At 40.7% G+C, this 72,089-nt stretch overlaps 2 long non-coding RNA genes across 8 annotated transcripts in view; both read left to right on the top strand.

The window, feature by feature from the left end:
• The window catches only part of 2610307P16Rik (RIKEN cDNA 2610307P16 gene), a 425,389-nt gene extending 422,810 nt beyond the window's left edge, over positions 1-2,579 (top strand). For both annotated transcript variants that reach the window (NR_045054.1, NR_045053.1), the window contains one exon: positions 1,552-2,579. This is a non-coding gene — a long non-coding RNA (RIKEN cDNA 2610307P16 gene). The remainder of the gene's footprint in view (positions 1-1,551) is intronic.
• A 38,534-nt stretch (positions 2,580-41,113) lies between these two features.
• On the top strand, positions 41,114-66,551 carry Gm40841. Of its 6 annotated transcripts, none has more exons than XR_003950511.1 (3): positions 41,114-43,528; positions 53,729-64,315; positions 65,076-66,551. It is a non-coding gene; the product is annotated as a predicted gene, 40841 (long non-coding RNA). The 6 variants fall into 6 exon arrangements; XR_001780881.2 differs by having other exon boundaries at positions 41,123-43,528; positions 47,467-64,315; XR_003950510.1 differs by having other exon boundaries at positions 41,124-42,584; positions 42,905-64,315.
• The last annotated feature ends 5,538 nt before the right edge of the window (positions 66,552-72,089 follow it).

The raw sequence follows: 72,089 nt of genomic DNA, 5'->3' as shown, positions 1-72,089 counted from the left end.
ACCTGCTTGAGTTCCAGTCCTGACTTCCTTAAGTGATGAACAGCAATGTGAAAATGTAAGCTGAATAAACCCTTTCCTCCCCAACTTGCTTTTTGGTCATGATGTTTGTGCAGGAATACAAACCCTGGCTAAGACAAATATGAAGGCAAAACATCCATACACATAAAAATGTAAAACAAACAGATAAACTAGACAAAGCCTGTGGAGCCTGTAAATTGTGGACCTTTGGGGAGCACTCCAAATATAAGCTAGGGTAAAGGATGAGAAAGAAGACCCAAGCAGGGGAGACTGTCCCTTCCTTCCACTGTGGAACTTTACAGAAATACTTGTAAATGGTTCTCTAAAGCATCTTGTTACAGGCTACAGAGGCCAAAAGGGACTATTATGAAAAACCCTCTCTCTGCATATATGATATTGCTGTTAGGTTGGTGGTTTTGTGGGAGTGAGTGTGTCTCTGACTCTTTTGCCTGCTTTTGAGACTCCTTTCATCCTGTTGGATTGCCTCATGCAGCCTCTATACAATTGGTTGTTATCTCCTGGAAGCCTGCTCCTTTTTGAAGGGAAGTGGAGAGGTAGAGTGGGTGATGGGAGTAGTAGAAGCGATGGTTGGTATATGTTGTATGAGAGAAGAACCTATTTTCAATTTTAAAAAAGGAAAGGAAGAAAAAAAAAAAACCCACTCCATTCACTCCTCCTCCCAGTTGGTTCATGTCTCAGAGTCAGCCCAGATGTGGTGTTAGACTGAGAGAGGATCAAGTGAGTATATGTGGAAGATCTGCACAGACTCTATGGAGGGTCTCTGTAGCAAAAGCATCGGGAATCTGAGGCAGAGTCTACGGAGTGCCACTCTCAGACTGAGGCCTTCTTATTGTTCCTAAGAGTTCGGATGAGGAGTGTAGTCAGTTGAAGGGGATAAACAGAAGCAGTTTTCCTGTTCCTCTGTGGAGAGGGCGATTGCAGCCACTGTCTAAGAATGTGTAGTGAAGGCACAGGCCACTGTCAAAGGCAGGATGAACTGTGTCTTATTCCAATTGCAGCTGCCCACCCAGGATGGGCAGTGACGGGAACAGATGCTTCGCTCTTCCTCACAGTGCTGCTTACACTTCCTCTTGAGATGGTGCCAGGAGCACATCAAGAGGCAGCCGCAGGGAGAGAACGGCCGGCCTCTAAACCAAAAGCCCTCCCTGCCATTGACTTTAGGTTTGCTACTCTCTGTTGCACCTGAGTTAGAAGAAGCAAGCGCACAGTTCGTATTTCCTTTTATATGTTCACCACCACGTGAGAATGAAGAGCTTTGAGCAATGTGAAGTCAATTACGTGATGGGAAAAAAACAATAAAAAAAAATACTTCTTGCACATCTGTGTTATAATGAGGACATTTCAAATCAACCACACTAGTCTGGCTTCCTGTTTGTTTATAACTTACATATGTATAGTGTTCTCATTTATAATTTATGTATTTGTAACATTTTATGGTACACACTGTTCACTGTACCTTCTCCTCTCTCCTTACAGAAAAGTAACACCAAACCCTTTATGTTTCTATTTCAGGTGAAACTTGGAAGCCCTCTCCAGGATGCAGCAGGTAGCTGAGGAGAAAACGAAGACTGACCAGCCCAGAGCTCAGAGCTTCCTCCCATGCTCAGGATTTACCACCAATGCCATTACATCGGCCTCTTCTTGTATGCCTCTGGAAACCACATGTGTCCTCTGTTTGTAATGGTTTGGCTATGGTTGCTGGCCCCTCTTGGACATTGTTTTCAGAACTTAAAGAAACATTGCTTTAAAGATTTATTAGAACATATTTAAAATAAAACCATCTTCTCATTTAGTATGCAATTGATTCTTCCCATTTCCTCAGTCAAAACTCATTGATCAAATTTATTTGAGAAATCCAGACATGTATATAGCGTATTGGGGTTATTCCCATCCTCCCCCATATTCTCTTATCTCCCTTCCAGCCCTGACGCCCTCAGTCCTCCCTATGGGCCTATTCACACAATCATGTCTTTTTGTTTTATGAACCATTGATTTTAACCGGGGCCATCTGTGTTGCCATGGCTTTAGAATTATCTACTGGAACTGGTTGGCTCAAAATAGACAAAGACTTTCCCTTCCCCCAAGTCCATCATAGCTAGGAATTCAGTCCCTCCGGTCCCCTCCCCAATTCATAATTGACTGTTAGAAAGCCTAGTTTAATGCAGGCCCTGTGTAGGTACCCATAGCTACTGTGAGGTCACACCTGAAGATGTGAAGCCCTTTTCCCTGTCTTCCATTTCCACTTCTGTGTTCCCTGAGCCCTAGATGGGATAGTATGAATGTTCTGATAATCCGACCAAGTGGTAGTATATGTGTTCACTTAGATAAAACAAAGACAATACCAATAGGAAATGTATTATAAGCCCTGCACATGCTAAAAATATATGTAGCAAATAACATTATTATATAAATTCAGGGTCATTGCTCTATGTCAATGTCAGTGACGTATCAGTTTCAAAGGATTTATATCACTGTTAAGTTAGAAATAATCCACTCTTGCTTGTTGTACAGTGCATTTGTCCAGATAGCCTACAAAAATGTAAAAAAAAATCACAGTATAAAGAATATAAAGTGAATGTACTCTGCAAGACAATTGCAAACCTCTTATGGTATCTCATAGTACAATAGAGACTATCTCATCTCTGGCTACTTATTCAGCTTTAACACTGTAGGGATGGCTTGTCGTTTTGACTTAGACCCCTTGAAGAGCTGGGAAGCGTGCCTTTGCTACTTTATCAGATCCAGCTATGGAAAATTAGCAATCAATACATGCCTGTAATTGAGATCTTAGATAGATGGATGTTGTTATAATTACGAAATAGGCTATAATATTATGTTAAGAGATTTCCCTTTTTGTATGTTTGCATAACTACATGTTACCTTTCAATGTAAGCTTTTTTATTCACGTTATTAAGTCTAATTGAGTTAAGATACCAGGCAGGGTAGTGGAAAGAGATCTGCTAGATTGTCTTAAATAGCATTTTCTATTGCTGGTGTGTTCCGTAATTAGCCAGCATTGTAGATAACTCAATATGTGTTCTCTGAGTGGTGCATATCAGAGAAAGTTTCTCTATCTTTTTTAAAGAATATTTTCCCCTTTCGTGGTACACTGGATCATACAGAACCTTGACCTGTCATGCAACTTACTATCTAAGAGGTTTCCTTTAGGGTGTTGAGAATAGATTGGTCTTTTATATAATACTTTTAAAATCAGACTAAACCATGACTAGAATACTGTGGATTTGCATCTTAAATTATTCTGCAGTTATTTTTATGTCTGTATGATTGGGGGTTTAATACTCAAGAGTGTTTCTAGCCCAATGGTTCTCAAGCTTTGGGTTACAACCCTTTTGGGGGGTTACATAGCTGATATCCTGAATATCAGATATTTACATTGTGATTAATAACAGTAGCAAAATTATAGTTATGAAGTAGCAACGAAGTAATTTTATGGTTGAGGGGGTCACCATAACAAGAGGAACTATATTAAAAAGTTGTATTTTTAGGAAGGTTGAGAACCACAGTTCTAGCCCATATCCATTAATTGTCAAGAACGAAAGGTATACAGTAAGTAAGCCCATATTTTTGTGTTCTTGTAGTGGAAATCCTTTTTATTGTGCATTTTATATTTGCCATCATTGGACACAAACATCACTTTTAAAAAGTGTTCAAATGACATCCACTGACTCGTAATGTTAGAAAAATGGCTGCAGCATGTATACCATTTAAAATGATTTTTGGCATACTTGGAAGAGGGCTCTATTGCTGTGGTACTACCTCCCAATCACAAGTATCTGAGTTCATATAATAGATATCTACCTAAAAGTCAGGTTCCATAGTTGGAGCCTTTAATTCTAGTGTTGAATTGGGTAGACACATGCAGATCCGTGGAACACATTGGTTGGCCAGGCTTAAGGAGTCCATAAACTCAAGATTCAATAAGAAATCCTATCTCAAAAATAGGATGGAAGACACTCAAGGGAGACATCTGATGTTGGCCTTTAGCCTCATACACATGTACAGACATCTACACATACATGTATATACATCACACACAGAGACAGACAGAGAGACAGAGACAGAGAGAGACGGAAAGACAGAGAGAATATAAGTTTTCCTGGTATTTGTTACTACATTGGGAGACCACTTCTGATAAGAAGCCCAATTGATTGAACAGTTTTCCCCATTATTTGTTCAGTAACTCCATATCCTTAGGCTTCACATCACACTCTTTTTCTCCTGATAATGATTGCATGGTACAACCTATATTAAAAAAGGCCTTTACCAGTGTTTAATAATTAAGAAAGTCCCTGTATTTCACACAAGTTGTTTGTAATCAACTTAGGACCGAAACGGTGTATAACATTACTCATTTCTGGGATGATAAGAGACCTGTGAACACCTTGTGAAAGAGAGTACAGGGCAGACAGGAAGCATGCACTTGGTGTGAGAGCTTCCTAGTGGCTTTGTTAGGAGGGCCTTCGTATTCTTTTTATGTATTTATGTGTGATTATTTATTTGTGATTATGTATTATATGTGATTATTTTTCCTGATTCTTCCATTTCCACTTCCCTCCTGCATTACTGACATTTTTCCCTTTTATTTTTGACATTTTTATGCCAAGAAAATGGTGTTAACTAGGTATTAACTACACATAGCAGTATTCTCTGACTATATGAGTGGAGTAGCCTTTAAATAGTTCTTCATTTGGATCTAAAAATGAATATTTACTGAAAACTTTCTCTAGTTCATGTAATTTGTTAAAAGAATTGTAGGCACCTCAGATTTTGGCGAATGTGTGTTCTCTGATGAGGAAGTGACTGTCCCTCTCTGTGTCATTTCCTAGTTCTGAAACCTTGTTGACACCAAGCTCCTTTGTAAAGGAGTCAACAGAAAGGTCTTTGATAATGTCCCTGACTCATTATTAGTGGACATTGTATGTCTGGCTGGCACTTTTTCCCCTGTGTGGTAAAGTCAGCCTCATGTGGTGTTGCACAACCTTCCCTAACTCCTGTGCGTCAATGAGAATCAAAGGACTCCTTACAATGAAAAACAAAAGCTTGGCTTGGAGTCCCCAGATGAGCAATCCCTGAGCAAGACATGGGACTTAGATTCTACAGTCAATGCTCATCATCATTCTTTGTGCGAACTTGTCTTTTGTAAAAGTATTCTGAAATTTTTATTTTGTTTTTTTTTGGGGGGGGGTGCGGGGACAGATCTTGAAATTCTGTTATTCCTGATCTCACCACCCTTCTCTCCGCCCATTCCCACTCTTACAAGTCCCTCCACCCATTATCCCTGTAGCCTTCAGACAAGTGGAAGCTCCCCTTAGGGGGCCACACCACCCTGGAACCCCCAGTTGGCAGCATAGACACACATAGAAGCATAGAAGCACATCTTATACTTGAGGCTCAATGAGGTAGTCCAGTTAGGGGAAAGAAACCCAATAGCAGGCAGCTGAGCCAGAGACAGCATCTTCTCCAATTGTTAGTGGACCCACATGAGGACCAAGCTGCACATCTGCCACAAATATATAGGTGGCCTAGGTTTAGCCCTTGAATGATGCTCTTTGCTTGGCGGTTCAGTCTTGGTGAGCTTCACCCCCTAAGAAAATCTTTACTGTAGGGACTCTTTACCTATGGTTTCATTTCTCTCCGTGAGGGAACATTTGGAAACAGGTTGGATCAGGATAATTTTGTAGGGAAGGCACTGGGTAGTCAGGTAGAAATCCTATTCAGGCACTTAGCAGGAGGACCAATTGTTTCATCCATTATCTAATCTCTGAGGTGGAAATAACTATTTTCCTCACCGGAATGGTAATGTGTTAAAAAAAATTAAAAAGCCATGGTAGAGCATAGATTCCAATTCAGAAAAAAAGGTTCTACTGTTCCCTTGGTTTGTTTGAAAAGATTTATTTTTATTTGGTTTATATGTATGTGTTTGTATTTGACACTCTGTAGGTAGCTGTACAGATTAGAAGAGAGCGTGAAATTCCCTGGAGCTGGGATTATACAAAATAGTGCTGCACTCTGAGTGGTTGCTGGCAACCAAATTCAACTTCTCTTGAGCTTCTCTTACCCACCGAGCCATCTCTCCTCTCCCGTCAGCTTCTCTTGAGCTTCTCTTACCCACCGAGCCATCTCTCCTCTCCCATCAGCTTCTCTTGAGCTTCTCTTACCCACTGAGCCATCTCTCCTCTCCCGTGGGCTCCTATTCTTAGGGGCTGGAAGAGTTCATGTCTATTGCTTGTGAGAAGGTCAAAGTGATAGTGGGACCTTTCAAAGTTTATACTATTGCGATCTCAAGGGAACTCTTGTGACATTTGGCCAGCGTGATATTTTGCACCATTGCTTTGCCTCTGCATGGATGTCATGCTATATGGAAAAATCTTTGTTCCTTTTACTGTGGAAATAAAAATGTTCCTGAATTTGAGCATCCTGCCACTCCTTTGGTAGTGTGTGGCTATGATGGTCTGAGTAATTTGCTTTCTCCAGCTGTTCCTGTCGCTCAGCTTGCCCTGTTTTCATTCCTCTCCTTAATGAGTGGGAAGAACAATGGTGTTTTTGATGGACACACACAAACTTTTCTTTAAAAGGGGAAAGTGTCTATGTCAAAAAAGGGGGGGGTGGTTTATTTTAAGATGTGGAGATGTGTAGAGCAGTGTAGAAAACTATAAATAAAACCTAATGTTGGAAATGAAATGATTGTGGGGAGGACAATCCCCTTTATAACAAAATCTAATTTAGTGAAAGTGAACATGCATCCTTAGGGATGCCTTGCCCAGTCTCCATCCATCATTTCCAAACTGGTTTTGCTATCAAAACATGACTTACCAGCCTTCCTATATGGTCCAAGGTCTCCTTCACCTCAATAATTCAGCTAATGAACATTGAACAGCCAAGAACTATGTGGAGAAAAGATCCTTTTTGAAAGTTGCTATCATTAAGGTATAAGCCATATGGACTCAAGGGGTGGCAAAGCCCTGAGCAGTGTCTTGTTCATTAAGACAGACATATTTATATGGACAGTAATGATGACAAGTATATCAGAGTCTACATGGTTTGAAGCAGAGTGGAGATGCAATTTGATGACGTTGACAGCCCAGCTGTAATTATGTAAATAACACCTAGTTTTACTCTGCATCTCTCATCTCTGTGTGTATAAGGAAGAGAGAGGGTTATAGAAAATAAGTTAGTGCGAGACAAGAGCATTCGGCTATTTATTTGTAGCTAGGACAGTATCCTGAAGCTTACATTTCTCTTGAGTTATGCTTTTATCCACCATCCCGTGGGTCTCCCAGAGGGAATATGCAAATACGTGTTCGTTGTTCAACCTGCAGCCCGTGGCAGGAATCCCAGAGTAGCTATGAATGCAGCCCGATGCATTAGTAGGTGACAAGGACATATCTTAGTGTCTCCTGAGAGAACCTTGGTGAAGATGCTGCATGCACAGGAAGACTACAGCCTCCTTGCCGTTCCTGCTCGAGCTCTTCCCCTTCAGATCTTCCTGTTTGGGTTTTCCCTTATTAAAACGAATACTTTCTACTTTCCTTTTGAACACATCATCTTAAAATTGTCCTGCACTAGGACGATTCCTATGTCTAGCTACCTGTCAAGCTTTCCGTTGCAATGTGAAAGCATTTGATTGGTGTATTTGAAGTAAGACATGTCAACGGGAGTGTCACCTTGATTGATGCTAATTATGAGCCTATAATGGTTTCTCTGCTTTGGCTACTGCCTCTGCAGATTGTGATTTTTTTTTTTATGGGTAAAATAACTGCTGCTCAACAGCTTAATCATAAGTTCTGGCCTATCTTTCTTCAGTGCTTCTGTGTTCAGTCGTGTAATCCCAGAAACATACATTATCTTCGTTAAAAGCAAGGTGCAATGTTCATAGGAGTGATTAATGCATCTCTAAGGAGCCTGAAGTGTCTTTGTTGTGTTCTCAACTTTGGTTGTGATCACTGTGCTTTCTGGGGATTGAAGCTACCTGCAATGTTATGTATGTTATCTGGGGATCATTGAAGATTTCCATATCGTTTCTACTTAGCACATTAACATTGTAAAATGAGCCTAAAGCTACTATGTTAGAAACACAGGATTTGTGACCTGAAGATGCCATCCGTAAGTGGCAGTCACACCAGCAAAATGAAAAGCAAGTTAAATTACAGGAGGGCCTTCCTTCTTGGGAGAATCTTGTTAAATAGATTTGAGGTCACTAGCTTTGAAATATCTGCTGATTAAACTGCAGTTCTTCCTGGCTGCATTTTCACAAGGCTAATATATGCTGAGCCTTTAAGCTTTTTACTCAAGCCCGGAGATGAAAGTTTTAAATAACAGAAAATACATCTAGCAACATACATATTTATGTGACAGTCAAGGTATGGATAATTTGCTTATGTAAATACAGTCCCATATATATGACACACAATAACACTTCCTTGAAATGCCCCGTTTTACTTCAGAGTACCTAGCTACAAACTAAAAGGCTGTTCTGCTGTCTTATGAGTTTGCCTCTGCACCCTTTCAGTGCACAGACTCTCATACATATTTAACACAGTACTCTGATGCTTTATAAAAACAGTGCTGACCACTGAGAAACTTGTTGTTGAACTAACATGAATATGCACCTCTATAATCTCTCTTGTTTACTTTTACTTTATATGAAGTAAGCTCCATAGAACATCAGACTTCCAAAGGAAAGCACTGAAGTACCTTTATACTTTCTTGCTGGTTTGCTGTTCAGCAACGCTGATAAGCACACTATATTAGCTCTAACTCCTACACAAAACTGCTCTCTAATTTCATTTTTGAATCATGCTCATTTTCAAATAAGAAGCACCAGATTGCATTATAGAAAGGCAATTACTCTCCAATTGGTCCTGGCGTATAAGAGGGAACCACAGGCTTCCTCCAAGGCCAAGTTTGGGAATCTGGTTCTCTAGAAATAGCATCTACTACACATTTCTGGTAGTATAGTTATGCCATTTTTGATTAGAAAATGCCAACATAGTAATTTTCTTTTTGGACACTTGGAAAGAGATATTAAGCCCTGTAGTGTTATTAGAGGACTTTCCCGTCTATAACATTATATTAGAAAACCCTTAATGCATCTTTAGGGTACTTGCAATAATCATTTAGTGCATTGTCTTTTGTTATTGTCATAACAAAGATTTAAGGGAATTGTTGGAAATGTTAGTTTTCCCATGTCCTGGTATGCTAGCTAGTAGAGATCACAGGTGACAACCTGTACCACAGATGCCACTATCATCACATGATCAGAGTGGTATAGTGGAAACTGTATATAGGGCTTAACCTGTTTACAAGGAATGTCATGATAACTTTAATTTTTCCAAAACCTATTTCTAACGATGGTTCTTAAAGACTTTAATCTCCCTTTTAGCCCACCACCCACCAGAGTTAGTGGAAAAGAGGATACTGGGGAAGTGGACCTGTTTAGGAATGCTTCTTTGGAGAAAATCCCACCTATGTCTGGAAATCAGCAGATCAGCTCACAGGTTAGCAGCTCAATCCACTAGTTAAACACTTCAAGGATATGTCAGCAATCTAGTTAGTTAGAGATGGGATAGCAAAGACGAATCAGCAGCAGTGGTAGAGGAAGAAAGCCAGGCCTCAGCCTTGGCTCAAGTCAGCAGGAGGGACCAGGGTGAAGGGAAGCGAAGATCAGCGAAGACATGAGACCCACAAGTGTTGCACAGCTAGTTCGACAAGTAAGCCTAGCTCAGCCTCTGTTACTGTCCACCGAGTCCTGTTTATACTCTCTCCAAACATTACTTGTTTCCACAGGTCTTGCCTCAGCACGTGCATCCAATCAGCTTGAATCCTCAGAATCTGCAAGAAACTGTAGGTTTGTTTTTGTTTTTGTTGTTGTTGTTTTTTTTTTTTTTCATGTTTCTCTCTATGGTGTCCTAACAAATGCAGCTCAACTATGCAATACAAGATGGGCCAATACATGCATGTCGTTAGCAAAGAATCCTTCAACACATTTTTTTTCACGTGCTTGCTTTAGTAGAACATCCTTTCTTCTGTGTCTGCTTCAGCTAAACATTCCTACAGGAGTCTGACTTAGTCTTTCACCTGTATCCATTTCAGGAAAACACTCCTTCATGTGTTTGCCCCAGCAAAACACCATCCAAACTGACTTTCCAAAGAGCCCTTAAGTTTCCACATCACATCATTCTTTTGGTGTTTTGTTCAAGCATGTAAACATAGCTGTGGAAAACAAAGATGTTAGAAAGCTTGAGACGAATATGGGGGACAAGACCAACTGAACTTTCTTTGCTTGAGAAGAACATTACTTTGAGAACTTGTGGAAGTACTCTGTGTTTGGGTGACCTACACTGTTGTTAATACTCCACTAAAACCATACAAACCCTCCTGTCTCTGTCCATGCATTGCCATCATGGCGATTTGAGGATAAACATCATCAGGAATGATGATGGAGACATGGCTCAATCAGTAGAGATATTGCTTCCTAAGTGTTAAGAATCTAAATCCCTCCCCACATTGTGGAAAAATCCCAAGCTTGGTGGTTAGGATTTGTAATTTCAGTGCTGTGGAGATGGTCACAAACAGAACTCCAGACGCTTACTGGGTATCCAGTCTAGCATGCTTGGCTAATGAGCGACCCTGTCTTAATGGAGGTAGACCATGCCTGAAGAATGACACTTGGTTTTGTCTTCTGACTTACACACACACACACACACACACACACACACACACACACACACACAAATGCATGTGAGTGTGAAAAAATAAGAAATGTCAGGAAGGGACTCTTCCATTGGTGCCACAGGAGTCTAGGCACTAGAATCTCATCGAGTGTGATCCCATGATAAGAACTGCAAATTGCTCGGTTAGAGGATGCGTTAGATGTGTTGTTTAGTCTCTCTTGCTATGTGATTAGTTTCTTTTGTAGTTTTTATAAATTAACATTGGCTCCTGTTTTCAACAGGACTCTCTATCCCCACCCCTGAGGACTCTGTTTAGAAATGCAGGTTAATTCTCTTAGGCTTTCAAAAGCATTTCTGCCTCATGCTACTAATTAAGATAAGCTTATCACTTTAAGTTATACCAGGAATGCAATTAGAGCTTCTAGTGAGAACTGTAGCAATCAATTTTATACAAATTATTCAGACCTGGTAAGGTAGAATACAGTTTTAATAGGACAAGTGAACATACTGCGATTTATCAGATATGATGTGGATTCAAAAACCACCTGAACGCAGCATCTGTAACCCAACACGTGGCCCGAGTCACTGGGAAGTCAGTTCTCAGCTTTTCATTGGGGGAGAGTTCATCAAACACCTTCCATTTTCCATTGTTCAGTGACCGTGATTTGGGATTTGAGAGGGATTTTTGTTTTTAGATTTGAATGGTGTCAGACATGAGAAAGTCATCCGTAGAATACAAAGCACAGATTAACAAGCCCCTGCATTTGTCTACTTGGGTGCGTGCTGTGAAGCAGCCCACAGGCCCTTGCTGTCTTTCTTTCTTTTGTGTGGCCCTTGGAGTCCAGGTGACCAGCTGACAGCATAATTAACTAATTTTCTGTGTTGTCCATTACTGCTGAGAGTATGGAGTGTTATGTCTCATCTGCCAACTGTCAGTAATTACTTATTCATTGAATGGAAACCTGCTTCCCGAGGAAGCATGCGGACCGTGAGGCCGAATGGCTCCCTAGGAGGCTGTACGTCTTCCTCCTGAGATCACCTGCAGGTCATCCTTAACTCCCCACTACAGCATAGAAATAAACTACAACACTCCTGGGTTTTCTTTTCTTAGACATCTTAAGGACGCTTTACATTTTCCCCACATTCGCTGTTTTCATGTGACATAACTGTTCCTTATTTTTATTTTTTAAAGTGTGTGTGTGTGTGTGTGTGTGTGTGTGTGTGTGTGTGCCCATGTATGGACAGGCATCTAGAGGCCAGAAATGCAATCAACTTCCTTTGTGACAGGGATTCTTGTTGGCCTGGAACTCACTGACTACAAGTGCCTACCACCAGGCCTGGCTTTTTTTTTTTTTTTTTTTTTTTTTTTTGTGGATTCTGAGTATTTAACTTGGGTTCTCTTGCTTGTGAGGCAAGTTTCTGATAAGCCATCTCCTCAGCCCCCTGGTTCTCATTGCCCCTTGTGCCTCCATTCTTCAGATGACAATTGCTTACTTTGAATTGCTTACTTTGTATATTTACTAAGTCTTCATTGTGTGCCACCCATTGTGCTAGGTATTGGGCATACTCCCAAATTTCCTACTCCCCATTACTAGGTACATACCATCACTTCTTACCCAGTTGACCTTAAAATTCCCTTTAGTGCAATCTCTTCCATATCTTCCTCTGTATCTACGTTTCCCCATAACTGATGACTTTCTTCTTTTCTGTCTCATAGAAAGGATGATGATTCCTCCATAAATTTGCCCTGATTATATATATATATATATATATATATATATATATATATATATATTTTACTTATTTAGTTTTCTTTCTTCTTTGATTTATTTTAATCTTACTTATTAGTCTGTGCATTTCTTTCAAACAGTGAGCATTCCTATGCCTCACTCCCAGCCATCCATTACTAATAGGCAGTGATGCTTTGGTTGCCTTAGGGTGCTTATTCAAACTTCCCAGATTGCTGTTTCTTGAGAATGTGTCCTTTAGGATTGTTTCTTATCTTATTACAATGATCTGTTTCAGGACCATCAGACCTATGATGATAAATAATTGTTGATTATTTACTTGAACATTTAGTTTAAATGAACAGAAATTAACCAAAGCTAATTTCTCATTCTCCTTAGCCTGTTCTATTATTTGATGAGAGTGAAAGGCTTGAGACAGGATTTCATGTAGCCCAGGCTAGCCTTAAAGTTGCTACGTACCTTAAGCTGCCTTTGAAATTCTGATCCTCCAGCATCTACTTTCACAGGGTACTACCACACTGACCTCCTCTTAGCTTCCTAATAGTATATCATATTACTGTCTTTTTCATGCTTCTAGAATTTTTCAAGTTGATTGAATATGTAGTATTGTTCATATTCACTCTTGTTATTCATTCTGTTTCTTTTGCAGTAATAGTCGCTCAGGTTTTCCCTTCTGGTTTTCTTCTTTATGTTAGGACCTCTCCTTCCTCTTCCTCTTCTCCCTTCCTCCTCCTTTATTCTTTCCTTGTGGAAGTTTTTTTTTTTTAAATATTTGTTTATTTTATGTGTATTTTTTTCTGTGTGTATGTGCACTACATGTATATCTTGTGTCTATGGAAGTCAGGAGAAGGCATCAGATAGCCTGAAACTAGAGTCACACATGAGTGTAAGCCACCATGTGGGTGCTGGGAACAGAATCTGGGTTCTCTTCAAGAGTAACACGTGTTCTTAACCACTGAGCCATCTTAGGCACATCTTATGAGAACAGAGGGTGAACTGGGGGTGCCTGATCCAACAGATATGCTGTATGTGTTTATGTGTATTTGTAACATTTGTGATTCTCAAAGTTTGTCAAAGACCAAAACATGGTCAAGCTTCATTTGCTGGATGATGACAGCCTCGTCTAGGGTGTCCCACTCCATGCACGTTCTTGTTTCTGAGCTGTGTTCCCTCATGCCGAGGTGTTAATCCTGATTCCCCTTCTTACTGCCACGCTTTTCTATGGCTAGTTATATCCTTCATTTTCCTGGTATGATTCATATAATTAGCCCATCATAATTCTGCCCTCTTTCTCAAAGTCCTTGTCCAACATGCTCAATATTCCAGACATATATTTTGATATATGCTACAATGTTAACATCTGCTGCTACCCTGTCCTAATTTTAATATTCTTCAATATATTTTCTCTCTTCTCTTGCAAGTTCAATTCAAGGTTAATGGTCATTTGATTTTTCAAAGCTAACAACAGAATTCTCTTTTGATCATTCTTCTGCAGTCTATGGAGAGTGTAGCCCCTTTACCATTCTTCAGATGTATGATGCTGTAAGAAAGATGTAAGAAAGCATTCTTTCCATGAGATGACCCCAACTTGGTCTCTACTAGTGATTCTTTTTCATCTTCTAGGGCCATCTTACAACACCAACCCATCAGTGAATTGCTTCCTGACCCCAGAAAGAGTGCCTCTTGGATCCCATTTTGTTCTTAAACTTCGTTGATTTATTGAGGATGGTCCCGTGTCTTAATTTCATTCTTTTGACTCTACCATATGACATGCAGAGGATGGAAACTTTTTTTTTAATCCATGCCTTCTTGGTTCTCAGCATAGTGCTTCAATAGCTCTTGTTGGAGGGCAATATGCTCCCAACTTCAACTGTAGAACATTTTGGGAAAGTCAAATAATGAAGTCAATCATCTAGAGCCCCCTTTTGTGACCAATTGTTGTTGGTCACAATCACACTATTAGTTATTAATTTCCCAGCCTGAACTATTCTGAACATTTCACCAGAGTGTCACAAGTGCTGGAATGTATGCTGTATAGCAAATGATCTGGCTACTATGTAAACAACCTACTTGAACACTTAGTGTATTTTCTATGGTACATTTCTTGAAAAGACCATGCTGATAAGAGTTTGAGCCCGGTAATATGTGACTTCATGTTTTCCCAATGATTTGGTACTATACTTTGAACTTTGTAAGCAGTTTTGCCTGTCCTATAAAGACTGCTCTCCTCTCACTTCCCTTCTTCCTGTTTGTTATTCTTTTTTTTTGCCTTGGCTAAGACAACAGTGAACCAAAGCAATTGATCCCTCTCCTTCCTAAATTTCACATGGCCACACTTGAATAAAAGTGGCTCATCTTTACCTCCTTTCTGAGACCTTACTAGATGTATTAGGAAATTTGTTAGCAATTCTCATCATAGTAAAATATGTTTTTGTTCTCTATCTTATAACCCTTTTCTTTTCTAATGAGAAAACTAGGTTACAGAGAAATTAATCACTTATTGTGGAGATTTTATTAGAGAACCTTAAGTAATTATCATACAAACTTATAGAAGCTTCTAGAAAAAAAAGAAAAAAACAAAGCTCTGGTGCTTACTGATGTATGTGAATGACTCAGCTTCGCCTCCGTGGGAGCAGTATTTAGGGACTGTAAAGTCACCATAGTGTCCTCATGTTCTTCCTGTTCTTCACCAGTCTGTCCTTCTTATGCCTCTGTTTACTGTAGAGAAAACCACAGAGATTCTTGTTCAGATGTTTATGGAAAATCTAGAAGGGAACATGAAATTCTTAAGGAGTTCATAGGAATAGAATTTTGTGTAGGGCCTTTGTCGAGTTAGACAAGTGCTCTGCCATTGAGCTACAACCTTTGAATTTTTTTCCTGATTCTTGTTTCTTTATTGATAAAGGTTATTTTGTTGGTTTCTTTTGGTTTGGTTTTTGTTTTGTGAGATGGAGTTTCTCAATGTAGCCCTGGCTGTCCTGGAACTTGCACTGTAGACCAGGCTGGCCTCAGCTCACAGAGATGCACGTGCCTTTGCTTCCTGAATGTTGGGATTAAAGTTGTGTACTACAACTGCTCGGTTCAATAAACGTTGTTCTCACAATACAGGAGAGGGGTGTGTGTACTATGAGGTGGCTCAGTAGGTAAGGAGGGTGCTTGTCACCAAGTCAGATTCCTCTAATCCAAGTGATAGAAGGAGAGACCTGACTCACAGGGGTTTCCCTTTGACCTCCTCATCCACAGTATAACACATAGACACGCTTGCCAGAACAAATAAATAATTAATAAAGAAATGTTATTTAAACAATGCACTGATTCTTGTATTTTTAGGTAGCTAATGGGGTGATAGACATTCTGGGGAATGTTGTTACATTTCCTGAATCCCTAAAGAATCATTTTCCTTTTCATATATGGTATTCACATCTAGGTTTTCCTAAAGAACATTTAAATCCCAGTTACTCTGCTTGTTCTTGAGATAAGGCCTAAAGTCTGTTCCAATGTTAAGGAGATTCATATTAAAAGCATCCAAATTAATTTTTTTGGGAGGGTCATGCTTTATAACACCTACCCCTAGTTCCCAACTCTAGGTAAGTGGAGACAGGAAGATCACAGGTTTGAGGGCAGCTCTAGCTTGAAATACGTACTGAGACCCCGACTTAAGCTCAAAACAGAAGAATTTATTTCTGTATCTTGTCATCACAGTTCATGACTCTTCTCAAGACTCTATGCTTTGTTCTCAAGCCCATTTGACTTATCTAAGTTTTAAGTACATTTAATGCATTTTTCTTGTAAAAGCACAAAGGCTAGCTTTCTAAAACACTGTTAGGCAATAAGCTGCATATTCCAGCTTCCTGGAAGGAATTTTAGAAGTTTAGATTACTATTTCCTGGAATGGCCTATGAATCTAGAGGGAGGTGTTACCACCTGTGATCATGTCTATGGAATACTTACATATCCTTAATTACTGAGTATCACATATCATAGTAAGCATATTATCCATTGATCTTCTCATTGCAAGTGCTGATTTGCACCTTTAAGAGGTGTCGAGAAAAAGCTACTTTAAATGCTCCTTTTAACAGTATTTCATTACAAGACAGGTAGATCAAGGCCTCTGCTCCTGTCCTTAAGTTGGCTTTCTTCAGAATTCAAAGTACCGTGCTCTCAGTTCATTGTGGTTCTTTGTGCCACAGTGTCTCCTGGATTTCTGCTCGCAGCTCCTCTGTATATACTCAGTGTCTTATCTTCTATCTTCCTGATGCTACCAGATGAGACTGCAGGTTAAGCCCCACACCTGCTTGCTGAGTTCCAGAAGCAATCCATGGGCATCAGTTATTTATTTTCCTGCACGTGTCCAGTCTTCATCGTGCAAGGACAGTGCTGGCTGATGGACACCTGCTTCTCTAAGCTTTATCTTTGTAAAAGAATTTTCTTTTGTATCTCATTGTTAAAAACATTGTACTTTCAAGCTATACATGTATATATTGTATGTTGAGTGTATTCATCCCATGACACTCTGCCCTATCTTTTCTCACCCTTTCTCCTACTAACACACACACACACACACACACACACACACACACACACACACACACAGTGCATCCAAATTCCTCTCACTCCCACCCTTTCCTATCTACCTCCCACCCTTATCCACTTTCCACTTTTCCCTGAAAGTTCCTTTTTTGTTTTGTTTTATAACTCATCAACATTAACTAAGCCATCTGTGTCATCAGGGGCTTAGAACCATTCATTGGAACTTCTTAGGCTCACCATTAGTCATAAAACTGAAAAAAAAAAAAAGACTACTTCCATATCACACTCTATCAGTAGTCAGTATTTAAGTAAAGATAGGCTTAAAGATGTCTACACAATGTTCTCAATCTGTGAGCATGGTGAGGATGCCCACACTAATAATTTGGCTAAAATGAAGCCTGTAGAATTCAATAAATTCCCCTACAAATTAAAGATGCTTTGCTGTGAGTACCTCTCAAAAATAATTTTTCTATAAATAACTGGTTGGAAAGATAACAGAGTTCCTAAATGCTAATCAAGATGGTCTCTGGGAAAAACATGAGAGACAGAACTGAAAAAGTAGCTGTAATTTGCTAATCAGAAACATAATCAGAGTTTATCCCATTTTGAAAAAGACTATAAATATAAGCAGTGACTAAGAAGGTATAGAAATGAGTCTCAGGGCAATGTTATTGGTGCCCATGTGATGACAGTCTTGTGCAGAGGTGCTAGGTTCCTCGCATACAAACTTGAGCTTTACCAAAATAATTCTTCAGCAATCTCTTAAATCAGTAGGACTTTCGAGAGGTGTTGCATACTGCTGCATTAAAAGATGTATTCATCATTTATTTACTGTTTATGGGTGGTTTGTCTACATGCATGTCTGTATACAATATGGATGCCCAGTGCCTTTGGAGATCAGAAGAGGCCATCAGATCCCCTGGGACTGGAGTTACAGATAGCAGTAAGGCATAATGGTTGGTTCTAGGAATCAAATCCAGGTCCTCTACAGGAGCAGTAAGTGATCTTAACCACTGAGTCATCTCACCAACTCCTATTATTGCATTTTGAAGTATTTACATTTGCAAAGTGGGGAACTAAATTGGCAGATTGTTTATTATCAAGCAATTCACTTGTAGATCTAGACTTTGCAAGTATGTGCCAGTGTTTCCAAGACCACCATCTTGGGACTGGAAAGACTAATCAGCAGCTAAGGACACCGATTACACTTCCAAAAGACACATTTGATTCCCAGCACCCATATTGTGGCTCCAAACCATCTGTAACTCCAGTTATCAGAGATCTAATGCTCAGTTCTGCCTCTCATGGGAGCTACACACACACACACACACACACACACACACACACACACACACACACAATTTATTTATGTATTTATTTATTTATTTATTTATATGATGATGCACAGACACGGTAAACACTCATACACATAAATGAAAGACCATAGTTTTCCTATGTAGTCTGATTTTCTTTTAGTTAGATCTTCTGAGAATTCACATAACATGTAGCATCCAATTTCTTTCTTCCACTTTGCAGACATTTCTTGAATACATACTCATAGCCCCTCAAAGATATTGGCCTATTTTTGTTCCCATCTACATGTTTAAGTACATCTCGCCAATCTGAGCTATAGCATGAATGAAGTGCAAATAGTCACTGATCAAAGAGACAGAAGTGCCTGGTTGAATTTACAATGGCTCATCTTGTCTTAAGTGAATAGATTGATGTTTCTGTTTCACTTTGGCTTTCCATGCTTGCTGAGTAAGAGAGATTTAATTGGTTTGCTAAGTACAGGTGTCTGTCTGCTTGAAGATGTTCTTTTTTATATAACATCCAATGGCATCTGTATGCACTTCTGTATTTGTGAGAGGGATTAATGTGTCCCTGGATATAAGAATATAAGCATTACATTAAAATTTAATTAAATATGACTCAAATGTATATTGATAAAAGCAGAACATCAGTGACCAAACCCACAAGTACACTGAAACAAATGGTCAAAGTCAGAGTGACTTTTAGAGGGTTGTTTGTTTTTGTAAGAGGTTGAACACAATTTGTTTAACGAGTTTGTGTTTGTTAAACATTTTTACTGTGTAGAAAGTGGGTGATGTGTGCAAAGAACTTCATGTGTTCTGTTATATTTTACTTTGGATTAATTAAATACCTGTTTCATCTAGTTCTTGTAAAGCTAAAACTAATCCTTATATATAAGGTACTCAAAGCCATGATGAGCACATCTCATGCTTCTTTAATGTACAGCTGTGGTTATTTACTTGTGTGTGAATCTTGTATTTGAGTCTACTGTATATTCTGCAATCTATGAACATCTTTGCCATCAGCTCTACTGATACAGAACTCTGACTCAGTTTCCAATACCAAGTGCACCATGCTCTGGTGCCTCATCACTAGTAAAAGAAAATGAATCTGACCTCTCTGAGGGAAGCAGACAAAGTTCTGAATGAATTTGTGTTGTTGTCATGTGCAAAGTCATGTCTAGGACCCAAAGCCTCCCCAGGGTCAGGCTCAGGAAAAAGACAAATCCTTCCCTTGATTAGTGAGCAGATGTATGTATAGACATCCCAACTACAGCTTCCTCCTCCTCATGTTTACAACCTGAGACTGTTACTCTGTAGAGTCCACTGACTGAGATTAGCTGAAATCCTGCCTCCTCCTACAGCTCTTTACCTCTATATCTCCTCCTACAGCTCTATACCTGCCTCCTCAATTCACATATTTAAAATAAATGCTCCAAGATTGCAGACAGTTGCTAGTGTGTCTCCATCAGAGTGCATGGCCCATTCAGTCTGTCCCCCTTCTGTGTGTGTTCTTTTTCATTTCCCCATCACTGCAGTCAGGTCAACTGAAAAGCCATGCAGACATAGGACCTCTATTATTGTCTCATCTTTGAGTAGACTGTCAGTCTTAGTTAGGGTTTGTATTGCTGTGAAGAGACACCATGAGCACAACTCTTATAAAGGAAAACATTTAATTCAGCTGGCTTACAGTTTCAGAGGTTTAGTCCATTATCATAGCAGAGCATAGTAGCATGCAGGCAGATGTGTTGCTGGAGAAGAGCTGAGTGTTCTATATCTGGATCCATAGCACTGTGTGCTAAGTAGACTGTGTAACACTGGCCATACTTGTGGTTATAATACCACAAAGCCCACCTTCACAGTGACACACTTCCCCTAACAAGGCTATTCAAACAAAGCCACAACTCTTAGTAGTGCTACCCACTGTGGACCAAGCATTCAAACACATGAGTCTATGGGGGCCATTCCTATTTAAACCCCCACACCACCATTCTTTCATTTTCACAAGTCAGAAAGATAGATGCCACACACATGCTCCAAAACCACGGCCATGATCCTTCTTTCTCTCACTTTCAGTTTCCCACCACAGTTATTTAGTTAGGTCAACTAAATTTCCATTAAGATTCTTCCATTTCTCAGCAGTTCCATTGTCACTGACATCATGTAAGCCAGGAATTCTGCTAGCTGATATCTGGAGTTCCATAAGAGATGGCCCTATTTTTGTTATATCTACTCATCACCCCCAGCAAGTCCCCTGCTGTCACTATGACACTCATTTTAAAGGGTGGCCTAATCTCTCTTTGTACCAAAACTTTCCATCATTTCCTCTTATTTTAACATTACACCCATGTTTAGATCCACCAGACCTGGCCTGTGGGGTTTACTATAATGCCCGTTGCTTAGATATGTCTGTCATCTTTATCAGTATATTGGTACCCTGCTCTCTCAAATTGGGAGATCACTGTACATGGTAGGAATTTCTCCCACTGTCCTACTTACATGTGAATTTGTATGCACTTACTAAATATTACCTCAAACCTCTCTTCTTCCCAAACACTTTTTGCTCTAGTTAGCTTCAGTGGTCAACTTGAGTTATCAAAGGCAATTTCAATTGGACTATAGACCAATTTGTATGGCAATAGTCAAATTAGCCTGTGATTGTATTCGTGAGAGACTCTCTTGATTGACAGACAATTGACATGGAAAGGACAAGTCCATTGTGGGTGGCATCATCACTAGACAGACGGGCCTGCGGTGGATAAAGAAGGTAGCTGAACATGAGCTAGTGGATGAACCAGAGAACAAGCCAGCAAGCAACTTTTATCCATGCTTTTGAGAAAAACAACTTCCTTGAGTTACTGTTCTGACTTCCCTCAATTATGATTATGATATGGAAGTATGAGCCAAATGAATCCTTTCTTTCTACATTGCATTTTGTCATGTTTATCTCAGTGACAGAAAATCAAACTAAGTTACATGTGTTCTCTCCCATTGTGCTATCACCCTACAGAGTATATTATCCACATTTTGTGTTTGTGTTGATCATTCTCTGGAAGAATCAGAGCTCAAGAAAGCTGTTATGTTCATGAGTACAGTTTATTGCATAGAAAGGGCACAAATGCAAATCAACAAAAGGAAAGCATAGTGAGTGATGAAGCTGAGGAAGAGTAGAGTGGCTGTAAATGTAAATGTCTCTTTTATTTCCCCAGATGAAGGGATGAGATGAGAGCCATAGCCAAGGAGCACAGAGCATTTCTTTATACTAACTGTGGTGGTTTGAATATGCTTGCCCCAGGGAATGGCACAATTAGGAAGTGTAACCTTGTTGGAGTAGATGTGACCTTTTTGGAGGAAGTGTGTCACTGCGGGGGTGGGCTTTGGGACCCTCCTCTTAGCTACCCATGAGACAGTCTTCTCCTGACCATGTCTGCATAGATGCTGCCATGCTTTCTGCCATTTTGACAATGTACTGAACCTCTGATACTGTAAGCCAGCTCTAGTTAAATATTTTCTCAATATAAAAATTGCCTTGTACATGGTGTCTCTTCATAGCAATGGAAACCCTAAGATACTAACTATCCCTAGGCCTAGGCCTGGAAGCTTCTAGCCTCTGTACACTCCAATCTTCCAAGCTGACTGATTCAGTCTAGCTTCTTTCAACTTCTGACTGAAATGTTCTACTTGGCTTCATACTAACTTTAGTGGTATGTTCTAATCTTCTGGTTCCTTCTCATTCTATGATCCATTTTGTCTTGACCTGTGTCTAGCTTATTCCCTTTCTGCAAACTGTCTTTGTAAAACTGTTCTGGTAAAACTGCCACACACAAGGACCATCCACCACACTACACCTTATTTTCTGTCTTGGTGCTCTTAAGTAGCCTTTCTTCCTCTGCTGTTCTTGTGTGAGTTGGGCATATCCTATCTCTGACTCATTCTGTGAAATCTTTCTCTGATTCATCACTTTGTCTGCCCCTCAATTAGATATCACTTTCAAACATGGTTGCTTCCTTTTAGAAACTAACCTTACCTCCATTGTTAGGGATTAAAAATGTATACTAAAGGCATGTCTGTATTTTAGCCAGATCATACTGTAATTCAGGGCATGTCTGTATTCTAGCCAAATAATATGTTTGGATGTGATCCCTTGACAAAGCAGCCATGTTGCTGGATTAAAATTCCTCTACAATTAGAAGTTTATTGACTTAGTCAGGGTTTTTATTCCTGCACAAACATCATGACCAAGATGCAAGTTGGGGAGGAAAGGGTTTATTCGGCTTACACTTCCACATTGTTGTTCATCACCAAGGAAGTCAGGACTGGAACTCAAGCAGGTCAGGAAGCAGGAGCTGATGCAGAAGCCATGGAGGGATGTTCTTACTGGCTTGCTTCCCCTGGCTTGCTCAGCCTGCTCTCTTATAGAACCCAAGACTCCCAGCTCAGAGATGGTCCCACCCACAAGGGGCCTTTCCCCCTTGATCACTAATTGAGAAAATGTCCCACAGCTGGATTTTTTTTCCATTTTTTATTAGGTATTTAACTCATTTACATTTCCAATGCTATACCAAAAGTCCCCCATATCCACCCACCCCCACTCCCCTGCCCACCCACTCCCCCTTTTTGGCCCTGGTGTTCCCCTGTACTGGGGCATATAAAGTTTGCAAGTCCAATGGGCCTCTCTTTCCTGTGATGGCCGACTAGGCCATCTTTTGATATATATGCAGCTAGAGTCAAGAGCTCCGGGGTACTGGTTAGTTCATAATGTTGTTCCACCTATAGGGTTACAGATCCCTTTAGCTCCTTGGCTACTTTCTCTAGCTCCTCCATTGGGAGCCCTATGATCCATCCATTAGCTGACTGTGAGCATCCACTTCTGTGTTTGCTAGGCCCCGGCATAGTCTCACAAGAGACAGCTACATCTGGGTCCTTTCAATAAAATCTTGCTAGTGTATGCAATGGTGTCAGCGTTTGGATGCTGATTATGGGGTGGATCCCTGGCTATGGCAGTCTCTACATGGTCCATCCTTTCATCTCAGCTCCAAACTTTGTCTCTGTAACTCCTTCCATGGGTGTTTTGTTCCCAAATCTAAGGAGGGGCATAGTGTCCACACTTCAGTCTTCATTCTTCTTGAGTTTCATGTGTTTAGCAAATTATATCTTATAACTTGGGTATCCTAGGTTTGGGGCTAATATCCACTTATCAGTGAATACATATTGTGTGAGTTTCTTTGTGAATGTGTTACCTCACTCAGGATGATGCCCTCCAGGTCCATCCATTTGGCTAGGAATTTCATAAATTCATTCTTTTTAATAGCTGAGTAGTATTCCATTGTGTAGATGTACCACATTTTCTGTATCCATTCCTCTGTTGAGGGGCATCTAGGTTCTTTCCAGCTTCTGGCTATTATAAATAAGGCTGCTATGAACATAGTGGAGCATGTGTCCTTCTTACCTGTTGGGGCATCTTCTGGATATATGCCCAGGAGAGGTATTGCTGGATCCTCCGGTAGTACTATGTCCAATTTTCTGAGGAACCGCCAGACTGATTTCCAGAGTGGTTGTACAAGCCTGCACTCCCACCAACAATGGAGGAGTGTTCCTCTTTCTCCACATCCACGCCAGCATCTGCTGTCACCTGAATTTTTGATCTTAGCCATTCTGACTGGTGTGAGGTGGAATCTCAGGGTTGTTTTGATTTGCATTTCCCTGATGATTAAGGATGTTGAACATTTTTTCAAGTGCTTCTCTGCCATTCGGTATTCCTCAGGTGAGAATTCTTTGTTCAGTTCTGAGCCCCATTTTTTAATGGGGTTATTTGATTTTCTGAAGTCCACCTTCTTGAGTTCTTTATATATGTTGGATATTAGTCCCCTATCTGATTTAGGATAGGTAAAGATCCTTTCCCAATCTGTTGGTGGTCTTTTTGTCTTATTGACGGTGTCTTTTGCCTTGCAGAAACTTTGGAGTTTCATTAGGTCCCATTTGTCGATTCTCGATCTTACAGCACAAGCCATTGCTGTTCTGTTCAGGAATTTTTCCCCTGTGCCCATATCTTCAAGGCTTTTCCCCACTTTCTCCTCTATAAGTTTCAGTGTCTCTGGTTTTATGTGAAGTTCCTTGATCCACTTAGATTTGACCTTAGTACAAGGAGATAAGTATGGATCGATTCGCATTCTTCTACACAATAACAACCAGTTGTGCCAGCACCAATTGTTGAAAATCCACAGCTGGATCTTATGAAGACATTTTCCCAACTGAAACTCCTTTCTCTGTGATAACTCCAGCTGTGTCAAGTTGACACAAAACTAGCCAGTACACTTATAGTTACAAGTCCCAGTACAACCTCAAGGACATCCTTTGTTCCCTTCTTAGCAATATTTGTGCCTTGAAAGTGTTACAAACCAAGGAATGTCAAGGAACCTTGGTGACCAGCAACTTTATTGGAGGCTAGACACACAGACAACATATTAACTATTCAGCAGTGACCAGAGATGAAACTTGTATAGGATGGTCCAATGTCTCAGGCATAAGAAAACAGGTATTTCCCCATAAATCACCTTTGAGTGTAAACTATATAAAGTGGCCTATAGCCTCAGGTACACAACAACACTTTTATCTCAGCCTACTGCTCATACATCACCTCAGAACTAGCCAACACGATCCTGTGACCTTGGCAATATAAGAGCCTAGGTATGTATGTAAAGTTACATTTCTTGCCTAAATTTCATTGTTGCTATTTGCTTCATTAATGTCTTTCTTCCTAGAGTATAGAAGAGCAATGTTCTTTTCCCAATCTGTTGGTTGCTGTTTTGTCTTATTGACACTGTCTTTTGCCTTATAGAAGCTTTGTAATTTTATGAGGTCCCATTTGTCAATTCTTGATTGTAGAACATAAGCTATTAGTGTTCTGTTCAGGGAATTTTCCCCGTGCTCATGTTCTTGAAGCTCTTCCCCACTTTCTTTTCAGTTAGTTTCAGTGTATCTGGTTTTATGGAATGGTCCTTGATCTCCTTGGACTTAAGCTTTGTACAAGGATATAAGAATGGATTGATTTTCATTCTTCTGCATGCTAACCACCAGTTGAACTAGCACCATTTGTTGAAAATGCTGTCTTTCCTCCACTAGTTGGTTTTAGCTCCTTTGTCAAAGATCAAGTGACAACATTGTGTCAGTTCATTTCTGGGTCTTCAATTTTTTTCCATTGATCTACTTGCCTGTCACTGTACCAATACCATGCAGTTTTTATCACAATTGCTCTGTAGTACAGCTTAAGATCAGGGATGGTGATTTGGCCGGAAATTCTTTTATTGTTGAGAATAGTTTTTGCTATCCTAGGAGGGCTAATATTCAATATATACAAAGAATTCAAGAAGTTAGACTTCAGAGAACCAAATAACCCTATTTTTAAAAGGGAGATAGAGCTAAACAAAGAATTCTCAACTGAAGAGTACTGAATGGCTGAGAAGCACTTAAAGAAATGTTCAACATCCTTCATCATCAGAGAAATGCAGATCAAAAGGACACTGAGATTCCACCTCACACCAGTCAGAATGGCTAAGATCAAAATCTCAGGTGACAGCAGATGCTGGTGAGGATGTGGAGACAGAGGAACACTTCTCCATTGCTGGTGGGATTGCAAGTGTGTACAGTCACTCTGGAAATCAGTTTGGTGGTTCCTCCGCAAATTGGACATAGTATTACCTGAGGACCCAGCAATACAACTTTTGGTCATATACCCAGAAGATGCTCCAACATGTAATAAGAACACATGCTCCACTATGTTCATGGCAGCCTTATTTATAATAGCCAGAAGCTGAAAAGAACCCAGATGTCCCTCAACAGAGGAATGGATACAGAAAATGTGATACATTTACACAATGGAGTACTACACAGCTATTAAAAACAGTGAATTTATGAAATTTTTAGGCAAATGGATGGAACTAGAAATTATCATCCTGAGTGAGGTAACCCAATCACAAAAGAACACACATGGTATACACTCACTGATAAGTGGATATTAGCACAGAAGCTCAGAATACCCAAGATACAATTCACAGACCACATGAAGCTCAAGAAAAAGTAAGACCAAAGTGTGGGTGCTTTGGTCCTTCTTAGAAGGGGAAACAAAATACTCATGGGAAGAGATACAGAGACAAAGTGTGGAGCAGATACTGAAGGAAAGGCCGTCCAGAGACTGCCCTACCTGGGGATTCATCCTATGTACAATCACCAAACCCAGACACTTTTGTGGATGCCAACAAGAGCTTGCTTACAGGAGCCTGATATAGCTGTCTCCTGAAAGTCTTTGCCAGTGCATGACAAATACAGAGGTGGATGCTCTCTGCCAACCGTTGGACTGAGCACAGGGTCTCCAGTGGAGGAGCTAGAGAAAGGACCCAAGGAGCTGAAGGGGTTTGTAGCCCCATAGGAGGAATAACAATATGAGCCAACCAATTACCCCTTCCCCCCACCCAGGGCTTCCAGGGACTAAACCACCAATGAAAGAGTACACATGGAGGGACCCATGGCTCCAGTCATATATGTAGCAGAGGATAGCTTAGTCAGTCATCAATGGGAGGACAGGCCCTTTATCTTGTGAAAGCTTGATGTCCCAGTGTGGGGGAATTCCAGGACCAGGAAGTGGGAATGGGTGGATTGGTGAGCAGGAGAGTAGAGCGGTGGTAAGGGGTTTTTGGAGGGGAAACCAGGAAAGGGGATAACATTTGAAATGTAACTAAAGAAAATATCTAATTTAAAAAACTATAATAATAATAATAATAAAAAAGCAAAGTTGGTAAAATGCTTTGTTCATTATGATGTACCTAGATCTTGGTATGGTTCCTGGCTGTCTTAATTAGGGTTACTATTGCTGTGATGAAACACCATAATCAAAAGCAAGTTGGTTAGGAAAGAATTTATTTAGCTTATGCCTTCACATCATAGTCCATGACTGAAGTGTAGACAGGAGCTCAAACAAGGCAGGAACCTGGAAGCAAATGCTAATGAAGAGACCATAGAGAGCACTGCCTAATGGCTTCCTCAGCTTACATTCTTATAGCACCATCTCAGGAGTAGCACCCTACAATGGATGTGGTCCTCCCCCAAACATCAATTAAGAAAACACCCAATAGATAGATCTTAGGGAGGAATTTTCTCAATTGAGGTTCTCTCTTTTCAGATGATACAAAACTAGCCAGCACAATGACAGATAAGAGGTACTGTCTAAATATTTGTCAAACCAGTGAATAAATGAATAAAATTTACTCGTCTCTGTCTAGTTTCCATCATGTTTAGAGTAAGTTCTTTTAAAAGTAGAATTTTGATGTATTCTCTGGAAACTTCATACATGTACAGAATGTACCTTGACTGTTCACCTCCCGTTTTCTTTTCCAGTTCTTTCGAGGATCCTCTACATACCTCCCACCCATCTTTATGCTTGCTTTATGTATTTTTCCCATGCTGCTTTTATGTACTTTATTTTGGAATTTTAGCATGTATTTACTTATCCTGTTACTGATTTTGAATTGTGCTAAGAGATACCTAACAAGCTTGATGTTTTTATTTATTCAATTTAAACTTCATTTCATTTTTAAATTAGCATATAAGTGATAGGTTTCCTTGTGGTATTTTCATACATACTACATTTTGATTAATCCCACTTCTTTTCCCACCTCCTTGACCCCCAGTTCCTACTATACATTTCCTTCCCTTGTATTCTTTCATCTTCACATCACATACCACACCCATATCTATCACCCTCCCACACATTCCCATAATGCCTCTTTCTTTCTGTTTCATAGGGTTCATAAAACATGAGATTATGAAATTTGCAAGAAAATGGATGGAACTGGAAATATTGTGTCAACTGAATTATTCCAGCCTCAGAAAGGCAACTATTACATGTTCTTTCTCATATGTGGTCCCTAGCCTCTAACTGATATTATGTATATGTGTGTGTGTGTGTGTGTGTGTGTGTGTGTGCATGTGGGTATGTCTTTATTTATGTATTTATGTGAAAATGAGTGTAGGTAGAGGTCCATATGCATTTATTTGATTTAGGTTTTTCTTTTGCTTCTCAGCTCTTTCCAACTCTTCACATTCCCACCTAGCCAACTCCACACCCCTTTTCTCTGTTTCTTTAAAAAAAACCAAACAGGCAGCCTGGCGGTGGTGGAACACGCCTTTAATCCCAGCACTTGGGAGGCAGAGGGGGCCAGATTTCTGAGTTCAAGGCTAGCCTGGTCCACAGAGTGAGTTCCAGGACAGCCAGGGCTACACAGAGAAACCCTGTCTCGAAAAAAACAAAACAAGCAAGCAAACAAACAAACAAACAAGCAAACAATACAAAAATTACAGATTTTTTAAAATGAAGGAAAAAACACACAGGAAACACACACACAAATGTACAAAGAAAATCCATAAAACCTACAAAATTGGAAGACATAATATATAAGAAAAAGAATAGTAAGAAAATAAAAACAAAGAAATATATGGCTGAAGAGTTTACAAAACCACAACTGAGTTCATTTTGTGTTGGCCGTCTACTGCTGGGCATGGGGGCCCCCTTTAAGTGTGGTTAATTACCCAGAGAGACTCCAGTGGAGAAAACTGTTTCTTGGCAAGCAGATGTCAGTTGCAGATAGCTTCTTGGTTAGGGATGGGAGCTCATGTCCCCTTCTCAGCCCTAGTACCCTGTGTGGCTTGAAACTGTGGATATCCTGTGCATGCTGCCACAGTCTCTGTGAGTTCATATTTGCATCAGTCCTGTTGTGTCTGGAAGGCACTATTTTCTTGGAGTCACCTTTCTGCTCTGGCTCTTACAATCGTGTCACCTCCTTTTCCTCATAGCTCCTTGAACCCTGAGGGGAGGGGTTTAATGAAGACATCCCATTTAGGACTGAGTGTTCCAAAATTTCTCAGTCTCTGCACATTACCCAGGTTTGCGGTCTTTGTGTCAGTTCCCTTCTGACAAGAGGAAGCTTCTCTTAAGTGAGTTGCTGATCACTGGCTATAGTGATATGTAATTAGGAGACATTTTATTTACGTGGTCTTTTAGTAGCATAGTAGTAGCTGATTGTCCCTATCCAGTCTCGGCGTTATACTTACAGTTAACGTAGCTTCTGCATAAGCTGCAGCAGGCCCCTAAAGCACCTGCTGTGTCCCTTTACTGATTACACTCCCACACCTTCAAGTGTGACTCTTCTGCTATTTACGTTTATTATTGCATTTATTAATTTCTGGTACTTGTGTGTAGAAACTCATTGTAGTCCACCAGGCTGTCCCTCAGATTTACGATGTACCAGAGACTGTCCTGAGCTGTCCTTGAACAGTTGGTTCTCCTTGCTTCCACTTCCCACGACCTAGTATTTCAGGCATGTGCCAGCATGCCCTGCTTCTGTTTTAAGTTGTTTACAAATGGAGAATGTTGTTTTACAATTATTTGAAATATATGTACTCCATGTACCAAGTTATGTGATAACCTAGTTACATAGTCAAAACTTACTTCTGGAGCTTATGACGGTGATGCACACCCGTACTTGCAGCCCTGGGAGGCAGATGTGAGAATTATCTCAATTTGTAGGCCAGCCTGGGCTATACAGTGAGCTCTTGTCTCAAAGGGAAAGCAACATATTATTTCTAAAACAGTAAAGTGCTGACCTAGCCAGCACCTAGCAGAAGGATTTTAATAAATCATGTTCAACTTTGAATCCACAGTGCATTAGAAATATAGTAAGTTTCACACACACATCACTAAATAGTCTCTGGCAGACCCTCAGCTCCCTACCTTCAAGGTCCTCTTGATAGCCACATACTTTGCTCTGCCCTCAGTCTCTCTCCTTGGCCAAGAGCCAAAAGGCATCAGCAATGAAACTGAATACATTGTAAATAAAATTCACCTTGTTGTGATAATATTGAAGTACAACCCAGAGTGTAAGTAAGGTACCTGTAAGGCCACAGTGATATAGAAATGATCACAGGAGTAGGAGGGAAGAGAGAGTTTTTCTGGTTAGATGTGGTATTTTTGCCCAAAGGAAATAAGAGGCTCTGTGACTCCTCATGGTGTGGAGTGTGGGCTGCTCATGGTAACTCTTTTCCAAAGAACATAGTGGAGAAAAAGAGTGAAGTGCAGAGCAACTTGCCCGTGAGTGTGGTAGACATAATCACAGCAGAAACTATTGGAAATTTTTCAATTAAAGGGCGTTTTTATTGCATAGTAAGAAGTTTCAGTTTAGTCTCTGACTAATTAGTGACATTTGATCATCAGTTTTGCTCATTTATGTCTGATTACGTATGGTCCCAGCTTATTGGAACAACTCGGGTTTGCTAGAGCATCGGTCATGGGTTGGTTTTTCTATGACTACAGGAGCCATTACATCATCCTCTAATTTAAACAAAATGATAATAATTGGGAGTGTGTGGAGTCTTGTATAATTCTATCCTGTGTGCTCATGAGTTTCTTAAAATTCTTTAGAAAGTCAGAAGCTCTGAGTCATAGCATACCCAGTTTTGAAGTAACAGGGAAAAAAAAATCATTAAATTAGCTAAACAAATTGTCATAGAATAGAAACAGGAGTTTTTGAGAGTGGGCATCCAGACTGTGTGTCTGTACGATACACTTTAGAAACTTAGTTTGATTAAGTTTTGTTTTTCTGAGGATATGATTCTTTTCTGTAATTACCATTCTGTTTTCTCTGACAGGCCATCAACCATTGGCTGCCCTAAGCTCCCCGTGAATTGAGTTATTCCCAATAATGCTCTACATTATGAAGACATTATTCGAGTGGCTGTCCACTGTGATCTGGTTATTTGGAGCTTTACATAAAGCAGGTGGTTCTTCCAACTCATCGATATTCTTATCATTCAACATTCGCCATCTTGTTTCCTGCAGCTCATCTCACTAAGCCCAATAGTGATGTGTCTCCTTCGTGTTGTTTGTCCCCAATTTATTTGGTTCTCCATTTACTGTGTAGTCTTTCCTTTTATAAATTCCCCACATTCTTTTGTTTTCTGTCTTACCAAGGCTCCTGTTCTGCTGTCGTGCCCAAAGGTTTTGTGGCGGTTGAGTTTGTTTGGTTCTGCAAGATCATCCAGGCACCACAACTCTGAGGTTCTGTTCCTTCCAGGCTGCATCGATCTAATGCTCAGACCTACACTGGAAGCAGAGCATCTCTGACCTGTCAACCCCTGTTCCTGGTAGTGTCCACTGGTGATGTTGCTCCTGACCCTGGTGGCTAGAGTTTGACCCATTTGTCGGCTCAGCCCTCATTCGCGACTCGGAGGATGCTTTACACTTGAGCATTTGTGCTACAACTAGAATCTCAAGGGCACAAGGTTCAGACCACAGTGAAGAGAAGCACCAATCTTGCCTCCTTGATTGTTCACCTTTGCGTTTTGTTGGCTTCACCTTCCTTATCTGTAAGAAAGAAAGGCGCTTGCTGAGCTTTCCTAGAAAGCACAGTTCTTTGTCCTGGACACTCCTGACATCTTGCCAATGTGGAGAAGGCTTATTTACATTACCTGTCATCGTCTCAAGCCTTGTAGACCTGCTGCCAGGCTCCCTGCTGCTTCCACAGTCCCAGCTCGCGCTCACACCTTGACTTGCTTTTCCAAGTCACCATCTCAGTGATATAAGTGAAAATTTTCAACTCTTGTGTTCCACTATTGTTTTGCTTTAAAACTCTAAAAGACATCATTAAAATGGTGATTTCTAGTGTAATGTTGTCATTAGAAGTATTTTCTTCTTTGCATTTTGTGCCTTGTTACTCTCTCTCTCTCTCTCTCTCTCTCTCTCTCTCTGTGTCTCTGTGTGTGTGTGTGTGTTCAGGAAAATGCTTACATGGGGAGGACGGAGGACAACCTCTGGTAGTTTCTCAAGTGTTACCTACCTTGTTTTATGAGACAAGGTCTCCACTGGTGTGAAGCACTTGCCAATTAGGTTAGGCTGGCTGGCAAGCCTCAGGCACCTTCTTACCTCTACCCTCTAGTGCTGAGATTACAAGAATGCATCACTACATTTGGTTTTCTTTTTTCTTTTTTTAATTTTGTTTCAGGCCGTGTGTGGTGGATGGAGCATGCCTCTAATCACAGTACTCGAGAGGCTGAGGTAATCAGATCTCTGCATCTATAAAATAAGTTCTAGGACAGCCAGGGCTGTACAGAGAAACACTGTCTCAAAAAACAAACAACAAAAAATGATTTTTACTTTATCATATATGTATGTGCATCACTTGCATGCCAGTGTCCTTAACTACTGAGCCATTTCTTGAGCCTGCAATTTTTGATGTGGTTTCTGGGACTCAAATAAGCATTTTACCGACTGAACTCGCCAGCCAGCCCTGTTTATTGTTTGTGTAATACCCTGAAGAGAGATTGGATAGATCCAAGAGAGGGATCTGACTTGATTTTGGATAAGAGAGGTTATGACTGGGCATTGGGGAGGAGGGTAATGGAAAGAAAGAAGGGAAAGATAAAACAGATCGGTGGACTAGACGGCAAGAATTCCAGAGCCTTACTGATGAGATTCACAGCCTGGCTCTTCCACCTATTGGCTTGGTCAGTTACCTTGAACTCAGAAATCTGCCTGCCTCTGCCTCCCAAGTGCTGGGATTAAAGGCGAGTGCTACCACGCCCGGCTTTTTTGAAGTTTTTTATTATTTCTTTATTTACATTTCAAATGTTTTCCCCTTTCCTAGTTGCCCCTCTGAAAACCTTCCCCCCTCCCCCTGCTCACCAACCCACCCACTCCCACTTCCTGGACCCTGGCAGTTCCCTACACTGGAGCACGAGCCTTCACAGGACCAAAGGCCTCTCCTTCCACTGATGACTGACTAGGCCATCCTCTGCTACATATGTAGCTAGAGCCATGAGTCCCACCATGTGTACTCTTTATTTGGTGGTTTAGACCCTGGGAGCTCTGGGGGTACTGGTTAGTTCATATTGTTTTTCCTCCTAGAGGTCGCAAACCCCTTCAACTCCTTGGGTTCTTTTTCTAGCTCCTCCATTGGGGACCCTGTACTCAGTCCAATGGTTGGCTGCAAGCATCCACCTCTGTATTTGTCAGGCACTGGTGGAGCCTCTCAGGAGACAGCTATATCAGGCTCCTGAAAGCAAGCTCTTGTTGGCATCCACAAAAGTGTCTGCGTTTGGTGATTGTATATAGGATGGATTCCCAGGCGGGGCAGTCTCTGGATGGTCATTCCTTCAGTCTCTGCTCCACACTTTGTCTCTGCTCCACACATTGTCTCTGTAACTCCTTCCATGGGTATTTTGTTCCCCCTTCTAAGAAGGATCGAAGTATCCACACTTTGGTGTTCCTTCTTCTTGAGTTTCATGTGGCTTGTGAATTGTATCTTAACAAGATATTCTTTAGAGTATCCTCAGCAACAAGAGGTCTTTGCTTCTGAATACAGAGTATCTGAAATTAGAGCAAGCTGGGCCTAGGAGGATAGGCCTCTCATAGTGCTTATCTCACAGGCTAAGGCAAGAGGACCTCAAGATCAGTGTCTGCTTGTGCTACAAAGTGAGCTCAAGGCCAGCCTGCATCATAACTAGTGAGAAACTATCTCAAAGGGAAAGAAATGCTTGGTTTATCACAGTGGTAGAGTGATTTACTAGTCTGTAGGAGACTCTAGCTTTAATTTTTAATGCTACAAAATCAACGTGAAACAAAATCAGAGTAAACTCCTATTACACAAAGTTATGTTAATTTCTCTGCTTTATATATTCATATAGTATATATAAGCATATAACTTTATAATATTAATTAAAATATACTTGTCATGTAGTCATCTACATAAAAATTATTTTTGAGTGTGTGTATGGGAGAGGGTATATCAAGAGCCACTGCTTGGTGATAGAGAGATAACTTAATGGTTAAAAGTATATACCTAATAAGCTTGTAGGGGACCAGAGTCTGATTCCTAGAACCCAGGTTGGCAGCTCACAGACTCCAGCCTCAGGGGGATAAGACACTCCTGGCCCCACATACCTCTGACCTGAGGAAGCTTTGCTGCTTTAGTCATGTGCATGTGGCTATCACTATAGTGATTTAATGGTTCCCTTCAAAGGTCTGCATCACTACTTAAGTAGAGATGCCATCAGTAGTGATCACTACATCTTGAAAATCTTTATTACATTGATTTCAATAAACAATTGTTTATTGCTTTTATTCATATCAAATACCAGTATGCCATTATGTCTGGAAAAACATATTACTTAGATATATTTGAAAATATCAAAAAGTATTCTACCTGCGTGTACCGGCCCTTGTCTGGATCATATGTGCATTGTGTAGGTGTGCCTGTTCATTTGGGTTCACCCATTGGAACCTTTCCATATGACTGTTGTTGGTCAGTCCCAGGGGTCTGAAGCTTTGCCTAACTCCAAGAGAGGGACTTGAGGCTGAGGCAGTGCTGTTGCCCTGTCTGCACTACAAGGAAGCTTCAAAAAAAATGAGAGGACTTGGAGAAAGTATTACATGAATCTCCAGAATCATAAATATCTTGGCTAATATATGGCTCATGGTTGGCATCTTTGTTGGAAGGTTGGTCCTCTGGGGCAATATTGAGAGATAGTAGAAACATTAAAAGTTATAGTCTAGCAAAAGGTAATTAGGACATGGGGGGATGCATTGGCTTCAGAAGGGACTAATGCTGACTTCAAAGAGTGGGTTAGTTTTCATGAGAGTAGACTATTATGAAAGAGGACCTTCCATCTTCAAGACATTCCCCTTCTTCTTTCCCAACTAGTATGTCATATAGCCAGTAGGCTCTCACTGGAAAACCAGCACAAGTCTGTTCTATTCATAATAACGTGTGACCAAATGAACCTCTTTATGAAGTAACCAACATCAAATATCCTATTACAACAACAGAACATTGGCTAATCCAGGTAATTTAATTGTTGGACAATATCAAAAAGTCAGCAAATCTTGCCTCTGCTTGATACATAAACCGAGACTACGGAAGCCTGAACACTCTGATACTTGCTTTTCAAAGGAGAATTGATGCCTGGGCCAGAACACTGATACGATATACACAAAGAAAGCCTGGACCAAACCTGAGCCCAGATTTTGAGCATGAAACCCACCTTTCCAATTTTTTTATTTTTAGTTCTTTTGATCTAAGAAAAATTACATCATCTAATAACATACTTAGTGAAAGGATCTACCATTATACTGTCAGGTTAATGTTAGGAGGGCTGGATGCACCTTGGAAGCTCATCATGCAATTAATTTTCCTGTAATTCAAACTTTCCCAAGGAGCTGACATTCCACTGATATGACCATATGCCATCACCACTCCGTCCCAGCTCAGAGCATGAAGACTATTGCTGTCCTGAGCTACTGATGGACACGAGGCAGCTCTGCTGTCAGGGCTGTACCAAAAAAAAAAAAAAAAAAAAAAATGAGAGAGAGAATAAAAAACTAGATCTTTTCAACCTAAAGGTTCTCTCTGTAGAATTAATTAAAGACATTTTTAGAAGACATTTGGATTACAGGAATGTGGCGATGATATCACATTATGACATTTATTCCTTACCAAGAAGCTCTGTAATTGATTCACCTATTCAAAACTGCTATTTTACCAGAGAATAAGAATTCTAGGAGCCATAGTCAGATTTATTTAATTTACCTAATTGACATATAAAAAAAGTGAAACAATTCACTTCTGATTCCTAAGTGTAATATTTATATATTTGTTTAGAGATACATGTAATGGGGGAATTTATCCAGTGTTGATGAAAATCTGTAGGAAAACGAGCCAGTCGGTTACTATTTTATTATGTTAGATTACAGAATATTTAAAAAGCACTCTCCAGAAATAAACTGTTGAAACGTTGAGGCTTGGGGTGCCTATTGTTAAGCTCTCCTTTTGAAGCTGAGAAAGGATTTGGGGAGGGATAACTGACCTGCCTATGGTCTTGTAGTGGAGAGTTTGTGACAAGCGACACTGGAACCCAGAGCTTCTACTTTGTGTCTCACACTTTCCCCACCAGGTGGGGCTGTTTTATGTATCATATGCAGTAAAGCTGAGATCCAGAAGTCAACAGAAGGTGTGGTCACTGCCTTGCAATACACCGTGCCCCTGAGGACACTCTGTCTTCCCCTGGAACATACATGCATTTACTAGTTCATTGATATTCGCTCACTATTTTCTCCCCTTTGAACATATTTTTTAAAATTCCATAGAGTCTAATTATAGGTAGTAATAAAGAAAAGCAAACCCTCAAAGACATTGTCTAAAGATGGTAGCTGTATCACTTAGGCAGAAGGGCAGGTACAATAAGGGCCACCAATCTGATATGTCTATAAGAAGAAAGAGGGGATGTGGCTTCAAGAGTTGAAATACGTCCTGTTGGAATGAGAGAAGTGATGCGACCATCACACTGTGGGTGCGTGTGCCAACAGATCACATGTTCTGTTTTGTGTGACATATCACTTAAAGCACGAAGGTGCTAATTAGACTTGATGTGGGTGGAACAAAACACCCAAGAAAGCAACTTGAGGAAGGGACAATAACTTATAATGTCAGGAGCTTTAGTCCTTCAATGGCAGACAGGGCATAGCAGAGAAGAGCAGCTCACATTCAAAGCAGCCACACGGCAGAGGGAAAACAACTCCCTGTGCCCTTCCATCTTGTCCCCAGCCTGTGGGATGGTGCTACTTGCACTCAGGGCTGATCTTTCCATCTTAGTTAACCATCTCTTGAAAAGTCCTCAGTGACATACTCGGAGCTGACTTTTATTAATCCTCTAGGAGCTTCTCAGTGTAATCAAGTGTTGGTCAAGATTAATCACAACTGGTATTCAGAATGTATCCATTGGCTGGAAACAGAAGGTTGAGTAGACATGATGTCATGGGAGAAAGACTTGTATGGGTGATAACAGATGTCCTGTAGTAACTGGTGGCTACAGTGTAGATGAGCCTTTAAGAATCTTAATTTAGAGTCCATAGACAGAAGGTGCGTAGCTTGCTTTACCCTGGAACTGGGCCTTCTGGCTTAGGGCTTTTAAATACCCTATTACTGCATGCAAAAGACAGAAGCTATCATCTCTCTGCCAGGGCTCTGTGTTTTTCAATCACTGGAGGGGTTCCCTCCAAGCCTGGGTGATTATAGGGAGGAGCTATTTAAAGGGCAGTATTCACAATTTAGATTTGCGGGTGCACCAGACGACCTTTAAGGTGCTTTGCAGCACCTGGGGTTTTATGGTTCCCTTTCTATTATGTGTCTATGCTGGATACGTGTGACATTGTTTGAGGCAAGCCCTGAGAATGAACAGGAGCACAGTTTGGAATGGCGATGGTGCTTACATCTATTTTGTGTTTCAATTTCTGGAAGCAGTCTTTGTCTGGGAGGCAGTTTGGTCGGTGACCTTCTGTAACATTTGGAGCCCGGCCACACTGTCTTTGTTTACTGTAAAGAGCATGGAAAACTGACTTCCTGACGGTGCTCTGTGAAGTCTAAGGTCAAACCACTCACAGGTGAACAAACACAGTCCATCTACCTTAAACTTGGCATTTGGCCTCTGTAAAATGGAACTAGGTAGCAGTGTTGGGGACCTGAAAGAGGGGAAATCTGTCCTCTGCCAGCAGCCAGCAATTAGTCACTTTGTCAGCCAGCTAGCTTTGTGAAGTGCTGATCTTAATTCAGTGACCACGTTGGGGAGTCTGGAAAACAAAGCATACAATTTAAAGTCCTCGAATCAGACAGTAAATGACCCTCTTCCCTGCTCGACATCTGTATTTCCCAGGATTACATCCAGCCTCTATCTTTTATGATAACACTTCACAGTAGCTGAAGTAGATTAGCCTCCTTCCTGAAGCATATATATCCTTTTTTTTCTTTTATTAAACATTGTTAATTTTATTTCCATTAAATGCAAGCACTCCTCTTTGTCAAAGAAAAGTTCTAGCTCAGAGGAGCTTTTTGGGCATAGACAGCTCACCTTCATTTCTCCTCCTCTTCTAAGTATAGTACACTGTCCGAGGTGAGGTGACAGGGGTGTGTGTGTGTGTGTGTGTGTGTGTGTGTGTGTGTGTGTGAATTAAACAGTTGCCTTGGTCAAACCTTAGGCTGGTTACTCAAAGTCACAGTCATTTTTTTTTTCAAGATTGGGTATTCTTGTTAGTATATTTAGATTATTACCTGAACTGATCAAAACAAAATGGATGAGCATAAACTTGGCTTTCAATGTATTTTTAAATAATATTTTGCCCTGCAATGTAATCTGATTCTCCAGTGTCCTAGTTAGCCCAAACTGCTCTTGAAGCCTCTTTCGAGGTGCTCTACTATGCTTTTGCTAAAATATATTTGCGTATTAAAAGCTCAGTTCTTTACTGCTGATGAGAAAGATTATTAACACTCCCCCTCCCCCTCTCCAGCTATAATATGAGGCAATAACATCCCTATTCACTTCGTGGGCCAGAGGTAGCATGTCACTGAACCTTCATTAGCTGTCCAAGGAATGAGAAACCTTCATTAATTTAGTGTTTTAGTTAGCTAAAATTGTGCAAGAAGGCTGATAAACTGTGGGTTTTTTTCCCCTTTGCTCTGTACATGATGTGTGAGGTGGAGTCCTTTAGCATGCCCATCCCCTTGATATGCATAGTCTTCTTATTCAGAAGGAGCTAAGAAGGGTGGGCCTGTAGCCAAGCAGGACACAGCAATATCAGCCTAGGTAGAAATAAGTGGCTGAGTTAAGCAGTTATAGGCTAAGCAGTTAGCCCTGAGAAACTAGGCCAGAGGTGGAGTGAAAGACAGCATAGAGTCTGTTTCTGTGGTTTTAATATGATGATGAAAACCAACCCAGCAAAGCAACTTAGATATCAATGAAATATGAAATGCATGCGGATCCATGGGATCCATGTAGTGGCATTACTTTTTTTTTTTTTTTTTTTTTTTTTTACTGCTGTGATAAAACATCATGACCCTTGAGCGGTCCCAGAGACTAAGCCACCAACCAAAGAGCATACAGGGCCTGGTCTGAGGCCCCCAGCACATATGTAGCAGAGGGCTGCCTAGTCTGGCCTCAGTGGGACAGGATGCACCTAATCCTGTAGAGACTTGATGCCCCAGGTGGGAGGATACCTAGGAGGTACCTCTCAGAGGCTAAGGGGAGGAGGGTGGGGGGAAGAACTCTACAAGGTAGGGGAGGCAGCATTTGGGATGTAATAAAATAAAATAATTAACAATGAAAAAAGTACCATGACTATATGCAATTTGGGGAGAAATGGATTTATTTAAGCTTACAGTTCCATATCAGGTCAAGAACTCAAGGCGTGAACCTGGAAGGAACTGAAGCAGACCAGATACCAGGGAGGAATACTGTTTATTGGTTTGCTCCTTGTGAGTTATTCAGTCTACTACTTTCTCACACAACTCAGAACCATCTGCCCAGATGGCACCATCCACAATAAGGTGCCCTTCCACATCAACTGGTAATTAGGAAAATGCACCAATAATCGTCTACAGGCCAGTCTGATTGGGGCATTTTCTCAGTTGAGGTCCCCTCATCCTACAGTATGATAGCTTGTGTCAAGTTCATTATCTTGAAATGTATATCTAGAGCTTGACTTTTGGTACACATCTATAGTTTCAGCTTGGGATACTGATGCAGGAGGGCTGGGAGCTTGAATCCAGCCTGGATTACATAGGGAGTACTAAGCCAGCCAGGGCTCCACAAAAATCTCTCCTCAAGATATAAAAGAATAAATAAAACCTAAAGGAAAGGACAACTGTACCAAGCATCTGTCTAGCCAGCAGCCAACTTGACTGTCCTTAGTAGTCACAGCTCTTTCCTCACACAGGCCCTAGAATGCATCTCATCTCCTTCCCCAGCACTAGCAGAGTCCAGGAGCCATTTCCGTGCCTCCCAGACAAAGACTGCTTCCAGAAATTAAAACACACGTAGATGTAAGCACCGTCAACCTCCCAAACCGTGCTTTTGTAAGTTCTCAGTGCAATGAGCAGTGTCACCCACATGCAGTGTAGGGACATCACAGAAAAGGTGATATCCTGCTCTCCGTAGCTCTGACCCCCACCCTTTCCATCAATCACCTTGGTCTTAGCTCCCAGATTCGCTATCTTACAGGCGGGCTGCTATTCTTTAGCGTTAAAGGGGGGGGGGAGGAGGGAGATGCTTTAGAGTGGGCTCTCCTTGGTCTAGGTGCGCTTCTCTAAACTAGCTTGCTGAAACCACGTCTGTCCTTCCTTTGCACCTGCTTCCCTTTCTCTTTCATTCAAATAGTTTATCTTAAAAGTGCTTTGCTCATAGGATTGCTAAGTGATGCAATAGATCTTCAGTGCTTCCTATAGACTCTCGGCATAACGAGTGCTCATTTTCAGTGACCGGCATTGCTACTGTTGAAACTTAACCATCCACCCCAGCCTCTTGCTGGCCATTTTAGATTTCACTGCAAATTGGGACCCCGAGGCACCTTTCCAGGTATTTACGTAGAAGCTGTTTCTGTCTTGGAACTTTTCCGTAGCATTTCTTCTCTGACCCACAGCTATCAGGCAAATTTAGACCCATTTACTATTTTTATGCGGAATAAAACTCAGGAATAGTTGCACTGAAGGTGATACAAGCTTAGTGCCAACAGAAAATGAGGTGCAGGCCCGGTAGATAGGTTTCCTGAGGCCAGGGAGAACCTCCTATGCCATTGTTCTGTAGTAATTAACAAAGCAAGACTTTGTTGTTGTTACTCAATGAAGGATCTATACAAAGTAGACCAGCTTGTTTAAATAGTTACACAAGCTGAAAGTACCATTGATTGGTAACACATGAATATGAAGAAATCAGGAGCTAGCCTCGGTGATGGGCAAAGAACTGTCCTGAGCATATAGACAGTGGTTTTGTATGGTGCAGACACAGCGGTTTAGTGGCAGTGGTTTGCAATCAGACACAGATAAAAAGTCTGACTCTCATGGAATGGAGAGGAATCTGAAATTCAAGGGCCACTTGTAAAGAAAGATTGTAGGGAGAGAGGCGGAGAGGAAAACAGGGCTGCCGAGTCTTCCTGGAATGACTCTGCAGGGATTAGATTGGTAGAAAGTTGTCTTTGGAGGAAAAGAAGACCTGCAATTGCTACACCTTGAGAACATGCCCGTTGCATTCCACATACTACCCAGGTCTAGGTAGCCTTTTATACACAAATGCAGAGAAAGGCTCCTGTGTGTCACCCAGGCTCTTGCATTGTTAACCACAGTCAAATGACATAGGAAGTCATCTCTTCACCTATTCACGAAAAGTTCTCTGAATTTGATCAGCTAGGATGATCATCTGTATTTTTTTCTAAAATAGTTTACTTCTACATTTCGAGAGTGCCCAAATAGGTTATATGCTTATTTTGGGATTTGACAGAACCTGTGGACGCCAAGGTCATCACTCTCCAGTGTGTGGTCTGTACTAAACCAGCAGTAGCCACTCAGCACCTTCCACAGAGGGGTATTCTGGGAAGCAGTTGTTGGTTGTCATTTTGTTGCAAAGTAAAAATATCTAAGTGGCTTAAGGGCTTTGGCCAGTGTTAGAAAAACATCACCCCTATTTGCCAGCGTGAGGTGTCAGTGTGAGATGCCAATGTACAAACCAGAGACCTGTTAATTCAAAGAAACAAACATTTCCCTTGTTTCCAGTGATGACTTTTGGGGGGAGAATCTTACTGCTGTATATACCTTTAAATAAGAAGTCACAATTGATTTATGATGATTTTTTTTTTTAAAAAACAACAAAACCTGTCTCCTCTTTTCTCCCTACAAAGGGACAAGGTTTTCCCTCTTGGGTGAATACTGCATGCATCGCTTGCCATAGAAAGGGTGCCGTCTTGGCAAGCCTCTTATTAGTCTAAAAATAAATTATTCACAATGCAGGTTCAGATACAGATTGCAAGGAGAGATAATAGAATTGGTTTTCCAAGCCTGATCATGCTCGGAAGACATGGTATGTGCTTTTCAGGAATCCACTTCAACGGAATCAGCTTTGACGAGTACACACAAGAAATAATATTGCTGCCATCCAGCTTGTGTCTGCGGTACAGCATCCTCCGCTTGTCTTCAAGGACCCACAGTGCCTCTTCATCAGTGTGCAAAAGTCCATATTGCTCAAGCATTTCTTCTGAGATGCTGCCCTCCCATTGTTCTTTTAAGGAAATTTCTTCCTGGCAGCGTGAGAGGGGCACTGCCTCCTACCCCCCTTCTGCCTCGGCAGAACAGTTGACCACAGCAGCAGCCGACTCCGGCTCGTCATGTGCTTCCTCATGTGATGTAGGTCTGCGGCACTGTGGAGCAATCGCATTTGAGACTCGGCACTCGTGGACAGACGGGCGTTCAGGGACTGGGGAGTTTTTGGAGGGGGGTGGGGAGGCCAATAAACCAAGAAAACGTCAGAAATAAAAGTCGCATCAAGTATGCTGATCTCTGTATTTCCTATTTTTGTTTTGAAATTTGATTTTAACTATTGTTTTTTTTTTTTCTGGTTGTGTCTGTATTTTTTCCACCCCCACAGGCGCCGAGCTGCGCTGTTTTCTTTCTTTCTTTTTGATTTTTTTCTTTTTCTTTTTCTTTTCTCGAAACTCTGAAGCCAGACTGTCTTCTTCACCGCTCCCGGGCTGCACCACTGTGGGCACATCAAGCTTCGTCTGGCTCACCTGCATGGTTCCGGCTGATTCCTGCCTGAGATGGCCCATCGTACAACTAGGATCCCAGAATCTCCTGTCTGCACTCTGCGGAAGAAGGACCTATTTCAGTCTCTGGCCAGGGTCTCTCACAGCCGATGGGGTCTTGGAAGACAGGGTGAAGTTGCAGAAGACTGGGGTGGGATGCGAAGGCATGCGAAGGACTTGGAAAGGGAATTTAGGAATACTATACATCAGTGCCCACCGATGATATGCATACAGGGCGAGGGCAGCCACCGCCCCTGCCTCACGCACCTAACCCCGGCTGCTCGCTGGGATTGTCTGAGGGGGACAACCCAGGTCTGGATGTGGTGGCATTTTTTCAGAGAGTGGAACTGAAGATGGATGAAGCAGGTACTTGCTGTGTCTGCTTGGCAGGGCAGAGCTGGAGAAATGGAAGGGGAAAAGAAGAGATGCTGACTGTCGTAAGATTGTCTGCTGCCAGCTCCGCAGTCTTAATCTAAGGAAGGATGGCATAGTGGATCTGCCAGCACGTGCATGGAGGAACTGTAAATTGCAGTGTGGATGTCCCTGGTACTGTCAAGGAAGAAACTGATGGGCTGGGTGACTGTACAGTGTCCCCAGAGAAAAATAGCAGCCTTGCAGCATGGATTTAAGTGCATGTGCATGCGTGTAGAGACATGGAAGAGACTGTGTAACACATACACACACAGAGAGAGATATGAGAGAGAGAGAGAGAGAGAGAGAGAGAGAGAGAAAGAGAGAGACTCTTTGCTGGGTTGGGTTTGATTACAAGCCAGTGTTTTCAGCTCCTGCTCAAGACCTATTTCCTGGCTAGCCAGAAAGCTCGGCCAGAGCAGCTGCATATAGACTTTTCTTTTTAACGGCATAGCAAACCCCTTCAGTTTTAACTCCTTGAAGTTCTAAGTGCTCAGCGTTGGGCTAAGGCTCACTGTACGGTTTTGTTTTCTTCTCCTACAGAGCCCTGTAAACACAGCTGTATTCAGTATGGCAGAAAAATTCTGTCCCTTAAATAGAAATGCGATCAATTTAATCAAAATAAATGTATCCCAGATGACTCTGAGGCCAGCTGGATACCACAGGCTTCAGAAGCTAAGCATTCAGTGGAGATGGATACAGTGTTAGATTTACATGCTTTCAAATGCTAGGATCAGCTATGCTTAATAAAGGAAATTCTTTAAGGAAAAGGGAGGGTCCTCCTGGCACCCAGCTATAGATGGTGACCACAGGTGCTGCTGCTGATCCTGGCACTGGGGTTTGTGGCTGTCGAGCTTGCAGGGGTGTGTGGCATGAGGCAGGGCACGGCTGATGTCAGTGTGAAGAAAGCTTGCAGCCTGCTTGAGGCTGTAGGAAGGAGGAGGGTGGCCTCTCATTGCCTCTGTCGGGGCTTGGCTGGTACTAGAAGCTTGTAGATAGATAAGGGTGAGCTGGGTGAACTGAGCTCTGAGCCGGGAGCAAGCAGCTTTCCCAGTTGTCATGGGGGCTCCTCTGGGACGCCTGTCTGGCCTGTCCTCCCACTGTTTGTTAGAAATTCTACAAAGCGGCTCTGTGTGCTGGATTATGTTTGGCCAGCTGTTGGTGCATTCCTGAGGGTGGGGTGGAGACAGGATCTTATTACTGTACTTCCAAACTGTAGATCTATGTGGGGAGAGAGAGAGAGAGAGAGAGAGAGAGAGAGAGAGAGAGAGAGTGTGTCAGGATGTGGTGGGGAGAGGAAAGAAACGCAAGCAAGTCTGATAATCCCTTCTCCTTCTCCAGGTTGTGCTAGAGGAGCATTCAGAAAGGCTATGAAGTGAAAGAGAGAAAGGAGAGGGTAAGGGGTGGGAGCACAGTGGAACAGCCATGAGACAAAGCAGAACTTCAAAGCTGCAGAGACGAGCAGAATGTCAGCAGCTTGTAATTAGCGGTTCATGGTTGCGTCAGAGACTGTATCTCTCCAAGAATAACTGTGTGCTGTGTGCCACAGAGTGCAGAAGACAGTCATAACTAAGTTATCAAGCACAGTTCAAATGAGGGCAGACACATGAAGGCATTTTCTGTTTGAAAATTAAGCAGGGCTGAAGTGCACATCTCACTGGCTGGATTCTGCCTAACTTCTGGCAGGAAATGCTCAGCGTATAGGAGGGTGTTTGTTAGATCAAACAGGGGACCCATAAGCATGCAGACTGAGCATGCAAGCTCCGTCCCTGTAAAATACCGTCCCAAACAGCCCGGTACTGCACTGCTGGGGTCCTGTCTCCGTATATACCCATTCGCTTTTGTATGCCAATGGGAGAAAGTTAAAAGTACACCCAAGGACATATGTCCCCATTAGATTCTAAAATCCCTACTATAGAATTAAAACCTGACTGCAGGTTCTGAGTTGTTTTGGTATTCTTAATTTATACGCTGAAGAAGCTCTTTTTTTGCAATTATCTTGTTGGTAACCCTGTGAGGAAGCGACATACCACTATATGATGTTGAAGGGCACCTTTCCCTTCCATCCCCTGTCTCTGTTATTTGGAGGTGTGGGGCGTTCTCTGGAGCCTCCAGGAGGAGCTGGTGGGAGGAGCTGATTGGCTAGCAGGCTCAGCGTGTTTACTCTTATTTGTTTTCAGTGCTCCTTCGCAGCGTGCATTTAGTATTTGTATTTGTGTTCATGCTGCACAATTACTACTGACCAGCTTTGTTTCTCTGCCCGAAGCGAAGTCAATTTTAGTTCAGCCCCTGCAGTTGAGTCCCTGGACAATATGCACATATGTATTATGTTACCCGTGTATGCACTTTTCCTTTTAAAAACGTGGATTAAGGAAAATTGTAGGCAAGGAGAGACGTGTATATGAAATCAATAGCTTTTTGAATCACATGTAATATAATTTAAATATACTCACTTTAAGATTGCCAAAGCCTATGTTGTCTGAGCCCAGTTAATTTACATCTTCGATTTAGTCAAGAGGTGGAACCTGCCAGATCAGAATGCTGTATTCTGTGCACCCAACAGGGTGGAAGACATTATTTTGTTTGTGTTAGTTCAAACAGCTGGTCATTAATGCAGTCCCCATTTCTAGAGAGAAACGCTGGTGGACATGAATGGCTGTCTGATTAATGCTGCCCCTCGGAGGGTCCTTCACCCAGCCATGCTCCTGCAGAATAATGTAGCATGATGTGATTGCACTCTAACAGGATAGTATGTCATTGTGTCACCAAGCAATTGAGGTTATTATGGGGCAGGGCAGACAGACGGGACAGTGGGGTTACTAGACCGTAGCATTTTTAGAAATACAGGCCTGACCTACTTAGAGTTATTCTGGCAGGCAGCTGCACGGTACATAAAGTCTCCTGATAGGCTGAAGCTGTTGCTAGGGGGAATTAGCATGAATTTTTCCACACAGAGACTCAGCGACTGAATGATAAAAGCTGACTGGAATTAAAGAGATTTGGTTTAGCATTGTACAGATTGATCTGCCTCAGTTTTTTTTTTTTTCTTTCTCAAGTGCCAAGAAAGAGTGCAAAAAATAGAGACTTCTTTTTGTTTGTTTGTTTCTATTAGTTCTTTGACCTTCTCCTTCTCTTCCTTCTGCCCTTCATCCCCAAGAGCCAGGAGGGCAGGAGAACAGAGCAGTTATGAAATTTTGGTTAATCTCTTATTGCTGGGGTCATTGAAACCATGTTGCAAATGGCATGATATTTAAGCTTCAGGACTGCTGGGCGTACCTAGCAGAAGGGCAGATGGGTTTTTTTGGTCCCCTGTGTATCAAGCTGTTTTGGAGTTGGGCATGCATCTTTTATACACTGTATATTTTATACACCCCTTTCCCTTTTGGGCTTGAACAAAACATTTACATAAATTCTTTTCTATCCAAACAGATTGAAGCTTGCAATTGCTGGCTTGTTTAAAATAAGATAGTAAGATAGACAAGATTCCAGATTTAGAATATATATATATATATATGTATACACACACACACACACACACACCATTTTTTTATTACAAAAGTATTTTTTTCTGGGCTATGTTTGTCTTTTGAAAAGTCCAGTTTGGTGTTTGTGTTCAGGGATAGAATTGAACTGCTCCCACCCCACCCATTTTGTTTCCCAGTGTACAAAAAGCACTCTTTTGTTTGTTTGTTTTGTTTTGTTTTGCTTTGCATTTTTTTTTCTCTGCAGAAGAAAGTGTGGCTGTAGAATCCAGTCTGGAGACTGCTTTTCCATGTTGCTGACATGGGCACTGAGTAGAGAGAGCTCACATAATCAATTTTGCAACATGACCCACTTTCCCTCCCCAGCATTCCCAAGTGTCTGCAGTTTTAATAGCTCTTTACAAGAAGAGGATTTTTTAATAGATCATTTAAAAATAATCTGAAAGTCCATCAAGAGAAAAATTAAAGCAATGCGTATTCAAGAATACTTTGGTTTTTTTCCCCCCTCATCTTAATTATATGCTATCTGTGGTGTTTGTGCTGAAAGTAGTTATTATTCTGTTATATTTATTTGAAATTAATTTTTGTAAGAAAGTCCTAGGAGTTCACAAGTAAACAAGGAGCTGAGGAGCATAAGTCCTGGAAAGGAGAAGGAAGAGGGTGCTCAGCTGTGTCGCTGGATTTCCTGGCCATGTGTAAAGAGGCAAGAGAATATTTATTTGTGGATTTTCTTATTTCCATTTAGGTTTAAAAAGTATTCAGAACTATGTAGATACAGGCACTGTAGTGAAAACAAAGCAAGAATAATTTAGTGGTATCTAACCCAGAAAGCTATTGATCATCCCCTTTAAAAAATCCATTGAGTGCTGTTTATGTTTTAGACACCTTAGGAAAGAGAATGTGGTAGGGTTGAATTGTGCTCTCGCTAGCTAGGAGTGTCCCCACAATAGCATTAATCATGAGGAGCTCCAAGCAAGAAACCATCTTTCATAATTGAATAACTGGTCAATTTGCTTTTATGAATATAAAATATCCTTGGGTGTTCCTCTTTACAAAGTGATGCATTTTTTTTCAAAATTGTCTTATCAAAGGAATATTTTTGGCCTTTCTTCCGTTGTAATTCACTTTGATTAAGTTGGTATAAAGGTACTTAAATATTTAAGTGCTAGAATATAGAAATAAAAAGTCAACTTTAAAACCCCTAAATAAGGACATATTTTAAATTAGTGTTCTTTAATACATAGATGCCTAATTTAGGGAATCTATAGCCTGTGTCCAGGTATGCATGATACTCACAGTATAAATGTCCGTTGTTTAATGAAAAATGAGTTGGCCATATTGAATTGTTCAGTATAATCTTACTTGGATGTTTAAGTTGTTAATTTTTTCCCCTTTCCCCTTTCCCCTTTTCCCCTTTTCCCCTTTTTAATGGTTTTCAACCATTACTAAAGAGGTAAGCATTTGGTGTGCCAACACAAACAAAGAGAACATAGTTTTGAATGTAATTTATGCTTACTTAACTTCGGCTAAAGTTAACTTCCAACATTCACTTAGTGTGTGTCAATAGTATTCGCTTCATCCACTGCCATTGATTAGACAGCCAAAGGGACAAGTACCCGCACTTGTTACATTGATTATTTATTAGGTGAGCATTTCTTTCTGCTCACACATTAGCTATCTTTTCCAGTTATAAGGCCCAAAATAGAGCAGTGAAGTTTGGGGGATTAGATCTTAGGGGTCACTGAGTTCAGTTAGTATCCAAGTAAAATATCTCCCTCAAATATCCAGTTCAAACTCTGATGTCACCTAATCCCCAGAGTTTGGGGAAAGGCCTGGGGGCTTTGCGTCCTAGTGCTTAGAGGTGATCAGCCCTTCTGATATCTCCGAGTAGCTATAGCTCTTCCAAACCATCTCAATATTGTTGAAGAACCCACAGTAAGTCAGACTGTGCCTTTGTGAAGTCATGCTAGCATATGGTAGCCCAAGGATTTTCAGCATCAGTATTTGAATAGTTAGCGTTTCAACGATTTATAAATGCCCAAGCTGTGCTAGCTGAGATCTTGTCTGCCCCTTAGCCTGAAACCAACCTGTCTTCCTTTTCACTGCTTTCTCTTCTTAGTTCAGCATTACATGCCAGTTAGATTCTCCCAAATCTCTCCTCCTTCTTTTGTCCATGTGCTAGGTGCAGAGAAGTTGGTTGATTGATGAATGGATGAGCAGACTAATGATCATCCAGCTAGTTAAAAAATGAATACATTGGTAGCTATTCAGAAGGAAAAAAATCATAAATGTACAATGAAATTGGCTATATGTGGACATATTTAGTGATGAAAATCCAAGTAGTTAGGTTTTATGGGCTTCCTGATCGCTATGCAATTACTCACCTTGCCTAATATAGCTAAAAGGCAGTAATAGACAGTATATAAATGAAGGAGCCTGACTGCCTTTAAATAAAACTTTATTTATAGACACAAGCAATGGGCCGGATTTGGCCTAGGCACTATAGACACAGGTATATTGTCATCTATGGTAAGTTAAAGATACGACTTAAGCATTATATACATATTCCTTAGTATATTTTTGCCTTTTTTTCTTTTCTTTCTTTTTTCTTTTTTTTTTTTTTTTTTTTTTTTTTTTGTCTTTTTTCTTCTTTTTACTGTAGCTGTCTTCAGATACACCAGAAGAGGGCATTGGCTCCCATTACAGATGGTTGTGAGCCACCATGTGGTTATTGAGAATTGAACTCAGGACATCTGGAAGTACAGTCAGTGATCTTAACCTCTGAGCTATCTCTCCAGCCTCTCCTTAGTATATTTTTAAAAGGAGGAAGATTTGAAACGTTAACAAAAAAAAAAAAAAAAAAAAAAAAAGGAAGAAAGAAAGAAAGAAACAAACAAACAAAGAAAAGAAAGATCAGTATGGTTTACGGTCTGGACTCACTGCCAATCAACCAGGTGCTGATTCTCAGTGGTAACAGGACTAAGAGGCAACAATTTATTTTAAAACTCAAGGATTAAAGTAAATAAACCTGATTACTCTTTCTTTAGATGGTGAGACTTTTTTTTTTTAATCTTGCAAAATGACTGTTCTGGTGTTGGTTGCCTGGGTGTAAGAGAGACCTCATACTCTGTGTCTTAAGAGCTGGAAGGAAGTCCAAAACATGACACAGAATGACTCTGCAATGGTCTGGAGAGATGGCTCAGTGATTTAGAGACTGTACTGTTCTTGAATAGGGCTTGAATTCAGTTCCTAGCACCCATGTAGGACAGCATATAACTGTCTATAGTTGCAACTCAGCAGTTCTAACAACCTTGTTCAGGACACCCTGGGCAGCAGCTTCACACATGCACATATCCACACAGGGGCACACACATACACGTAATTGAAAATAAAATGACTACACCACAGCCACAACATCTTGCTGTTGTCCGGGTATTACTGTTTAATCACTACAAATACTGTCCTGGGCTAACTGGCCCTCATCCCTAGAGGTATGTGTTCTAAAGACTCCAGGGGTGCCTGAAACCTCAGGATGTGCAGAGGTTGATCTACGCTGCACTTTCCACTAAAGTTTTATCATATAGATGGTCTAAAGCTTCCTCTGTAAATCTGGCATAGCAATAAATCAGCAGCAAAAATTCCCCATAAGATACAATAGTTTAAATAGTGAACTGAAATAGAAATGACTTAAAATATGATGTCTTTGTGTGTGTCTGGTATCTGTGGGTAACATATGCACATCTGTATGCGAAGGCCAGAGGTTGACGTGAGCTGTCTTTTTTTCCCTTTTCTCCACTTTATTTTGCAGAGACAAGATCTCTCACTGAACCTGGATCTCACCAGCTAGGCAAGCCTAGTGGGCCAGGAAGCTCCAGGGATCCTTCTGTCTCTGCCTCCCTACTGCTAGGGACACAGTACTGTAATCTAGGTGCTCCCATGCCCAGCTTTTCCTGTGGATTATGGGTCCACCCTGAGGTCCTTATGTTTGTGCAGCAAGCATGGGTTTGGTTTTAACTAGCCTAAAAACTCATGACTTTTTGTTTCTGGAATTTTCTGTTTAGCATGTTAAGACTTCAACTTATCATAAAACTTTGGATAAGAGATGGCAGTATTTTTAACCACCAGATGATCAGATCTGTCCTTCCTCTCACATCTTTGTCCTTCTTCTATCGGGTAGCAATTACCTTGCAGGATGCAGTATTACGGTTCTACATTTTCAACATTCTTGCTCTATTTAAGCCCCTCTCTGGCGTTTAATTCCACTTGTAAGGTTTACATTGGTCTGGTATGTTTGTAGGTGGCATTAGACGCTGTGAGCAGGATGGAGATCAAGACCTAGGTCTGGGCATTAGGAGACCCTGTGTTTCAATGTATATTTTATACCCATTAGTTGTGGCAAGTGGGATACTTTAAGGCATTTCCCTAAGCTTGAACATCAATGTCACTACAAAGGTTTCATGAGCATGAGAATATGAATCCAGCTGTCTGGCCTCTTGGAAGTAGTCAGTACAACCTGGTGGCTGCTGCTTTTGGTACAACCCTTGCTCTTATAACTGGGAATGATTCTGCTTCCAAGCAAGTGTGTCGTCATCTAATATTAAGCTTTGAGATCTTGATGGGATCTTTAGGGCCCTGCTCTTTAATGGGAGGGCCATCTAGAGTATTTATTGCATAAAGTCAGATTATCAGAAATAACCACATGAAGAAAGCACACACAGGAACAGGGTAAACATAGAGGTATCCAGTATCCTGGACCGAATTGTGTGCTTATCCTTGCTGCTACTTTCTGAATTTTTAAAAAGTTGACATGGATTTTAGCTAATTCTCTTCAAAGAATACACTAAACACATAGCTTTTTTCCCCCTTCTTTTTTTTTTTTTTTTTTTTCTGTCTGCTTGTAAGGCCAAAGACAAATGGAAACAAAAAAAGGGGCCACCCATTCTATTACCTTAAGGCTATACTTTCATTATTTTCAAATAATGCTTCAGGCTTACCTCCTCCAGAAAACTTAGCCCGTTCCAGTGGCTTTGGAGGAACAGGGATCTGCTAGCATCCTTCAGCCTTCAGCCTTGAACTGATTTTGTGCCTGGTGATTAAAAAAAAAAAAAAAAAAAAAAAAAAAAAAAAAGGGCAGCTGCTGCCTGTCAATCACCTGACTTCTCAGGCCTGCTTTCTTTGAATCCTTTATAGCACCCAAATATAGCTTAAGTTGGCCTGACAACAGAACTCCTGTAAAAGTGTGTTCACCTCTATGAGACTGCACATACCTCAGGCTAGAAAACTGTCTTTCTCTAATACCCAGTGGAGCCATCTGTGTGTTCTTTGTGCTCAAATAGTTGTGAAATTAATGGCTGCCATAGATTTGCCCGTTCTGTGTGTATATCCTAATCATTCATGTTACACATGTCACTTGGACTTTTGCTAAACTATTAATAGTGAATATAAATTAGTGATGAGGTTGAATCTCTCCCAGCAGTCTGAGAAAATGACTTAAAGAGACAGGAGCCGATCCTTAGTCACAGACTCAGTTAAGTGAGACAATATTCCATTTTCATACCTTTTCTAGAGATCAGAAGCTACTCATTCTACACTTTTAGTTAGACAAGACTAAGTCTTGCTGCATGGAAGTGTAAAGGAGAAGGAAAAGTAACAAAAACAGAGATTGTTCTAAAAGCAATAATAATCATTATTGTTTTGTGGGGGGCGTTTCATAAATTCATAAATGTGTGTGTTTTTCTGAGTGAGAAATTCTCTGTTGAAAAGCTTATTAAATGAAAAAAAACATTCTGGAAACAGTTGAATCTGATACTTTCTATTTTAGCTCGTCTTTATATTATTTTTCTTAATAAAAAGAAATCCTTTGGTTGTCTAAGAGAAATGTTAGAAAAATGTTGCTTTGATGGTTTTTGAGGCCCTTTCTTCCTGGGAGCTAAGAGCATTCATAGCAGAGGTGTGGCAGCGGGAGGGGTGGGGTGCCACTGAATGTCTCTGGTCTCCCTGGGGCTTTTCCCTTGCTATTGCCAGTGGCTACAAATGGCCACCCACCCCAGGGAAGTGAATGGAACAGCATGGGAGCCTGAGCCTCTTTGTACTCACTGCCAATTGCTAGGTGTGATTGAATATTTTGAAAGAAGCCAATAAGTAAAAATGGGCATTTAGCTAGTGCCTTTTAGAAATGATCCTTTTCCCTCTCTTTTCTCCTCCTTTTCAAATATATTTGATACCATGGCTTTGGACTCTGCCTACCTCTCTTATTATCTAAGCTATTCATCCATCCTATAATAGACACATGGTAAGTACCAGGTGGATGACATTGGGCTTAGCATGTTTTTCCTCCTCTAACTGCTATAGATTCCAGTGTTTTGTCCTTGTTCTGTTACCAGGAGGCCCTGCTTCATCTGACTTTCCAGGCCATAGTCATTAAAGTTCACAGCACAGAGGCCCCTCGGTTTCGGGGTCCAGTTACAAGCCTGAAGAATGCCAGTATTGTTTTGCGAGAATGACTGCTGGCACCTTGAACATTACCGTGTTCTCAGAGTAAAAGATACGTGTAGATTTGCAACGTTTTAATTTTAAGGGCTCTTTTTACACCTGCTTATTGGAGGAACATTCCACAGAGCTCTGCATGTCCTGTTGTTTCAGCAGAAAACACAGTAGTAGCTGGAGTGGTGTGTGGTGATCATTAATCTTTACTAGAGTCAGTGGGCTCTTAATTAAGGAGGTATGAAGCTGTGTGTGTGTGTGTGTGTGTGTGTGTGTGTGTTTCGTTTTTTTTTTTCTTTCTTTCTTTGTTTATTCCTCAAACAGGCACACATCTAGAGGAGCCTCATAGAAAACTATTGATGATTTACAGCCCATTCAAATGAGGAAGAGCAAACAGTTTTGTACCAGTGTGACTTCTCTTGACCTGTTCTCCACCGCAGAAGGATTTGGGGCTGGAGGTTGGTGGTCCTGGTGAGTACTCAGTGAGGCAAACAGGGCCCACTGTGTTTCCAGATATCCCTTTGGAATTACTCTCAAGCACCTGCAGAGAAAGAATGGTAGGGGTGGTAGAGCCCTGTCCTTTCATAGCTTGCTTATTTTAAAATCAGTATTTGACAATACGAGCTTGAGTTGCTGTATTATATACCTAATCCATAAAAGTAGAACCAACTCTAATCACTTAAATCCTGGCCATAACACTATAAGACCCTTAAAAAATTAGTATTTTCCTAGGTATCATAGCTGAGTAGGTGTTGCAGTAATCAATTAAATACTCAAATTGATCTCCGTGGTGGCGTTCCTCGACACCCGCCCCAGTATTCTGGGTTCCCGAATGAAAGACACACACACACACACACACACACACACACACACACCTTTTATATTTTGAGATGCCTAAATCAGCTCAATGGCTGAGTCACTTCCTAACCGCCACGTGACTAATCCATCTCCCTCCGATATTCTCAAGCTATTACTTGAGAATTTCATCTTTGCTGCCCTGGATTCAGTCAGGCAGCCCTCTTGGGGCCGCTCTCCCCCAGCTCCTACATGGTGGCTATGCTCTCTGTCCCACACTTTCTTAGGTGTGGCGTCTCTTCTCTCCTCCCTGCATGGGGAATCTCCTTCTTCTCTCTTTTCCTTTTGTCCCTAGCCCTGGAATCCTATAAGTCCGGTCCTGTGTGCCCTGCCCAGCCATTGGCTGTTGGCATCTTTATTTACCAATCAGAACCAACTGGGTGCTAGATCCCTCGGTGTTTTATGTGAGAACGGGTGGATTCTTGTGCAAACTGTTTGGGGATCCACATTAACACGTTACAAGCAGCATTAGACCAAACTCACTACATTGTAGGATTGTTGGTTGCCTTTCTTCTGACACCGTAAATGCCAGCCCTCACAGAGGGACATTTACATCAATTTCAGCTCAGACATTGTTGGGCCCCGTTTCTGAAGTCCATGGTGTCTTACCTTCCAATGGCAATGACAACGGTTTGTCCATTTTGGAAGTCTCTTTGACAGCTCTGGTCAAGTTATTGGGGTTTTGTTAGTTGGTCTTTGGTTCTTGGAGAGAGGGCTATCAGGCAAGATAAGAAAAGTTCATTAAAACTATATATGTGTATTTATGGACATGCCAAATTGACCAGAGAAACGACCATGAGGCCTTAATCCTACATAAAGAACTATAGCCAATTCAGAAAGCTGAGAATAGAAGTAGACTCCTTAGGGAGCGCCCATCAACTGCTTGTCCATGCCATGAAAACATACATACAAGTAAAACTATGCAGGCTGAACAAGTTATGTTTAGAAATACAGATGAATATACTTATAAGCATAAAATAATAATTAGTACATAAAGGGGTCTCAAATTTTAAGGCGAATGGGAACGGGTATTTGAAGTGTTTGGAGGAAGGAGAAGGAAAGGATGAATTAAATTATAATCTCTAAACACACACACACACACACACACACATACACACACACACACACACACACACACACACACCCCTTAAAAAATGATTAGTATTTTCCCAGTGTGGCTCAGTTGTGCAAAGAAAGGTCCAGAATAGATGCAATCTCTATGTTTGTCTCTTGTCCTCTTTTTATCCTTCCTTCCTTCCTTCCTTCCTTCCTTCCTTCCTTCCTTCCTTCCTTCCTTCCTTCCTTCCCTCCCTCCCTCCCTCCCTCCCTCCCTCCCTCCCTCCCTCCCTCCCTCCCTCCCTCCCTCCCTCCCTCCCTCCTTCCTTCCTTCCTTCCTTCCTTCCTTCCTTCCTTCCTTCCTTCCATCTATTTGTATTTTAAATTTGGTACTGAATACTAGTGAGGATCTGGCTTAAAATGTCCACATTGCATCTGCTTTCAGGCCATTCCATACTTATGTAGAGAACATGGACAAACAGTTCAAATATTTGCTGTGCTCCTCTCTGCAGAAGCCCACCTCCCCCATTCCCAGCTTTCCCCAGTTGGCTATAGGTCTTTAGGATTTCTTGGACTTACCTCACCAACAACTTGATAGAGGGTTTCTCATACAAGATACTGGGTCTTGTTAGATAGTCTATGGCTCTTGAGGAATATATATATATATTATCATGTGATATTAGATAAATATAAAATACTACAATTACCGTTTCAAGCATATTTAATGCTAATTATCCCTCCCCCCTCCTCTCCTTCTGTAGTGTCCCTTCTTGTTCCCCCATTAAAGATCCACCTTCTTTCCATTTCCCTATTTGCCCGTATCTTGCATTATTTCTCTCTAGATCTCCTTTCAAAGCCTCCATGGTCCCTTTTTACTTTTCTAGTTTCTGCAGTTATTCACATCTAAGGATTTGGGACTAGGAATGGTAGATGAGAGAGAACATTCAACATTTATTTTTCTGGGTCTGGGTTACCTCACTTTAATACTACTTTTCAAGTCCATCGATTTACCTGCAAATTTTGTGATTTTATTTTTTTTTTATTTTTAACAGCTGAGTAGTATTCCACTTTTATAAGTACCATCTTTTGGTTATTCATTCATTAGCTAAAGGACATTTAGGGTATTTCTTCTTCCTTGCTATTGTGAACAGAGTGGCAATGAACATGGGATCCTGTATTTTTTTGAGATCCTATATTTTTGGAGCTGTGACCAAAGTCTCCCTTTACTTAGTCATGGCCTATGGATGGTCATGAAGTTAGAAAGGGTTTCCAAGTGTGTTAATGATATCACAGTTGAAGTTATGTCATGAAGATAGTTTATGAAAAAGTTACCCTGAAGATAGTTCCCATATTAAAGGAGAGAGGAAGAAGAGTCCCAAGTCTTGGACTGTAACAGACTTCCCTACATTTTGATTTCTAGAATATCATATTGGATATGCTTATCTTGAGACTGTATTTATATTAGGGGATTTGGACAAAAACAAAAATGTGAACACATAACAAACTTTAAAATAATGAACAACAGTATTACATTACACATCTAATGTTGTAGCCATTTGCCTTGTTCAGGCTACTGGCTGCTGAGAACTGTAAATGTATTAGCTACTGGCTACTATATATTGGAATACTGTTGAGTGGAAACATGGCTGTACAGATGGGATACTCTGTAAGGATAAAATGTTCTTTAGTGTCTAACAACTTATCATGAAAGAAGTGTGAAGTAATCAAGTTAAATATTAATGATGGTATTAAAAGTGGTGAATGGTACAACATTGGTATTTTTGGTACATTTGTTACAATTTTTAGGAGTAATATTTGTTCTATTCATATTTATTTTAGTTTTATTTCCTTTTGAGATGGGATTTCATAAAGCCCAGATTAGTATTGAGGTCACTTTGTAGGCAGCAATAACCTTGAACTTCTGGTCCTCTTCCTGCCTTCATCATGTGAGTGCTTTGATTATGTGTGGATGCAGATGCACACAGAGATTCATGGTGGGGCTTGAACCCAGGGCTTCATGAGTGTTGGAAAATCACTCTCCTAACTGAGCTATATCACCAACTCAGTTTTGCTTTTGTTCTAAAATGTGGCTTCTAATATCTACTTATAAGTAAACACATGCCATGCTTTTCTTTCTGTGTCTAGGTTACCTAATTCAGGATGATTTTTTTTCCAGTTCCATCCATTTGTCTGTAAATTCCATGATGCAGTTTTTAAAAAACAGCTGAGTAATACTCTGTTGTGTAACTGTACCACATTTTAAAATTCTTTCCTCATATATTACATCTTAACCAGTTTTCCCTCCCTCTCCTTCCTCTGGTTTTTTCAGCCATCTCCCCTCTCTCCCAGATACACCTCCCCTCCAGAGGGAAACCAACCAAACATGGTATAATAAGCTACAATAAAAACAGGCATGTACTGTCACATCAAGGCTGGACAATGCAACCCAGTGGGAGGAAGAGGGTTTCACAAGTAGGAAAACGAGTCCAAGACAACACCTACTCCCACTGTTAGGATTCCCACATGAACACCAAGCTACACACCCATAACATATATGCAGAGCATTTAGGTCATATCCCTATAGGTTCTTTGATCTCTGACTCCCTATGAGTATCAATCAGTTGAATTTGTAGGCATGTTCTTGTGGTGTGTCCCTGACTCCTCTGGTTCCTCTGATCCTTCCTTCCCCTCCCCACAGGATTCCCTGTGCTCCACCTAATGTCTGAGTGCATACCACATTTTTTTACTCCATTCTTCTGTTGAAGGACATCTAGTTTTTTTTGGGTTTTTTTTTTTTTTTCAGTTTTGGGCTGTTATGAATCAAGCAGCAATGAACATGGCCGAGCCAGTGTCCCGGTAGGATGAATCCTCCTTTGGCTATATTCAGGAGTGGTATTTCTGGGTATTGAGGTAGATCAATTCCCAGTTTTCTGATAAACTGCCATATTGATTCCCAAAGTGGCTATACAAGTTTGTACTCCCACCAGCAATGGAGGAGTGTTCCCCTTGCTCCACATCCCTGCCAGCGTGATCTGTCACTTGTGTTCTCTATCTTAGCCATTCTCACAAGTATAAGATGGAATTTTAAAGTCCTTTCATTTGTATTTTTCTGATGGCTAAGAAGTTTGAACATTTCTTTAAGTGCCTCTTGGCCATTAGAGATTCCTCTGTTGAGAATTCTCTGTTTAGATCTGTACCCTATCCTTTTAATTGGATTATTTAGTTTATGTCTTGTTTCTTGAGTGCTTTATATATTTTGAATATTAGTCCTCTGTCAGATGTGGAGCTTGTGAAAAATCTTTTCCCATTCTGTCAGCTACCATTTTGTCCTATTGATGGTGTCATTTGCCTTACAGAAGCTTTTCAGTTTTATGAGGTTGTATTTATTAATTGTTAATATTAGTGCCTGCATTATTGATGTTCTTTTCAGAAAATTGTCTCTTATGCCAATGCATTCAAAGCTATTTCTCACTTTCTCTTCTATTAGGTTCAGTGTATCTGGATTTATGTTGAGGTCTTTGATCCAATTACATGAGTTTTATGCAGAATTTTAGATTAAAAAAATCAATGAAATGATTCCTAATGATATTCTGCTGTACATGTAGACCAGAGCCTAGCATAATCATCACCAGAGAGGTTTTCTTCCAGCAACTGATAGGAGCAGATACAGAGACCCACAGCCAAGCATTAGGGTGGAGCCTTCGAAATTCCAAGGAAGAGGAGGAGGAAGAAGAAGAGGAGTTGGAGGAGGAAGAGGAGGAAGAAGAGGAGGAAGAGGAGAAGCCTGAGAGGACAAGGACACAATAAGAACATGGCCCACAGAGTCAAATAATTAGGGCTCACAGGGGCTTACAAAGACTGGAGTGACAATTAGGGAGCTTATATGGGTCTGACTGAGGTCCTTTGCATGCATGTTGTGTAGCTTGGTATCCTTGTAGGACTACTAACAGTGGGAGTGGGGGCTGTCTCTGAGTCTTTTGCCTAATATTGGGAGCTATTCCCTCATTGCGGATTGGATAATGCATTCTTTATATAAGGATATGTGCCTAGCCTTATTGTAACTTGTTATGTCATGTTTGGTTGATATCCCTGGGAGGCCTGCTCTGTTTTGAAGGAAACAAAGTAAGAGTGAATCTGGGAAAGAAGGGAAGTCTGGGAGAGGGCCAGAAGGAGAGAAGGGAGGGGAAACTGTACTGTGGATATAATATATGAGAGATAAATAAATAAATATGGCTTCTAGATAGTTTAAAATGATACATGGGGCTACATTCCATTTCAATTGGCCAGTACTCCTCTCTATACTAAGCCTTTATGGTTTTTTATGTGGAAGCTGTCACTGTGTCCCAGAAGCCTCATAGATACCATTGTGGATGAGGACACAGAGGGATTATGGTGAGCAGGTGAAAGGATAGGGTGCTCTGAATCCACTGTGAGGACGGATCCCCCACGACTCAGATGGAGTCTCCACAGAGTCTGTTAGGTGTGCATACACACACAGCCATCCAGCTTCATCGCAACCAGCTGACCCAGAATGGTTAAAGGTAGTCCAGAGGTGATGTGTCCAGAGGTGATGTAGTAGGCTACCAATTTATAGCGAAGTAAAGAATGGATGGGAAGAACCCACTCCTCCCATTTGGGTTAGAAAATCCTCTGTTGTAGTAGATATCCAGTGTTTCATGAGTTATTCAGCATTGTCCACAAAGTCTAGATATCAGTGAAAAACACCACTATATAACCTACCAATGACCCAGGATAAGAGAATATGAACATTGTATGTCAATACATTTGATGCAAATATAGAAGATCAACAAAAGACCAGACATCAAAATTAACCAAAGAGGAAACAGAAACTTTGACTCCACTGGTGTCAATAAAATAAATTGTATAAAAGTATGTTCAAGTTATTGAAAATGAAACATAAGTTTTATACATGGACTTGATTCTTACTCCTGAGATACTTCATGCTAGATCTGCAAGCTTTATAGTTGGAAAACAAATTCCAAAGATGAAAGCAGTCTGGTCCCTCTCAAGTCTTTCATACCATTTGCATACAGATGTAATTTCTGTGATTCATGTACTGATAGCTCATCCATGACATATATTTAAATTATAAAAAAATACATTCTATAAAGCACTTGCATACATACTATGAAAACATATTTTAATATATTTACAGTGTTGTAATACGTTATATGAAAATGCTGTTTATAAGTGGAGATGCCTGGTTTTTAAAGCACTAAGGTATAGTAATAGATAATAAAGTTTGCTTTCAGATGTAAACCTTTGTTTGAGAATGTAGAATATATCTTACAACTGGCCATAATCACAAATATCAATTTTGACATTAGGAAAACTCAAAATTGCTAGTAAAAAATAAAGAAAGAAAGAAACTTATGGTTGATGGAACATCACACATTCAGGCTTCCACTGTAATTTGTTCCACAGGCCAAAGCCAATATTGTCAAAACCCTGCAGGCAATACTACAGATTCTAAAGATTTGGTGTCGTTATATCCTCCATAGTATTAGATGGACTGCAAACAGAAAAATGTTCTTCACTCAATTTCTCTCTCTCTTTTTTCTTTTCTTTTTTCCTCTTCTTTCTTTCTCTCTCTCTCTCTTTCTCTCTTTCTTTCTTTCTTTCTTTCTTTCTTTCTTTCTTTCTTTCTTTCCTTCCTTCCTTCCTTCCTTCCTTCCTTCTCTTTTCTTTTCTTTTCTTTTCTTTTCTTTTCTTTTCTTTTCTTTTCTTTCTTTTCTTTACTTTTATTTTCTTTGGATGAGAAAGTAACAGCTTTATGTAAGAAATTATTACCCTGATAATTGCAGTATAAATTTTCTTTAGCACTGAACACTGGAACAAAGTGGTCACCAGTGGGTCCAGACAGAGAGCTGATATGTGTTGTGCACCAGTTTTTTTTTTTGTACAGCATAAAAAGGTGGTACATGTTAGTAAGTTACCTCCTTAGTGAAACATGCGTTCTATGTTCACTAATAACTATTAATCCCATATGACAGTTGCCAGTGAGTCATACACACACATACACACACACACATTGTAATATATTACACATTTTTGTAATCACACAGACTTTGTGTTTTCTCTGCCCTGATTGTGGCATAGACTGATAGCTCTAAAAGTGCATGCCAAATTGTCAAAGGCTGTCAGACTGTAACACGGTGTTCGATCTGGAGCGAAGAGTGTGTCCTCAGGTTTCTGGCCTGTCTTTTATGTCTCAGAAGCACAAATTGTTAAACAATCTGGGGAAATTGAAAGCAGCAAATGTGCAATAAAATACCCTATGTAGTTCAAGGCTACCAAACAAAGAAGGCCAAGAAGCTCCACTGTACTCTGGCATTCCAGGGTGGTTTACCTGAAGAAAGTCCACTCACCAGACACTTAAAGAAAAACAGATGCAATTTCACAAATAAACTTCTGGAAGTGCATTTAACGCCACTTTTTCTGTATTTCTGCTAAAGCTCAATGCTTTCTTAAATATTCTGTCGTAAAAACTAAACGAGACAAGAGCGATCTTTGTGTTCCTCTCCTCCCAAGGCTTTCAGCATGGCCTTTAAATGACCTCCCTCTTGGAGAGCACTTTAATTAAGGACTGTATTGTGAGAGGTCATAACGTAAACCTAAGATCTCCCTGTGATAAGCATGCTTTGTTTATGACTCTCCCTCAGCCCTGTGCCGTATCCTGTTGGGACAGTCACCGCTTCTTCCTTGCTTCTGCATGTGCCAGAAAACTCCCGGGAGCTCAAGATGTCTGTCCAACTGAGGCTTGGTCTTTGTGCTTCTGGGAGTGGCTCCCAGGGCCTCAGGCATTCAGGGTAATCCTTGTACCCTAGAGTTGCAATCTAACTATCTCTTTTTCCTGATAAAGTTCTTTCTCCCTTAAGAACTCTCCTCTGGTCACTGCATGGGTCCTGGTGAACTTATTGTTTTTAAAATGTCATATTTACTTAGATCAAACAAAAAGCCACTATATTGAAAATGAGATAGTTAACTGCTTTTTGTTTTTTTGTTTTTCTTTTTGTTTTTTTTTTTTTTAAAGAGAATTCCTATCTTTTCCTGCCAAGAGCACTATATGTATTTTAGTCACATCAGGAAGTGGAGATGAATTTGACACCTTCTATTTTATCTAAGAAAGCATTTTACTGTGGTTTTGCCTTGTAACAAAGGTAAAAGGGATAAAAACACCTTAACTCTTCAGGGTCAGAATTAATTTACATTGATATGTTTTAGAATTGTCTTCATCTTCTCATGCTCAAATATAGCCCTTAATCAAAGAACTGTAAGGCAGGCGTCTGTAGCAAGGTAAAGGGATGGAGCTCAAAATTCGGAAGGCATTATAAAGAAGCCAGCTTACCAAAGGCTGAATCTAGATGCTGCAAGGCATGCTCATGTGTCAAAACAATCCAGCACGGGGCTCTGCCATTTAAGCTAGGTGAAGAGGTGGTTGAACTATGGACTCTTGAAAAATATGCCTAAGATCAGACACTGGCAGCAAACTCTTTTCCTCAGGCTCCTATACCAAGTTCCACCAAATTAAGCCATTTGAATTTAACAGAAATATAGTTTGAGCAATTTGGAAGCCGGAATCAAAGACTGGACAGGTTTGTCTCTTTGGGAGCCAGTGAAAGAGAAATGATCATATCTTTCCTCTGGTTCCCTAGTGTGTGTCAGCCGTTGTGATGTCCTTCAGCTCAGAGTCATAGCACTCCAGTTTCTGCCTCCACCTTTACGTGGCATCTGCCTCATGGTGTATCCTTTTCTGATTCTTACAAAGAAACATGTCACTGCACTTAGTGACCTCCACAATCCAGGGTCATCAATACATACCTAGATAAAGACTCTATTTCAAACAGTATCCCATCCTAAGGTTTTGGGTGGACAATTATTTCACTGGACCAGTATTGATTCCACTGCATCATAACAGGAAGTGACTGATGCTACAGAAGAGCGTATGCACATAAGACATGGCCTCACCCAAGGTGTCAGGCTCCAGCAGCAGTGAGAAGGGCTGATGAAGGATTGGTCAATGAGGGTAGAGTGCTCACATAGTTCAGTGTCCCAAGGAAGCTAAGTTCTTGCTGCCAGGGTAGGAAGTTAGCATTTGGTACCTAGATGGAAAGGGTAGGAGGGTTCCCAGATACCACCTTAGAGATACTGAGAGGTGACTTTATAGTATGGTAACAAAAATGTAAATGTGAATGTGTATTACCTAGCCTTGACCTGTCGTGACCTGGCCACAAGGCCATGCAACAACAATAAGCACACTCAGCTTCCACATCTTTGTAGCTCAGCTACTTGAAAAATGGCTGGAGGGCAGCAACCAAAGTATAATGGAGACTTTGGTTTGTTTAGACCTTTTGTCTATGAGGTGGACCCACTCATATTCAGGAAAACCATGTGCTCAAAATAATCCTCCTTTCCCCTTCACCAGAACCCCGTCATAGATACAAATAGAAGTGTACTTTACTAATCTCTTAATTGCCTCTAAGGCCAATCAGGTTGACAAGGTTAGTCATGGATGGGGAAAGTATTATCAGAGAAGCAACTCAGAACTAAGAGTCTAACAGATAGAAAAAAAAGAATAAAAAGGAATCTAGCAAGGCAGGGATGTGAACGTTGGTGTGTGATTCTGAACTGGATCCAGAATTTTGACCAGTGAATGTGGTATGAAAATAGGAGTTCCTTTGCTTAGGGAATGCCTGGAGTAGAGATACCCATTGCTTTTAGTTGTGGTAGTGGTGGAGGAGGAGGAAGAGAAGGGTGAGGAGGGTGAGGAGACATCTATGACAAGAATGAAAATGGAAGGATGGCTGAAGAAACCTTGAAATATCTACATAGCTTCTGTGCACTAAATATTTTAGATTCCTGGAATAGAAATTGCCTGATTTCATATGCAGAAACCACTTGTCTAATCATGTTATTTAAATTTATTTATTTATAGCAGGGTGGTGGTGGCGCACACCTTTAATCCCAGCACTTGGGAGGCAGAGGCACGCAGATTTCTGAGTGCGAGGCCAGCCTGGTCTACAAAGTGAGTTCCAAGACAGCCAAAGCTACAGAGAAACCCTATCTTGAAAAACAAAAACAAAAACAAAACAAAAAACAACAACAACAAAAAAACCAAACCAAAAAAAAAACACCCCCCCCAAAAAAACCCCAAAATATTTATTTATTTATTTATTTATTTACATTCCAAACACTGTTCCTCCTCCTGATATCCCTGCTCCACAGAGTCCCTTCCTGTACACCCTCTCGTTCTCTTTTGAGAGGGTGAGACTCTGTGGGGTTCCCCTGCCCCCACACATCAAATCTTTACCAGATTAGGCACATCTTCTTCCACTAAGGCCAGACAAGGCAGCCATACAGATTGAACTGCATGTCTACTACAAATGTGTGTGTGTGTGTGTGTGGGTGGGGGGGCTTGTTCCAGCCAGTGTACCAGCCAGTGTATGTTCTTTAGTTGGTGACTTTGTTTCTGAGACCTCCCAGGGGTCCAGGTTATTTGACACTATTGGTCTTCCTGTGGGGTTTCCATCCCCTTCAAGGACTTCAATCCTTCTCTCAAATGTTCCATAAGAGTCCCAGACCTCCGCCCAATATTTGGCTGTGGGTATCTGCACCTTTTTCAGTCTGCAACTGGGTAGAGCCTCTCAGAGGACACTTCTGCTAGGCTCCTGCCTGCAAACATAACAGAATATCATTAATAATGTCAGGGATTGGTGCTTGCCCATGGGATACAGAAACCACCTGTCTAATCAAGTTATTTAAAATTTATGTTATTTTCTTTTTAGCCTTTAGAGAACCTGAAATGTACTTTGTCAGGAAACCCAACACTGGAGACCCAGAAATCATGAAATTAAAATGTTTTCATGAAAGTGAATAATACAGACTCCTTCCAACAACTAAAGAAGATGGATGAGTGTGAGAAGTCAGGACTGCATTACCCCAACATGGGAGAGTTGGGAGCTATTCATTGAGCTTAAGAACTAGAGGAGACCATGGAAAGCATGCCAAGACCTTTTTATGATGCCAGTTTGGAAGGCTGAACCATCATACTATTCTTCAAGGGAATAATAACTCCAGCTTAATATCTGTATATCTCTGTAGGCAGGTTCATGAAATTCAGTTCCCATTAGAGCATTCAGGGAAGTCCTCTGGGTCTCCTCACATATTCACACTGCAAGGCAGTTACAGGAATCAGGCCCATGCATCCACAGGTCATCATTTCAGCCACGCCAACTAAATGCAGCATGCAGCACAGCGACATCAGAGATGTACCTAGAAAAGTAGTTCCCAGGAGAGGTATTGCGGGATCCTCCAGTAGAACTACGTCCAATACCTCTCCTGGGCATATATCCAGAAGATGTTCCAACTGGTAAGAAAGACACATGCTCCACTATGTTCATAGCAGCCTTATTTATAATAGCCAGAAGCTGGAAAGAACCCAGATGCCCCTCAACAGAGGAATGGATACAGAAAATGTGGTACATTTACACAATGGAGTACTACTCAGCTATTAAAAAGAATGAATTTGTGAAATTCCTAGGCAAATGGATTAACCTGGAGGGCATCATCCTGACTGAGGTAACCCAATCACAAAAGAACTCACATGACATGTACTCACTGATAAGTGGATATTAGCCCAGAAACTTAGAATACCCAAGATACAAGATACAAGATACAAAGCACATGAAACGCAAGAAGAACGAAGAGCAAAGTGTGGGCAGTTTGCTCCTTCTTAGAATTGGGAACAAAACACCCATGGAAGGAGTTACAGAGACAAAGTTTGGAGCTGAGACTCCAAACGCAGACACCATTGCACACACTAGCAAGATTTTGCTGAAAGGACCCTGATATAGCTGTCTCTTGTGAGACTATGCCGGGGCCTAGCAAACACAGAAGTGGATGCTCACCTTCAGCTATTGGATGGATCACAGAGCCCCCAATGGAGGAGCTAGAGAAAGTACCCAAGGAGCTGAAAAGGTCTGCAACCCTATAGGTGGAACAACAATATGAACTAACCAGTACCCCCTAGAGCTCTCTAGCTGCATATGTAGCAGAAGATGGCCTAGTCAGCCGTCAGTGGAAAGAGAGGCCCATTGGTCTTGCAAACTTTATATGCCCCAGTACAGGGGAACGCCAGGGCCAAGAAGTGGGAGTGGGTGGGTAGGGGAGTGGAGGGGGAGGGTATGGGGGACTTTTGGGATAGCATTGGAAATGTAAATGAGGAAAATACCTAATAAAAATATTTAAAAAAGAAAAGAAAAGTAGTTCCAAATCTGCCACAAAGACATTGCTCTCCAGCCGTCCCGTGTTGTTTGATTAACTGTAGTATTGTCTCTTTGCACATATCAGCAAAGCTTCATCCTCTGACCTCACTGAGCTGCCATGTAAAAGACAAATCATTGTTAGTCTAACCAAGGTGGTGAGAAAGTTGGGCATGCAGGGGTGTGCTAGTCTGCTTTTGGCACTGTGACAAATAACCCGAGGGTGAAAACATTACAAAGATTTGTTTTAGTTTACGGTTGCATATGCTTTGGTCCATCATAGTGGGAAGGGTATAGTGGAATAGAGTAAGTCACATCATGGTGACCATGGAACAGAGACAATGTCTGAGCTTGCAATGTCTCTTTCTTCTTCTGCCTTGATTTTATTCAGACCTCAAGCTTATGGGGTATTTCAATTCACATTCAGGGACCCCATATGCCCAAATGAATCTTCCTGGGAATTGTCCTCATAAATACAAATAGAAGTATACTTTACTGATTCTTTAGGTGTCGCTAAAGCCAATCAAATTAACAGGTTTAGTCATGACTAGGGAAAGTAACATCAGAAAAGCAACTCAGAGGTGAGAGTCTAACAAAGATGAAGGAAAGAATTAAATAAATAAAACCCCCTAATATTATCACACGTACAAAAGAGAGAGTTGTGGTCAAGAGAAGACTATACTGAAGAGTTTTACCACCTATGGGAGGCCTACAGAGTCATACAATTAGGTTATCTCTCTTTACATTTAGAAAACCAAGACAATAATAACTTCCTTGGTTATAATGCTACCTCACAGCATTGTAATAAGGAACTATTTAAAACAAGAATATTTTGTATTTGAAGTTGTACAGAATTGTGAGGCATCATTCAGTTGAATGTTTATAACAGTGATAGTTTTTAAGAATTATTTTAAAAACATTCATCTCTGCAGGAGTCCACAGAGATATTATAATAAATTTGCAAAGGGTTTATATTGTAGTCACAGTACAACATAGATAATATGGTGAATAATTTAAGTGGTAGAATCATCTATGTGGTAAATATTGCATAAATAAAATTTACTTAGCACATTATTGAGGATTTTGCTTGTGATAGAGGGTTGACTAAAGATTAGGCAAAATACAGACATGAAAAGCTTCATGGTAGAACTCAGAGTTCACCAATAGGAAAGTGTTGGGCCTGATGGGCATTTTCCCTCCATCATTTTATTACCAGAAGTTCCTTTGCAAATATTGGCAAAGTGACTTCTACAAACATATGCCTACATCAATTTATTTATGTTTTATTCTTTCACCATTTCACATATGTGAATTTTAGTAATTTTCATGTCTATTATCCTCTCTCACTCCTCCCCTTCTTCCCAGGAAGTCCCCTCCTATTTTCATGCCTTTTTATTTATGTGGCCACTGAGTTTAATTCTGGGTTGTTTTGGTAAGTGGTTGTTTGGTTAGGAGTGTGTTGACTTATATTTTTCAAAACCTATTTTAATAAGCATACTTAAATATTTTAACCTCCCTTCTAGTTCACCAGACATTAGAGGTAAAGGAAAGGAAAGGTTAATAGGGCCAAGGGGGATGTGGACATGTTTAGATATAGTTCTTTGGGGAAAATCCAATCTGCATTGTCGGGATATCAGCTGTTCAATTTATATAAATCAGCAACAGCTTGTCAATCAAAAAAAAAAAAAACCCCAACAACAACAACAAAACAAAAAACCCCAAAACTAAAAACAAACAAACAAACCAGGTTCTGCCCAATAGCCCGAGTCTCTGGAAATTACAAGAAGCACCAGGTGTTCTCTAGTGAGTTTTGCTCTAAGAAGTCACAACAAATGATGATCAGCAGAGCGGCAAAGTGAACCAGTGTCACACAGCATCATCCAATGTGTATTGTATTATATTTATATGCTTCCAAACATTACATGTTCTCTCAAGTGTTTGCTCAACCAAAATATTGCATGTTCTTTTTCCAGTTATCTTCCAGAAAAATACCATGGGGCTGTTCTCAGCAAAACATCCCCACATGTGTCTGCTTCAAGTAAAAACATCCTCTCATAAGACAGTTTCCAGAAAAATGTCACATAACACAACTGAGTCTCCAAAGAAACCAGAAATTTCTACTTCAGGGATGGGAGGTTATTTACTAAAGCATGAACAACTTATCTGTGGTTACACCACTGAAGAATGAGATAGCCCTTTCCCAAGCAACCACTAATTACCAGTAGTCACTCAAAGAGAAAATAAGGCTTCATGAGGTTCTTTTTACCTTCATGGTGAAATACTGATGGGTCCAAAACCATATAGGACTTGTATGGATAGCCACAGCTACAGTGAGTTCATGAATGAAATGATGTCATGACCAGATGGAATCTGTTTGTACCAGACTTCCCATCCTACAGCTCTTCTATTCTTTATGCTCCTTTATGTTCCCTGAGCCTTAAAGAGGACATTATAGATGACCCTTTTAGGGCTCAGCGTGTCCTATTCCTTATTCTTAGCATTTCGATGAGTTATGAATCCTTGCAATAACTATCACTTACTCCACTATGAACCTTCTGTGATAAAGGTTGAGAGCAGAACTAATCAATGGGTATATACATAAGTGCTAAACAGGAAATTTTAGCACATGTCCATTTAGCAGAATGGTAGTAGGTTCTGCACTAGGGCTTATTATCTCCCTTCCTACCAGTCCTTGACTAAGTTAAAATTCTCTCCTGTGGAGCAGGCATTGAATTCAATCAGAAAACAGTTAGTTACTCCCATGACATTTAGGCCAGTATTTCACCAGTGAGCTCATGTTGCTAGGCCAGTGTTAGTGTGGCATGCAGAGTTTACAACTGACATACTTACTGTGATACTTAGTTTTAGGTCAACTCAACATAGGCTAGAGTCCTTTTAAAACAGGGAAACTCAGTTGAGAAATTGCACCTACCATACAGGCCTGTGGTCAAGCTTGTGGTGTATTTTTTTGATTGAAGATTGATGTGCAAGGATCCAGAAGGAACAAATCAGTAAGAACCACTCCTCCATGTCCTTTGTGTCAGTTCCTGCCTCCAGGTTCCTGCCTTGAGTTCCCTTGATGAACTACAAGCTCTAAGATGAAACAGACCCTTTCTTTTCCAAGTTGGATTTGGTCCTGGTACTTTATCACAGAACTAGAAATCCTAAGTAAAACACCTACTTAAAAAAATTACATTAGAACATTGTTGAAAAATAAAACCACTTTGGGTATACTGTCTTCTCTCTATAGTTTGTGATAAGCAGGATATTGATCTGAGATATAAAATAGTATTCTATGAAATGGGGGTAGCATAGTGAATGTCATCTGCTTTGCAGTGTGGCTCTTGCAAATGATATTTTGTAGGAAAGAAGACATATCCATTCAATTACATAGTTCATAGCTGTGTTGTTGCTAAAGTGGGGAAGTTCGTGTGGTTGCAAAAGAGATAACAGGACCACAACATCTAGAATATTTATGAATTTGGACTTTGCAGAAAGAGTTTTCTGAACCTTCCCTAGAGAAATGTGTGCTTCTAGGCTCAGCAACAAACTCCTTAGAAACATTTGCCAATGTTCACACTGGTGGTCATAGGCTATGGAATCCTTTAGGATTTGCATGGCACTGCTTAGTGTATAGTTTTCGTTTTTTTGTTTTCTTAAAGCTACTAGATACTCAGTTTGATGTTCTGAAATTTTACTCCATTTTCTGTTAAATCAATGTCTCCTCAGATATTTAAAATCCTGTTTAGTCTTTTGCACATTAATCTGAAAACATGTTCTCCAGCCTGTTTTTTTGATAAAGAAGCCAGAAAGACACAATAAAGAAAAGACACCATCTTCAAAAATGGTGTTGTTCTAAATGGATGTTTGTATGTAAAAGAATGCAAATGGATCCATACTTATCACCCTGCACAAAACTCAAGTCCCAGTGGATCAAAGGCCTCAAGCTAAAACCACATACACTGATCCTAATAGAAGAGAAAATGAGAATAGCCTTAAACTCATTGGCAAAGGAGAAACTTCCTGAACAGAACAATAGCATAGACACTAAGATCAACAATTAATAAATAGGACCTCATGAAACTAAAAATCTTCTACAAGACAAAGGACATAAAGGCAGGCTACGAAATGGGAAATGGATTTTACCAACTCCACATTCAACAGAGGGCTGATAGTCAAAATATATAAGCAATCCAAGAAACTATGTATCAGTAATACAAATAATCTAATTAAAAATGGGGTATAGATCCAAACAGAATTCTCAATAGATGAATCTCAAATGGTTGAGAAACACTTAAAGAAATGGTCAACATCCTTAGCCATCAGGAGAATGCAAATCAAAACTACTTTGAGATTCCATCTTACACCTGTCAGAATGACTAAGACCTAGAACACAAGTGACAGCTCATGCTGCAAAGAATGTGGAACAAGGGGAACACTATTCCATTGCTGGTCAGAGTGTAATCTTGTACAGGTACTATGGAAATCAATATGGCAGTTTCTTAGAAACTGGGAATCAGTCTACCTCAAGACCCAGCTGTACTACTATTGGGCATGTACCCAAAGAATGTTGCATTCTACCACATAGCTACTTGCTCAACTGTGCTCATAGCAGCTTTATTCATAATAGACAGAAATTGGACACAACTTATATGTTCCGCAACTGAAGAATGAAGAAAATGTTGTACATTCACACAATGGAATATTACTCTGTTGTTTAAAATAACATCATGAAACTTGCAGGCAAATATATAGAAGTAGAAAAAGGAAATTATCCCAAGTGAGCTAATTCAGACCCAGGAAGATAAACATTGTATGGACTCACTTATAAATGTATATTAGTTGTTAAGTAAATGGTAAGCATGCTACAATCTACAGGCTCAGAAAGGCTAAGTAACAAGGACACATGAATCTTCTCAGGAAAGGGAAATAGGATAGATTTTTTTCAGGTGGACTATGTGTGAGTGGGAATGGGAACAGGAGCGAAAAGGTGGGGTTGGTGGAAGGGAAGGAAGGAGCGAGTATGGGGAGAGATGATAGGAACTGAAGGACACTTGGGGGGTGATGTAGAAACCAAGTGTTGTAGAAACTCCCAGAATTCAATGGGGTGACCCTATCCAGACTCCTACTAATGGGGGATATGGAGCCTACATAGGACATCTTTTGTAATCATGCAACTTTCAGTGGTGGGTCTGAGCCACCAACTCAACCACAAAATCTTTGACCTACAATTTATCCTGCCTGCAAAATGAACTGGAACAATGGAGGTATAGAACTCATGGAAGAGATTAACCAGTGACTGGTTTAATTTGAGGCCCACACTTCAAGAGGGATCCCATCCTTAACACTCCCTGGATGATTAGGAGTCGGAGTTGGATAGCCCAGATACCTAGGGAAAAAATCGATAAAATGATTCCTAATGATAGATCTGTGAGATTTGCTATACTCATAGATCTGTGCCTAGCACAATCATCACAGAGAGCCTTCCTCTGGAGGCTGATGGGAGCAGATACAGAGAACCAGAGTCAAACATTAGGT

The sequence above is a fragment of the Mus musculus genome, chromosome 13, assembly GCF_000001635.26.
Source record: "Mus musculus strain C57BL/6J chromosome 13, GRCm38.p6 C57BL/6J".
NCBI classification, from domain to species: domain Eukaryota; kingdom Metazoa; phylum Chordata; class Mammalia; order Rodentia; family Muridae; genus Mus; species Mus musculus.
The sequence above is the reverse complement of the archived record's forward strand: the minus strand, read 5'-3'. Positions and strand labels throughout refer to the sequence as shown.